Source organism: Oncorhynchus tshawytscha, linkage group LG04 (genome assembly GCF_018296145.1).
Source record: "Oncorhynchus tshawytscha isolate Ot180627B linkage group LG04, Otsh_v2.0, whole genome shotgun sequence".
NCBI classification, from domain to species: domain Eukaryota; kingdom Metazoa; phylum Chordata; class Actinopteri; order Salmoniformes; family Salmonidae; genus Oncorhynchus; species Oncorhynchus tshawytscha.
Window position 1 is genome coordinate 458,303 of NC_056432.1, and position 72,089 is coordinate 530,391.

Consider the following 72,089-nt stretch of genomic DNA (forward strand, 5'->3'; position numbering starts at 1 on the left):
CAGTATATGATGGGTGGGGGTGTATATGATGGGGTGGGGTACAGTAAATGATGGGGTGGGGTACAGTATATGATGGGGTGGGGGATTGTATATGGTGGGGTGGGCACAGTATATGAACGGGTGGGGTACAGTATATGATGGGGTGGGGCACGTTATATGACGGGGTGGAGGATGGAATATGATGGGGTGGAGGATGGTATATGATGGGGTGGGGGTTGGTATATGATGGGGTGGAGATGGTATGTGATGGGGTGGAGGATGGTATATGATGGGGTGGGGATAGTATATGATGGGGTGGAGGATGGTATATGATGGGGTGGAGGATGGTGTATGATGGGGTGGAGGATGGTATATGATGGGCTGGGGGTGGTATATGATGGGGTGGGGGATGGTATATGATGGGGTAATGGGGTGGGGGATGGTATATGATGGGGTGGAGGATGGTATATCATGGGGTGGAGGATGGTATATGATGGGCTGGGGGTGGTATATGATGGGGGTGGGGGTTGGTATATGATGGGGTGGAGGATGGGATATGATAAGTTGGGGGATAGTATATGATGGGGTGGAGGATGGTATATGATGGGGTGGAGGATGGTATATGATGGGGTGGGGGCTGGTATATGATGGGGCAATGGGGTGGGGAATGGTATATGATGGGGTAGGGATGGAAAATGATGGGGTGGAGGATGGTATATGATGGGTGGGGGCTGGTATATGATGGGGTCGGGGCTGGTATATGATGGGGTGGAGGATGGTATATGATGGGGTGGAGGATGGTACATGATGGGGCAGGGGATGGAATTTGATGGGGTGGGAGATGATATATGATGGGTGGGGATAGTATATGATGGGGTGGGAGATGGTATATGATGGGGTGGGGGATGGTATATGATGGGGTGGAGGATGGTATATGATTGGGATGGGGATAGTATATGATGGGGTGGACGATGGTATATGAGGGGGTGGAGGATGGTATGTGACGGGGTGGAGGATGGTAGTATATGATGACGGTGGGGGATAGTATATGATGGGGTGGAGGATGGTATATGATGGGGTGGGGGATGGTATATGATGTGGTGGGGGATAGTATATGATGGGGTGGGGGATGGTATATGATGGGGTGGGGGATAGTATATGATGACGTGGGGGATAGTATATGATGGGGTGGAGGATGGTATATGATGGGGTGGGGGATGGTATATGATGTGGTGGGGGATAGTATATGATGGGGTGGGGGATGGTATATGATGGGGTGGGGGATAGTATATGATGATGTGGGGGATAGTATATGATGGGGTGGAGGATGGTATATGATGGGGTGGGGGATGGTATATGATGTGGTGGGGGATAGTATATGATGGGGTGGGGGATGGTATATGATGGGGTGGGGGATAGTATATGATGTGGTGGGGGATGGTATATGATGGGGTGGGGGTTGGTATTTGATGATGTGGGGATAGTATATGATGGGGTGGAGGATGGTATATGATGTGGTGGGGGATGGTATATGATGGGGTGGGGGATGGTATATGATGTGGTGGGGGATGGTATATGATGGGGTGGGGGATAGTATATGATGGGGTTGTTGGTAGTATATGACGGGTGGAGGATGGTATGTGATGGGTGTATGATCATTGATGCCCCACGAGGTGATATCTTGCAAGGATTCCCAGACCGAGGGTGATTGACCGTCATCTTGAACTTCTTCCATTTTTTTATAATTGCGCCAACAGTTGTTGCCTTCTCACCAAGCTGCTTGCCTATTGTCCTGTAGCCCATCCCAGCCTTGTGCAGCTCTACATTTGAACCCTTATGTCCTTACACAGCTCTCTGGTCTTGGCCATTGTGGAGAGGTTGGAGTCTGTTTGATTGAATGTGTGGACAGGTCTTTTATACAGGTAACGAGTTCAAACAGGTGCAGTTAATACAGGTAATGAGTGGAGCACAGGAGGGATTCTTAAAGAAAACTAACAGTTGGAGTGTACCTATGATAAAAATGACAGACCTCTATATGCTTTGTAAGTAGGAAAACCTGCAAAATCGGCAGTGTATCAAATACTTGTTCTCCCCACTCTATACTGTGTAGTAGATGTGCATAAGTGTTGCTCTCCACTTTCTGGAGGACCAAGTTTTGAAATCAGTGGAATTAGAGTATGATAGCTAAAGCCAGTTATGCATTAGGGGGCGCTATTAAAATTTTGGGATGAAAAAAGTTCCCGTTTTAAACAAGATATTTTGTCACGAAAAGATGCTCGACTATGCATGTAATTGACAGCTTTGGAAAGAAAACACCCTGACGTTTCCAAAATTGCAAAGATATTGTCTGTGAGTGCCACAGAACTGATGTTACAGGCGAAACCCAGATAAAAATCCAACCAGGAAGTGCCGCATTTTTTGAAACCGCCTCATGCCAATGACTCCTTATATGGCTGTGAATGAGCTACTAATTCCCCAAGGTGTCTACAACATTGTGACGTCTTTTTACGCATTTCCATTGAAGAATAGCCGTAAGGGACCATATATAGTAAGTGGTCACATGGTGTCTCCCGCAGAAAATCTTGCGTAAAATACTGAGGTAGCCATTTTTCCAATCGCTTCTTATGAGAAACCAATTGCCTCGACGGATATATTATCGAATAGATATGTTAAAAACACCTTGAGGATGGATCCTAAACAACGTTTGCCGTGTTTCTGTCAATATTATGGAGTTAATTTTGAAAAAAGTTTGGCGTTGTAGTGGTAGCATTTTCCGGTCGATTTCTCAGCCAAGCATGATGAACAAACGGGAGCTATTTCACCTACAAAAATAATATTTTTAGAAAAAAGGAACATTTGCTATCTAACTGGGAGTCTCCTGAGTGAAAGCATCCGAAGTTCTTCAAAGGTAAATCATTTAATTTGGTTGCTTTTCTTATTTTCGTGAAAATGTTGCCTGCTGCCAGCAGAGCTAGCATACCTTAAGCCTACCCCCTACTTTTTCGAACATTCTGTTAAAAATCGCGCAACATTTTGGCGTCCTGCTACTCATGCCAGGAATATAGTATATGCATATGATTAGTATGTGTGTATAGAAAACACTCTAATGTTTCTAAAACTGGTTAAATCACGGCTGTGACTATAACAGAACGTCTGTTTCATCGAAAAGCGCAGGAAAATCTGATCACTGAAAATGGAAAAAAATATCCATGCGCCACTTCAACCCATTGTTAAAGGTGAACCGTATTAAATGAGGCCGAGGTTGCAGTACCTACAGCTTCCACAGGATGTATAGAGTCTTCTCATTTGATTCGGATTTGATTCTTGGTAGAACCGACCAAAGGGAACCGATTCCCTCCGACCTCCAACTTGATGTATTGGCCCGGTGTTTTTCCGGACATTTTTTCCAGACGACCAGCTATCGAATTTACATCGCCTCCTGATGATTTTTATCGCTTATTAACGTGTACTAATACCTAAAGTTGCATTAGAAAAGTATTTCGAAGTGTTTTGTGAAAGTTTATCGTCGACTTTTTAACTTTTAAAAAATGACGTTACGTTATGAAACGCTATTTTTTTCCGTTTATCACACAGTCTTCATAGATCGATATCTAGGTTATATATGGACCGATTTAATCGAAAAAAAGACCCAGTATTGATTATGGGACATCAAGGAGTGCCAACAAAGAAGATGGTCAAAGGTAATGAATGTTTTATATTTTATTGTGCGGTTTGTGTAGCGCCGACTATGCTAATTATTTTGTTTACATCCCCTACGGGTCTTTTGGGGTGTTACATGCTATCAGATAATAGCTTCTCATGCTTTCGCCGAAAAGCATTTTAAAAATCTGACTTGGTGCCTGGATTCACAACGAGTGTAGCTTTAATTCAATACCAAGCATGTGTATTTTAATGAACGTTTGCGTTTTAACTAATACTATTAGCGTTTAGCGTAGCGCATTTGCATTTCCAGAGCTCTAGTTGGGACGTCTGCGTCTCAAGTAGGAGCAAGAGGCGACGAGCAATCCCGTATCCGGGATCGTAATCATAGCCTCAATGAATTAGCATAACGCAGCGGACATAAATACCCCTAGTAACTTTTCCTATTCATGAAAATCGCAAATTAAATGAAATAAATATATTCAAACACAAGCTTAGCCTTTTTTTTTAACAACACTGTCATCTCAGATTTTCAAAATATGCGTTACAGCCAACGCTAGACAAGCATTTGTGTAAGTTTATCATGGCATAATGCTATGTAAGGGAATACCCCCCTGAAATGGACAAAAATGAATGGCAAATCATTGGCATTGGACAAACCATATACATGATTGACAATACCACCCAAATCGGCGTTGATTCATGCAAAATTTATTCCAAATGCCATATGGCAAGTGCCAGTTGTAACACCTCAAAAATCCAACAGGTGGCGATTGCGCTCCACCGGGGTTTTTCATATTGGAAATGCAACCCAAGTCAACATCCAAAAGCAAAATTTTGAAAAAAATGACTTTTTGGTCAAAAACTTATCACCCCTTAAAAAAGTGCTTTCTGGACCGTTTTTCGAAATTCTTTCGATTTTTTTGTCAATTACACATGTGTAAGAACTGTATGAATATACTTTTGTCCAATTTTATTATCATCATTTTTTTTTAAATTTTACATGCACATAAGAAATATGTTTTGTCCATTTGCAATATGATTTCATAGGAAGTCAAAAGTCAAAAATGTCAAAATTTTGTAAAAAACTTCACACACCCTTAAAAAAGTGCTTTCTGGACCGTTTTTCAAAATTCTTTCGATTTTTGTGTCAATTACACATGTATAAGAACTGTATCAACATACTTTAGTCGTATTTTATTATCATTATTATTGTTATTATTTTTTACTTGTGCATAAGGGATATGTTTTGTCCATTTGCAATATGATTTAATAGGAAGTCAAAAGTCGAAAATGTGAACTTAAAAAAAAAAACTTATCACCCCTTTCTGGACCGTTTTTCGAAATTGTTTCGACATACAGGGAGCAGAAACTAACATGGCTATATAAAGGGAGTAGAAAATAACATGGCTATATACAGGGAGTACCAGGTAATAACATGGCTATATACAGGGAGTACCAGATAATAACATGGCTATATACAGGGAGTACCAGATAATAACATGGCTATATACAGGGAGTATCAGGTAATAACATGGCTATATACAGGGAGTATAAACTAACATGGCTATATGCAGGGAGTACCAAGTAATAACATGGCTATATATTCAGGGAGTACCAGGTAATAACATGGCTATGTACAGGGAGTAGCAGGTAATAACATGGCTAAATACAGGGAGTACCAGGTAATAACATGGCTATATACAGGGAGTACCAGGTAATAACACGGCTATATACAGGGAGCATCAGGTAATAACACGGCTATATACAGGGAGTATCAGGTAATAACATGGCTATATACAGGAAGTACAAGGTAATAACATGGCTATATACAGGTAGTATCAGGTAATAACATGGCTAACACTCGTTGTGTTGATTTCATCATGTCCATTTGGTGATGTTTTTTTCACTATTGAATCATATTGCAAATGCACATGCATTGTTGTGCAACTGGTAACCCAAAAATAAAAATATGGTGATTTCATTATGTCCATTTGTTTATGTTTTCTTACTTTTGCAAAGTCACTGTGCATTTGCAATATGGTTCAATGGGCAGGTACCATCACAAATTTGTCATACTATAAAAATCCTGCAGGAATGTGAAATTGACTGGCCCAATGAACTCGGGATGGCTGGGCAGTGATTCTGGTTCATCTCAATGGCTCGTTAGGGTTGATTTCAGAATGTCACTTTGGTGATGGTACCTCACTGTTTAAACATATTGCAAATGGACAAGAGTCCATCAGTCAATTAGATATCATTCTGACACCAAACTGATACAAACTGACACCAAACCCACTTTTTCCAACTCGTTTAGTAGCCAACTATTACACACTTCAGAGCTGGCCCAAAATTCACAACGCCTTCGGTTCAAACCATTAAAAAAAAACATAAAACACGGAGTTACGTTCTAGCTGCGGGTCCATTTCTTATGTTATGTGTTGACATAGCTGAGGCGACCCCGAATCCCAAGTTTCGGCTCGATAGGTAATTTGGTGTCCGAGCAAAACCCTAATTGGTGCTGAAAATCCACTTTTTTTCCATGACTTGCTACGGGGTCCTTGAATGAGCTATCGGACAGAAACATTGGGATCTGTCTCTATGGGCCAAGCCGGTTTCAATGCACCTAGTCTTGCGTCTCTGAGAATTTTCTAAATGTCGTCATTTTTGTAATGGTCAAAATGGATTGAAGTCATTGCAAATGTACGAGGCTGTTTCTTGGTCCGAGAACCTTCTAGAGCCACCTAACTCACCACACACTATCGACCTGAGGTCTAGAACAGGTTTCTAAAGTTTCGGAACTCTAGGTCTGACGGTTCTTTAAAAGTTCCAACAAGGTAAACTAATGCAGGCAGTGTATGTCTCTACGCACCCCAATGGGTCCCTCCTTCCAAGCTGTGTGTGTGAGTGATTTAGTTTTCCTTTGAAATTTTATGGGAAAAATGACTGATTTACAGTTCATGGGGGTTGCCTAATCACACATGATCAAAAAAGATCAGACTTTTTTAACCCCTCGAAACAGCCCCTGAGACACCAATTATGGCACCCCCGGTTGGCACAGGAAGCTATAAATCAACACATATCCTCACTGGGGTATGCTTTTACAGAATCCTGAGTTTTAAGTCTTTACGTTAAGAATTGACTGATTTACACAGGGTTGAATGCACTATGTCTGTCAAACTGCAGGCAGGGTATGGATATACACTTTTAGGGTGATTTTAACCACTTCCGGTTGGTCCAGGAAGCTTAGAATCAACACAGGTAGACCTCATAGTGGCCTGATGGACTGTTACCGAAGACAGGTTCATACTGCATTCATAACCCATATAGGCTTCAGGTTGAATTTAGGGGTGCAGGCAATGTATTCCTATGGGGAGAGAAGTCAATGCAAACTGTTTGATGTAAACACCTTCTTTTAACTGTTAAGGGTTAATGCCACACGGTCACGGTTAGGCTTGCATGGATCGGGAGGACCTTAGGAACGTACCTGAGGTCGAATTGTGTTTCTCACCCTAACGGTTCTCTCACTGTCACCCAAAAGCAAATGACATTGTGGGGCAGGCTTCATTTTGGGCCCACTTTTCTAATGGTCGCTGCGCTTAGACCGAGCGAGCTACGGTCAAGCGGGATATCTCGCTGAACTCGGCACGGCCTAGGGATTATGGTAATGCCATTGCCTGCTCACTGTGTCTTTAAGCACCGCACTTTTTCACTCCATCCTTGCTGTGTGTGTGTGTGAGAGAGCTTTTCTTTGACATCTGTTGGGAGAAATGACTGACTTACAGTTTATGGGGGTTGCCTAATCACACATATGAAGTTTTGAAAAGATCTGACCTTTTTAACCCTTGGAAACTGCCACTGTGACACCATTTAAGGCACTTCCGGTTGGCACAGGAAGCTATAAATAAACTCATATCCTGATTGGGGTATGCCTTTACAGAATCCTGAGTTTTAAGTCTTTACGTTAAGAACTGAGTTATTTACGGAGGGTTTAGTGAGTGTGTGTTATTTCAGAAAATCATAGAAAATCACAGAAATCTCGCAGAGCTCCGCAGCACACCTTAAAAAGATTTGTATGAACACCCTGCAACTGGATCTGTAACTGTTGAAAAAAAACACCTATCTTTGAACATCACCAATCTGTCATTGTATGATTTCTCTTAAATGTCGATAGATAAATGGTTGGTTCTTTTTTATTGGCACCGGAGGCTCCTTGAATTTGACGTGAAGTGGAAAAATAATTTCTCTATTTTCATTTTGGACCTTCAATCCCAGAATAATGGCCATAACTCAAAAACCGTTGAGGCCTAGACGCCATCTTGTTCGGGGCCAACTGCCCATTATGCCAAACCTACGCTCACCGAGTTTCGGCTTCGAGATATTTTCCATTTTCGAGATAAGGCCCCGTCGTGATTTGTGATGTTTTGTCCAATTGCAATATGATTGCTTATGCCCTCTTGTGGGATTTTCCGGAACAGCAGAAAAATTATTATTAAAAGATTATTTTATCAAACGGAAACCGAATGTCCGACAAAGTTCATATGATGACTTCACAGTAGGTCCGGCCCTGCCGCTCGGCCCGACGCCGTCCACGAATTTTACAAACGTTTTCGGACGTCTAGTAAGGGACCGTGCATTTCCAATGTGGACTTTCTCACTAACCGTACACGAAATGTCAAAATGTTCCCTTAAGAGGTTGGAGATGGAGTAAAACACCTGTCTCTGGATTACACCTTCAAACTAAGGGCAACCATGGCATCCATAACAGAAAGGGAAAAGGGTCCATCCATGTATAGGGGTAATATAGTCTAGCTAGCTACATTTTCAGATTTGTCAGAGAGTTATTTTAGTTTCAAGTTAAAGTGTACTGTTAGCTAGCTAGCTAATGTTAGCTGGCTGGCTCGCTAGCTAACATTACATGTATGACCTGTGTAGTAATATTATTCATATCTCAGAGCCATTTGCTTTGCTAGTTATAGTCTCATGTTAGCTAGCTAACATTAATCCTAGTTGGTTAGCTACCTGCAGATTCATGCAGGGTAGTAACATCATGATTTGGGATTATGGTTAATTGTTTTGCTAGCAAGCTACATGTCTTAACAAAATACTCTACTATGCAAGTAACCATATCAACAGAATGTTAATGATGTCACTGCGACAACTGTCGATAGACGTAGCTTGTAAATTCGCTCTGGCTATCTACTTCCATTTTAGAGCACTCTCATCTGAGTGTGCCAGAGAGCAGAATAACTGACGAGTTTACGAACGGTCAACACCCGTTGAATACGGCCGGTGTCATTAAACATTGACAGAAAATCATACATTTTTGCCAGCAGCTCGGTGCGTATGTTGCCTTTGGCTTCTGGTTGGGATATGTACGTACTGTACGGTCACTGTGGGGACAACTTCGTCGATGCACTTATTGATGTAGCCTGTGACTGAGGTGGTATACTCCTCAATGCTGCCACAGCACTCAAGTGAGTGATTTTAAAAGCTTCTTCTACTTTCTCCAATGCACAAGTGGTTATCTCCAATCTGCTACCATGAGAATGCACTTTCTAATGAACTCACTCAGTGAATCAGCATATTTGTCAATGTTGAACACCCCCCTATCCACATCGATGGAATTGAGAGCATCCTGTTTAGCTGTATCACCACCTGGTATGGCAACCGCACCTACCTCAACCGCAAGACTCTCCAGAGGGTGGGTTTTTGGGAATCAATGGGGTTTTATTGGGAATCCAGATTCCCAATAACTTGCTTGCAGTTCCTACCGCTTCCACTGGATGTCACCAGTCTTTAGAAATTGGGTGAGGTTATTCCTTTGTGTAATGAAGAAGTACGGCCATCTTGAACGAGGGTCACGTCATGATAGAGGCGCATGACCAGAAAGCTAGCGTCAGTTTGTTTTCTTCCTGTATTGAACACAGATCATCCCGTCTTCAATTTTATCGATGTATAATTATTTACTTTAAAAAATACCAAAAGTTGTATTACACAAGTAGTTTGAAATGTTTTTGCAAAGTTTACAGGTAACTTTTGAGATATTTTGTAGTTGCGTAAGTTGGAACCAGTGTTTTTCTGGATCAAACGCGCCAAATAAATTGACATTGTGGATATATATGGATGGAATTAATCGAACAAAAGGACCATTTGTGATGTTTATGGGACATATTGGAGTGCCAACAAAAGAAGCTCGTCAAAGGTAAGGCATGATTTATATTTTCATTTCTGCGTTTTGTGTCGCACCTGCAGGGTTGAAATATGTTTTCTCTCTTTTGTTTATGGAGGTGCTAACCTCAGATAATAGCACCGTTTGCTTTCGCCAAAAAGCCTTTTTGAAATCTGACACATTGGCTGGATTCACAACACGTGCAGCTTTAATTTGGTATCTTACATGTGTGATTTCATGAAAGTTTGATTTTTATAGGAATTTATTTGAATTTGGTGCTCTGCATTTTCTCTGGCTTTTGGCTTCTGGCTTACCGTCTCACATACAGTATCCCAGTTAAACAATGTCACTTTAATAATGTTTACATATCTTACATTACTCATCTCACATGTATATACTGTATCTTATACCATCTATTGCATCTTGCCTATGCCGCTCGGCCATCGCTCATCCATGTATTTATATGTACATAATCTTAGTTGATCCCTTTAGATTTGTGTGTATTAGGTTTTTGTTGTGGAATTGTCATATTACTTGTTAGATATTACTGCACTGTCGGAACTAGAAGCACAAGCATTTTGCTACCCTCACATTAACATCTGCTAACCATGTGTATGTGACCAACAAAATGTGATTTACACCCAGGCCATGACAGGCAAACAAGGCCAACCCCCACTCTTACACAAGCCCAAGTCAAGTGCATGTATCAGATGCTCTGCTCATACTTACTGATCTGAGGCCAAACCATACAACTAGCAACATTGTACACTTCATGGAACAGAAAGCCTTCATAATCTCATCCTGTAATATCCAAGGCCTGAGGTCATCTGCCTTTGGCCTAAAGAGCAGAAACCTGGACTTCACAAAATAAATCAGAAATACAGACATTTTAATCCTACAAGAAATATGATACAGAGGAGATGAACCCACTGGTTGTCCTCTAGGTTACCGAGAGCTGGTAATCCCATCCACCAAACTACCAGGAGTTAAACAGGGATGGGACTCAGGGAGTATGCTCATTTGATATAGAGCAGACCTAACCCACTCTATTAAATTAATAAAAACAAGAACATTTTACATTTGGCTAGAAATTCAATATTCAATGATCTCAACAGAGAAAAATGTTCTCAAGGGTGCTACCTATATCCGCCCACTAGAATCACCATACTTTAACCATGACAGCTTCTCCATCTTAGAGGGGGAGTTCAATTTTTTTCCTCGGAATCCAGGATGGCGTAGCAGTCCAAAGTCTTTGTCGTTGTCCTGTCGTGTCAAAATAATTTTACATCTTTTTATTTGTATATCTTTCAAAAATATTTTCCTAAACCTCAACTTCTAAATACTCTCCTGCAACCCGCCTCACCCAATGTGGCGTGGATCTGTTTTTTTTCTGAAGTATTTCTATTTACTTCAGATCTGGAATCCCTCAACTGAAGCTAGCCACCTAACCACCTACCAGCTATCAGTCAGGAATCCATTGCTAGCAGTCATCAGCTAACCTTTAGCTCAGGAAAGCTCTCGCCAGTTCGAACAACTTGACTCAAAACAGAGCATAACGGACCTATTATTATTTTTTATTTTTTTCCCCATATCCCCGGATCATCTTGATCTTCACAACTAGCTTACCGCAGTCCCGGGTGACTAATCCTGGCTAGCGTTTCCATCCCGGAGCAAGCACCAATTTAGCCTGAAGCTAGCCCAGCCAGGGCTCCTGTGCTACCACCGAAGCCCACTCATGGGCTACAATATCCGGGCCCCTTTTACTGCCGGTACGGGGCACAGAACCCCGCCGATCCTCTACGACTGGAATACCGACATAATCTGCCCGAGGATTTCAACAGGCCCCTCGGACACGACGTCCGCTGAAGGCCCATTCTGCTAACAGCCGTCTACTAGCTACCTAGAGCTACTTGGAACCCTACTAATTCCAAGACTGGTCTATCGACGTCACCACACGAAGAGGCAAAAACAGACTTACCCCCATCACGACGTCCCCCAAAGGCTAACTTGCTAGCCCCAGTCTGTTAACTGCTAGCTTGCTTTCCCCGGTCTGCTAATTGCTAGCTTGCCTGCCCCGGTCTGCTAACTGCTAGCCCCGGACTGCCAACCGCTTGCTTGCTAACCCGGTCTGCTAACTGCTAGCTTGCCAGCCCCGGTCTGCTAACTGCTAGCTTACTTAGCCCCGGCCTACTAACTGTTAGCTTGTTAGCATTGGCCTGCTAACTGTCTGAATCACTGTGTCCCGAGTCAGCCCAACCACTCACTGGACCCAAATGTTGGCTACGCATGCCTCTCTCTAATATAAATATGCCTCGTCCATTACTGTCCTGGTTAGTGACTACTGTCTTATTTCACTGCAGAGCTTCTAGCCCTGCTCAATATGCCTTAACCAACCATGTTGTTCCACCTTTTACATAGGTGATGACATCACCTGGTTTAAGTTTGTTTTACTCACTGCTTTAGCATACTCTGCCAACCTGGATGTCTTAGCCGTGTCTGAATCCTGGCTTAGGAAAACTACCAAAAACCCTGAAATCTCCATCGCTAACTATAACATTTTCCGCCAAGATAGAACTGCCAAAGGGGACGGTGTTGCAATCTACTGCAAAGATAGCCTGCAGAGTTCTGTATTGCTATCCAAGTCTGTACCCAAACAATTAGAGCTTCTACTTCTACCTTTCCAGAAACAAGTCTCTCACTGTTGCAGCTTGCTATAGACCTCCCTCTGCCCCCAGATGTACCCTCGATACCATATGTAAATTGATTGCCCCCGATCTATCTTCAGAGCTCGTGCTACTAGGTGACCTAAACTGGGACATGCTTAACACCCCGGCCATCCTACAATCTAAGATTGATGTCCTCAATCTCACACAAACGATCAATGAACCCTCATAGATATCATCCTAACTAACTCTCCCTCCAAATACACCTCTGCTGTTTTGAATCAAGTTCTCAGCGATCACTGCCTCATTGCCTGCATCCAACGACCACCCCTCATCACTGTCAAACGCTCCCTAAAACACTTCTGCGAGCAGGCCTTTCTAATCGACCTGGCCCGGGGTATCCTGGAATAACATTGACCTCATCCCGTCAAAAGATGATGCCTGGCTATTCTTTAAAAGTGCCTTCCTCACCATCTTAAATAAGCATGCCCCACTCAAAAAATGTAAAACTAGGAAAATATATAGTCCTTGGTTCACTCCAGACCTGTCTGCCCTTGACCACCAAAAACATCCTCTGGTGTTCTGCGTTAGCATCGAATAGCCCCCGTGATATGCAACTTTTCAGGGAAGTTAGGAACAAATAAACACAGGCAGTTAGAAAAGCTAAGGCTAGAAATTTGCATTCTGTAGTACTAACTCAAAAAAGTTGTGGGACACTGTAAAGTCCATGGAGAATACGAGCACCTCCTCCCAGCTGCCCACTGCTCTGAGGCTAGGAAACACTGTCACCACCAATAAATCCACTATAATTGAACATTTCAATAAGCATTTCTCTACAGCTGGCCATGCTTTCCATCCTGGCAACCCCTACCCCGGTCAACTGCCCGGCACCCTCCACAGCAACCCGCCAAAGCCCCCACCACTTCTCCTTCACCCAAATCCAGATAGCTGGTGTTCTGAAAGAGCTTGCAAATCTGGACCCTTACAAATCAGCCGGGCTAGACAATCTGGACCCTCTCTTTCTAAAATTTTCTCCCGAAATTGTTGCAACCCCTATTACTAGCCTGTTCAACCTGTATTTCGTATCATCTGAGATCCCCAAGGATTGGAAAGCTGCCGCAGTCATCCCCCTCTTCAAAGGGGGAGACACCCTGGACCCAAACTGTTACAGACCTATATCTATCCTACCCTGTTTTACTAAGTTAACAAACAGATCACCGACCATTTCGAATCGCACCGTACCTTCTCCGCTATGCAATCTGGTTTCAGAGCTGGTCATGGGTGCACCTCAGCCACACTCAAGGTCCTAAACGACATCATAACTGGCATCGATAAGAGACATTACTGTGCAGCCGTATTCATCGACCTGGCCAAGGCTTTCGACTCTGTCAATCACCACATTCTTATTGGCAGACTCGACAGCCTTGGTTTCTGAAATGATTGCCTCGCCTGGTTCACCAACTACTTCTCTGATAGAGTTCAGTGTGTCAAATCGGATGGCCTGTTGTCCGAACCTCTGGCAGTCTCTATGGGTGTGCCACAGGGTTCAATTCATCGGCCGACTCACTTCTCTGTATTCATCAATGATGTTTCTCTTGCTGCTGGTGATTCTCTGATCCACCTCTACGCAGACGACACCATTCTGTATACTTCTGGCCCCTCTTTGGACACTGTGTTAACTAACCTCCAGACGAGATTCAATGCCATACAACTCTCCTTCCGTGGCCTCCAACTGCTCTTAAACGCAAGTAAAACTAAATGCATGCTTTTCAATCGATCACTGCCCGCACCTGCTCGCCCATTAAGCATCACTACTCTGGACGGCTCTGACTTAGAATACGAGGGTTACCCGAGGGGAACTCCCCCCCCGCCCCCCCATTCAGCTGAAAAGGTGGCGCAGGGAATTCAAAAATATGCTTTAGAAATATTTAACTTTCACACATTAACAAGTTCAATACCTCAGATGAAAGATAAACATCTTGTTCATCTACCCATCATGTACGATTTTTTAAAATGTTTTACAGCGAAAACACAACATATATTTATGTTAGACCACCACCAAATCAAAGGGAAAATGCAGCCATTTTTTCCAGCCAAAGATAGAGTCACAAAAGCAGGATTAGAGATAAAATGAATCACTAACCTTTTGAAAATCTTCATCAGATGACACTCATATGACATGTTACACAATACATTTATGTTTTGTTCGATAATATGCATATTTATATCCACAAATCTCGGTTTACATTGACGCCATGTTCAGAACTGCCTCCAAAATATCCGGAGGAATTATAGAAAGCTACGCCAGATAACAGAAATACTGATCATAAGCGTTGACTAAAGATACATGTTCTACATATAATTAAAGATACACTGGTTCTTAATGCAACTGCTGTGTCTGATTTTTTTTAAACGTTACGGAAAAAGCCTACCATGCAATAATCTGAGACAGCGCTCAGACGTAAAAGTATTTCTCCTCCATGTTGGAGTCAACAGAAATACGAAATAACATCATAAATATTCCCTTACCTTTGATGATCTTTCATCAGAATGTAGTGCAAGGAGTCCTAGTTCCACAATAAATCGTTGTTTTGTTCCATAATGTCCAATACTAGTGTCCAATTAGCTGCATTTGCTACCACTTTCAGCTCACGTGCAAAAAAACTGACTGCTGGTCCAGGACAACTCGCACAAAAACTTCAAAAATATATATTCCAGGTCGAATAAACTGGTCAAACTAAGTAGAGAATCAATCTTCAGGATGTTATTATCATATATATCCAATAATGTTCCAACCGGATCATACGTTTTCAGCTGCTGCCAAATGGAACGGCGGTGGCACCCACTGAGAAATGCGCCACAGGAAAATGGCATTCTGTTGGGACACTGACTATTTCCCCTCCCATTAGGTCAAAGTTCACAGCAAATGCTCCATTCCACTTTCTACTGAATGAGGACATCTAGTGGAAGGCGTAGGAAGTGCTACCAGATCCATATATTGTTGGGAAAGGAGGGGGCGATGATGTCAAAGTTGACCCACATTCAGAATTTCACTTCTTGTTTGGAAGATTGCCTGCCCTATGAGTTCTGTTATACTCACAGACATAATTCAAACAGTTTTAGAAACTTCAGAGTGTTTTCTATCCAATAGTAATAATAATATGCATATATTAGCAATCTAAGACAGAGTAGGATGCAGTTCACTATGGGCACGCAATTCATCCAAAGTGAAAATACTGCCCCCTACCCTCAACAAGTTTTAAACACCAGCTGTCAGAGCAGCTCACAGATCACTGCACCTGTACATAGCCCATCTGTAAATAGCCCATCCAACTACCTTATCCCCATACTGTATTTATTTATTTATCTTGCCCCTTTGAACCCCAGTATCTCTACTTGCACATTAATCTTCTGCACATCAAACACTCCAGTGTTTAATTGCTATGTTGTAATTACTTCGCCACCATGGCCTATTTATTGCCTTACCTCCCTTATCCTACCTCATTTGCACACACTGTATATAGACTTTTTGTCTACTGTATTATTGACTGTATGTTTTTTTATTTCATGTTTAACTCTGTGTTGTTGTACTGTATATCACAAAAGTGAGTACACCCCTCACATTTTTTGTAAATATTTGAGTATATCTTTTTATGTGACAACACTGAAGAAATGACACTTTGCTACAATGTAAAGTAGTGAGTGTACAGCTTGTATAACAGTGTAAATTTGCTGTCCCCTCAAAATAACTCAACATAAAGCCATTCATGTCTAAACCGCTGGCAACAAAAGTGAGTACACCCCTAAGTGAAAATGTCCAAATTGGGCCCAATTAGCCATTTTCCCTCCCCGGTGTCATGTGACTCGTTAGTGTTACAAGGTCTCAGGTGGGAATGGGGAGCAGGTTGTGACGGCCCTGAATTTTTCTGAACCGTCTCAGTGCTTCTCCTTCCAATAGGGCCCTTTCCCTTTAATTCCCAATTAAATAGCCAGCATCAGCTGGGCAAAAGTGGGGTTGTGATGGAGACGTGAATGAGGATGTGTTCAACCCTCAGTTCCGAAGCTTCTCTATTCCGTGTGTTTTGTGGCCTAATAGAGTTTACCCAGGATCGGATCCACTCTTTGCGTCCGTGGACTACACCTCTCTGTTCTTCGTGGCCTTTCTCCACTGGAAATCTGTTGGCGGCTTGGATTTTCTGACTGACCACAACATTTTGTATATGGTATTTCATTTGTTTTGATGTGAGGTATACTGTGATGATTTGTGTAGTTATGTGTAGGGGAAGACTTAGCTAGAGTTGATAGGCTTTATATTGTTTGTATGATTAATACTGGGTTTACGCTACACGGAATGAACGGACAAACATTGCGTGACAAAAGTCACTTGAGTTCCCTGAACTCCTTTACCGGACTGGACTCTTTTTAGGCCCGAGGTACAGGACATTTCTGGAGGAACCAGAACTCATTGTGATATTATTATACGTGTTTGTAATCATTGATGTTGCTAATACAACCCACACAAAAGAATATAGTTGTTTTTTGAAGTTCTTTCCAATGTTTTAAGGGTTTCTGAAACATTTATTTCCATCTTTTACATAAGTCCTTTTGTATTGGTGTAGACTTGACAGACCAGATGGGACTCATTCCCTCCCAAACCAAAAGGAGAAACCAATGTTTTATCTGGTAGGCACAGCCTACCTGGCACCCCTATAAATAATAACCTCAAGTCAAAACCGTTACAAGGTGTGTTAAATTTGGTGTCATCACTCTCACACTCCCTCATACTGACTGGTCACTGGAAGTTCAACATGGCACCTCATTGCAAAGAACTATCTGAGGATCTGAAAAAAAGAATTGTTGCTCTACATATAGATGGCCTGGGCTAGAAGAAGATTGCCAAGACCCTGAAACTGAACAGGTGACATTCATGCCAGACACACTAGACCCATTCCAACCGCTCCACAGAAGATGCTATGTCCATTTGCTATCCGCATTGCGCTTTCCCATCTGGACAAGAGGAGCACCTATATGAGAATGGTGTTCATTGACTACAGCTCAGAGTTCAACACTATTGTTCCCTCCAAGCTTGAAACCAGGTGCAGAGCCATTGGTCTGGACACCACCCTCTGCAACTGGATATTGGACTTCCTGACGGGCAGACCACAGGCTGTGAGAATTGGCAACAACACCTCCTCCACACCGACATTAACACAGGGGCCCCCAGGGGTGTGTCCTCAGTCCTCTTTTGTGCTCCCTGTCCACCCACAACTCCATGGCTTTGTACGACATCAACTCTATCATCAAGTTTGCTGATAACACCATGGTTGTTGGCCTGATAACCAAAAATGATGAGACAGCCTATAGGGAGGAGATAAGTGAACTGGCTTCGTGGGCAAAATAAAGGAGTTGATTGTTGACTTCAGGAAGTGGAGGAAGGAACATACCCTAATCCACATCAACAGGACTGCAGTAGAGTCAGCAGTTTAAGTTCCTCTGCTCCACATCACCGAGGACTTGACATGGACCAACAACACCACCACTCTGGTCAAGAGGGCGCAACAGCGGTCTCTACTTCTTAAAGCGGCTGAAGAAACTCAGCATGCTACTCCGTGTCCTCTCCAAATACTATCGCTGCACCATTGAGTGTCCTGACCGGTTGCATCACGGCCTGGTACGGATGGTGAAGACAGCCCAGTACATCACTGGGACCGTGCTCCCAACCATCCAGGACATCTACTCAAAACAGTGCCTGAGGAAGGCATGCAGCTTCATCCAGGACCCCACACACCCCTGCCACAAGCTGTTCTGTCCCTTACTGTCGGACAGACGGTATCTGATCTTGAGGTCTGATAGCAATAGGGTCAGAGACAGTTTCTATCTACAAGCCATCAGACTGCTGAACACTTGAGCTGAACTGACCACCTGCTCTGATTCTCCACACCTTAGCACTCACGCATGCACACACTCTCACTCACACACTCTCTCTCTCTCACACACACACACAGTTGACACCACTAACACTCTATAAACAATTAACAAATCCCCCCTTCCTTAAAACACATGTAAAAATTGGACTATAAATGGTACCTCCCTGTATTATACTGACGCTAAAATATTTATTCTAATGAGACATTTACTTTATGTTCCTATTCTTATCTTTTATTATCTCTTCTTGTTGTGTTATTGTTGAAAAGGACTTGCAAGTAATAATTTCATTGGGCGATGTAAACCATGTGTATCCCGTACATAGGACTAATAAAACTAGAAACTTGACCATATCTAGGGTTGATACTGTAGACCGATCTATATCGTCTTGTTCTGCTCTAGCTATACATAGAATATCACCTGTTACATTGAGCTGAGTATTTTAGAATGGTCAACTTTAGTTTCTTTGACAAGGGGCGTGTCGGTTTCTGAAAACGAATGTCTTTAGAACCCAAGTTGTGTTGATACAACAGCCGTCCTAAAAGAGGAATCGCTATTTGACATCAAGCAGAAGGCACTGGTCCATGTTGTGTAAAGACTATGTTGTTTGTCTATATGTCAATACTGTCCAAGCTGGTTTTTCAGGGTTACAAGTTAATGCTCTGCATGTTTTGCTAGCAGCTCTGTAGCTGATGCTTGTTGGTAAAGGAAGCATTAGGTAAAGCTTTCAATATATTTTCCTGTATTGGGATGTTATAGGGTCAAATGTTTGATTTGAAGTCAAAGGTATAATATAAATGAGTTATTTAGTGTTTGAACCTGTAACCTCAGGAGTCTGAGGTCAGAGAATTCACCTTATTACTGTTTGACATCACTGGGCTCCATTTATTCCACAAAGGGTTTATTAACATCCCATCTCGGCCAAATCATCTGCCATTGACAAGATATTCCATCTATTCACAATGTCCTGCGTACATAAATACAGCTCTCACCATTTAATCAGATTGATATGTCATTTGTACAGAAAGTAGAATACACAAAGAGTTTGTCACTCAGTGGTTCCAGGCTTCGTCAGCCCCAGGCTAAATTCCATTGATGCTGCTGGCACTGACTCAAACATAAGATACAAACTAACAGTTCATTGCTACCAGAGACCCCTCTTAACCACACCTCAAAGACAACAACACATTAAACAGATCAAGTGTTGTCTACTCGTTCAATATCACTGCTGGCACCAGGGCTGATGTCTGGCAGTAGGAGTGAAAAATCTGGTTACATGCTTCTGTGACAGCTTTCATTATTACCACCACAAAACCACTAGTGAAAGACGGATGTGGAGAATGAGGAGGGGCAAGGGGAGGAGAAGGAGTGGCCGGAAGAGGAGAGGAGGCTGAGAAGGAGGAGAAATCTGGAGTGGGGAGGTGCAGGAGGTGAACAAGAAAAAAGAGAAGGAAGGAGGATAAACATCTCTCTCCCTGTTTCATTCATCATAGGTTAAGCCTTAGCAAAGGTATCTGAATCATGCTTTATAGCAATAAAGCCTCTGAAACCAGAGCTGAGTTCTTGCTAAATTCCCCCATTAGTCAAGGGCCCATATTTCAGGATTAGCTGAGCAGCCCAGGGGGATTGATTGTAGCAGAGACTGTAGGGACTGTAAGCCTGCTGGATCACTGCAGCTCTTAACATTAACAGTGTTTGTTTAGGCATCATTTAGAAGGCGGTGTCATGTCTCTGGATCAGCCTTTACATTCCAGGCTTTGTATTTTTGTTTTTGAGGCTGGGCTGAGTGAGTGATCTCAGGGTTAGGGTTAGACACTATATCTTAGGATAAAAAAACTGCTATCCATAACCAAAATTGTTATTTGGCTGTCCCCATAGGAGAACCCCTATTGTTTCCAGGTAGAACCCTTTTGGGTTTCATGTAGAATCCTTTCCAAGGAGGGTTTGACATGGGACCCAAAAGAGAGAGGATTATCCTATGGGTCAGCCACAGGACTCTTTTGGAAGCCCTTTTTCTAAGAGTGCGAGACAGGTTTCGAAACGCACAGTGCAGTGGAACGGTTACTGTATATTTTTAAAGGTATTATGTTTAACCCCAGAAGTCTAAATTGTTACGTTGATGCTTGTCTCTTTTCTCTGGCAGAACTCTTAGGTTTCCTTATAGCTGAGGAGGTGAGACGCTACATGTCGCTAGACGACCACTTAATGTGTCGTGATATTTGATAGAAGCTTAATCGTTATGGGGATATTTGATCGAAGTTTAATCATTATTTGGGCCAATGGGGAAAAAAATGGTGCCTGCTTAAGAACCAGGTTAGATTGAGTTCCATGTTGTAGCGATGACACTTTGTAGCAGAGTGGACTAACATGGTATTCTATGAGCCTGTTGAACGCTAAATCATTTGATATTCATAACTCATAACTCGCATTAACCACCATGAGACCAACCCCTCTGGATGCCACAGTATAAGCCATCACTTGACATTCAATACTACCGTTGTACTTCCTCCATGTACAAAGGGAACCCATCCCATTGCACTCCATCTGTAGACTGCTGTAAAACAAGCTGACCGTCATTTCTTTATTGTTTTATTTCAATTGAACCTTTATTTGACTAGGCAAGTCAGTTAATAACAAATTCTAATTTACAATGACGGCCTACCAAAAGGCAGGAGACGGGGGCCCTGGGATAAAAAAAAAACTAAGAAAATAAATATAGGACAAAACACACATCACAACAAGAGACACAACACTACATAAAGAGAGACCTAAGACGACAACATAGCAAGGCAGCAACACATGACTGCACAGCATGGTAGCAACACAACATGGTAGCAGCACAAACATGGTACAAACATTATTGGGCACAGTCAACAACACAAAGGTCAAGAAGGTAGAGACAACAATACATCACACAAAGCAGCCACAACTGTCAGTAAGAGTGTCCATGATTGAGTCTTTGAATGAGGAGATTGAAATAAAACTGTCCAGTTTGAGTGTTTGTTGCAGCTCGTTCCAGTCACTAGCTGCAGCAAACTGAAAAGAGGAGCGACCCAGGGATGTGTGTGCTTTGGGGACCTTTAACAGAATGTGACCTGCAGAACGGTTGTTGTATGTGAAGGATGAGGGCTGCAGTAGATATCTCAGGTAGGGGGCAGTGAGGCCTAAGAGGGTTTTATAAATAGGCGACAGGTATACAGAGATTACCCGTTTTACAGAGGAGTATAGAGTGCAGTGAATTGTCCTATAAGGAGCATTGGTGGCAAATCTGATGGCAGACCCCCTGCACCGAGAGAACCTACGAGAGAACCTCAACCCCAACCATCTGAGACAACCCCAAACAAACCATGATCTCCCCAACCCCCCAACCCTGCAACAAGGATCTCAAAATGACAGTCACACACACCCCCCCACTCTCAGCACACAGGGGGACAAACACCTACCTGGAGGGGACAGTATTTCCTCCCAAATATGCCTCTCTAGACACAACTACGACAAAACAACCAACAAAAATGGGTCAAAACTCCTGCAGCTCTGTCGCACGCAGGGTATGTACATGGTCAATGGTTCGAAGAGACTCCTATGGTAGGTACACCTACAGCTCATCCCTTGGCAGTAGTACTGTAGTACTGTATATTACTTTATCACTGACTTCAACCCAGAGTCTCTCAGAGCGTTCACAGTCAGTATACTAACTTCTGTACAATATGATCTTGTTGCCATTCAGATGTCATAAATCAACACTGCAGATCTCTCCCGGTCCTCTGCCATGCCCTGATTGTATTACTGGTGATTATATCTGGAAATGTTCATGTACAACCTGGCCCAGCTACTGTTGCTAGCCCCAATTCTGATTTATACTCTATCTGCTTCACTGATTTCTACTCTTGTAAAAGCCTGGGATTTCTGCATGTTAACAATAGAAGCTGATTACCAAAAATGTATCAATTGAAAGTGTCGTTTCACAGCTTTAATCCAGGTCTGTTGGTCATTACTGAGACATGGTTAAGAAAGAGTGTTTTGAACACTGATGTTAACCTTTTTGGTTGTAATCTTTTTCAGACAGATCGTCTAAAGGTGGGGGAGTGGTAATCTTTACCAAGGAACACCTTCAGTGCTCAGTTGTCTCCACCAAATCTGTCCCCAAACAATTTGATTTGCTGGTTTTATGCATTAAACTTTCAAATAGCTCTTTGTTGACTGTTGCTGGTTGTTATCGTCCTCCATCAGCACCGGCCTGTACCCTACATGCCCTAATCTCTCACCGGGCTCCTTATACTAAGTCTGAATTTGTCCTGCTAGTTGACCTAAACCGGGACTGGCTTAAACCAAATCAAATCAAATCTAATTTTATTTGTCACATACACATGGTTAGCAGATGTTAATGCGAGTGTAGTGAAATGCTTGTGCTTCTAGTTCCGACAATGCAGTAATAACCAACAAGTAATCTAGCTAACAATTCCAAAACGACTACCTCATAGACACAAGTGTAAGGGGATAAAGAATATGTACATAAAGATATATGAGTGAGTGATGGTACAGAGCGGCATAGGCAAGATACAGTAGATGATATTGAGTGCAATATATACATATGAGATGAGTATGTAAACAAAGTGGCATAGTTAAAGTGGCTAGTGATACATGTATTACATAAAGATGCAGTAGATGATATAGAGTACAGTATATGCATATACATATGAGATAAATAATGTAGGGTATGTAAACATTATATTAGGTAGCATTGTTTAAAGTGGCTAGAGATATATTTTACATCATTTCCCATCAATTCCCATTATTAAAGTGGCTGGAGTTGAGTCAGTGTGTTGGCAGCAGCCACTCAATGTTAGTGGTGGCTGTTTAACAGTCTGATGGCCTTGAGATAGAAGCTGTTTTTCAGTCTCTCGGTCCCAGCTTTGATGCACCTGTACTGACCTCGCCTTCTGGATCTACTTCCGGCGCCGACAGAGATGGCCGCCTCGCTTCGCGTTCCTAGGAAACTATGCAGTTTTTTGTTTTTTTACATGTTATTTCTTACACTAGTACCCCAGGTCATCTTAGGTTTATTTACATACAGCCGAGAAGAACTACTGAATATAAGATCAGCGTCAACTCACCATCAGTTCGACCAAGAATATGTTTTTCGCGATGCGGATCCTGTGTTCTGCCTTACAACCAGTGTAACCGAGTGGATCACATGCAGCGACCAAAAAAAAAAACGACTCAGAAAAAGAGGGAAACGAAGCGGTCTTCTGGTCAGACTCCGGAGACGGGCACATCGTGCACCACTCCCTAGCATTCTTCTTGCCAATGTCCAGTCTCTTGACAACAAGGTTGATGAAATCCGAGCAAGGGTAGCATTCCAGAGGGACATCAGAGACTGTAACGTTCTTTGCTTCACGGAAACATGGCTAACTGGAGAGACGCAATCCGAAGCGGTGCAGCCAACGGGTTTCTCCACGCATCGCGCCGACAGAAACAAACATCTTTCTGGTAAGAAGACGGGCGGGGGCGTATGCCTTATGGCCAACGTGACATGGTGTGATGAAAGAAACATACAGGAACTCAAATCCTTCTGTTCACCTGATTTAGAATTCCTCACAATCAAATGTAGACCGCATTATCTACCAAGAGAATTCTCTTCGATTATAATCACAGCCGTATATATCCCCCCCCAAGCAGACACATCGATGGCTCTGAACGAACTTTATTTAACTCTCTGCAAACTGGAAACGATTTATCCGGAGGCTGCATTCATTGTAGCTGGGGATTTTAACAAGGCTAATCTGAAAACAAGACTCCCTAAATTGTATCAGCATATCGATTGCGCAACCAGGGGTGGAAAGACCCTGGATCATTGTTACTCTAACTTCCGCGACGCATATAAGGCCCTGCCCCGCCCTCCTTTCGGAAAAGCTGACCGCGACTCCATTTTGTTGATCCCTGCCTACAGACAGAAGCTAAAACAAGAAGCTCCCACGCTGAGGTCTGTCCAACGCTGGTCTGACCAAGCTGACTCCACACTCCAAGACTGCTTCCATCACGTGGACTGGGAGATGTTTCGTATTGCGTCAGACAACAACATTGACGAATACGCTGATACGGTGTGCGAGTTCATTAGAACGTGCGTTGAAGATGTCGTTCCCATAGCAACGATTAAAACATTCCCTAACCAGAAACCGTGGATTGATGGCAGCATTCGTGTGAAACTAAAGGCACGAACCACTGCTTTTAATCAGGGCAAGGTGTCTGGTAACATGACTGAATACAAACAGTGCAGCTATTCCCTCCGCAAGGCTATCAAACAAGCTAAGCGCCAGTACAGAGACAAAGTAGAATCTCAATTCAACGGCTCAGACACAAGAGGTATGTGGCAGGGTCTACAGTCAATCACGGACTACAGGAAGAAACCCAGCCCAGTCACGGACCAGGATGTCTTGCTCCCAGGCAGACTAAATAACTTTTTGCCCGCTTTGAGGACAATACAGTGCCACTGACACGGCCTGCAACGGAAACATGCGGTCTCTCCTTCACTGCAGCCGAAGTGAGTAAGACATTTAAACGTGTTAACCCTCGCAAGGCTGCAGGCCCAGACGGCATCCCCAGCCGCGCCCTCAGAGCATGCGCAGACCAGCTGGCCGGTGTGTTTACGGACATATTCAATCAATCCCTATACCAGTCTGCTGTTCCCACATGCTTCAAGAGGGCCACCATTGTTCCTGTTCCCAAGAAAGCTAAGGTAACTGAGCTAAACGACTACCGCCCCGTAGCACTCACATCCGTCATCATGAAGTGCTTTGAGAGACTAGTCAAGGACCATATCACCTCCACCCTACCTGACACCCTTGACCCACTCCAATTTGCTTACCGCCCAAATAGGTCCACAGACGATGCAATCTCAACCACACTGCACACTGCCCTAACCCATCTGGACAAGAGGAATACCTATGTGAGAATGCTGTTCATCGACTACAGCTCGGCATTCAACACCATAGTACCCTCCAAGCTCGTCATCAAGCTCGAGACCCTGGGTCTCGACCCCGCCCTGTGCAACTGGGTACTGGACTTCCTGACGGGCCGCCCCCAGGTGGTGAGGGTAGGCAACAACATCTCCTCCCCGCTGATCCTCAACACTGGGGCCCCACAAGGGTGCGTTCTGAGCCCTCTCCTGTACTCCCTGTTCACCCACGACTGCGTGGCCATGCACGCCTCCAACTCAATCATCAAGTTTGCGGACGACACAACAGTGGTAGGCTTGATTACCAACAACGACGAGACGGCCTACAGGGAGGAGGTGAGGGCCCTCGGAGTGTGGTGTCAGGAAAATAACCTCACACTCAACGTCAACAAAACTAAGGAGATGATTGTGGACTTCAGGAAACAGCAGAGGGAACACCCCCATCCACATCGATGGGACAGTAGTGGAGAGGGTAGCAAGTTTTAAGTTCCTCGGCATACACATCACAGACAAACTGAATTGGTCCACTCACACAGACAGCATCGTGAGGAAGGCGCAGCAGCGCCTCTTCAACCTCAGGAGGCTGAAGAAATTCGGCTTGTCACCAAAAGCACTCACAAACTTCTACAGATGCACAATCGAGAGCATCCTGGCGGGCTGTATCACCGCCTGGTATGGCAACTGCACCGCCCTCAACCGTAAGGCTCTCCAGAGGGTAGTGAGGTCTGCAACCGGGGCAAACTTGCCCTCCAGGACACCTACACCACCCGATGCTACAGGAAGGCCATAAAGATCATCAAGGACATCAACCACCTGAGCCACTGCCTGTTCACCCCGCTGCCATCCAGAAGGCGAGGTCAGTACAGGTGCATCAAAGCTGGGACCGAGAGACTGAAAAACAGCTTCTATCTCAAGGCCATCAGACTGTTAAACAGCCACCACTAACATTGAGTGGCTACTGCCAATACACTGTCAATGACACTGACTCTACTCCAGCCACTTTAATCATGGGAATTGATGGGAAATGATGTAAATATATCACTAGCCACTTTAAACAATGCTACCTTATATAATGTTACACCCTAATTGTTCATCTCATATGCATACGTTGATACTGTACTCTATATCATCGACTGCATCCTTATGTAATATTCACTAGCCACTTTAACTATGCCACTTGGTTTACATACTTATCTCATATGTATATACTGTACTCGATATCATCTACTGGCCTATGCTGCTCTGTACCATCACTCATTCATATATCCTTATGTACATATTCTTTATCCCCTTACACTGTGTATGACAGTAGTTTTTTTTGGGAATTGTTAACTTGCTCGTTAGCATTGTCGGAACTAGAAGCACAAGCATTTCGCTACACTCGCATTAACATCTGCTAACCATGTGTATGTGACAAATAAAATTTGATTTGATTTGATTTGATTTGGATGATAGCGGGGTGAACAGGCAGTGGCTCGGGTGGTTGTTGTCCTTGATGATCTTTATGGCCTTCCTGTGACATCGGGTGGTGTAGGTGTCCTGGAGGGCAGGTAGTTTGCCACCGGTGATGCGTTCTGCAGACCTCACTACCCTCTGGAGAGCCTTACGGTTGTGGGCGGAGCAGTTGCCGTACCAGGCGGTGATACAGCCCGACAGGATGCTCTCGATTGTGCATCTGTAGAAGTTTGTGAGTGCTTTTGGTGACAAGCCGATTTCTTCAGCCTCCTGAGGTTGAAGAGGCGCTGCTGCGCCTTCTTCACGATGCTGTCTGTGTGGGTGGACCAATTCAGTTTGTCTGTGATGTGTACGCCGAGGAACTTAAAACTTACTACCCTCTCCACTACTGTTCCATCAATGTGGATAGGGGGGTGTTCCCTCTGCTGTTTCCTGAAGTCCACAATCATCTCCTTAGTTTTGTTGACGTTGAGTGTGAGGTTATTTTCCTGACACCACACTCCGAGGGCCCTCACCTCCTCCCTGTAGGCCGTCTCGTCGTTGTTGGTAATCAAGCCTACCACTGTTGTGGTGTCCGCAAACTTGATGATTGAGTTGGAGGCGTGCGTGGCCACGCAGTCGTGGGTGAACAGGGAGTACAGGAGAGGGCTCAGATCGCACCCTTGTGGGGCCCCAGTGTTGAGGATCAGCGGGGAGGAGATGTTGTTGCCTACCCTCACCACCTGGGGGCGGCCCGTCAGGAAGTCCAGTACCCAGTTGCACAGGGCGGGGTCGAGACCCAGGGTCTCGAGCTTGATGACGAGCTTGGCGGGCACTATGGTGTTAAATGCCGAGCTGTAGTCGATGAACAGTATTCTCACATAGGTATTCCTCTTGTCCAGATGGGTTAGGGCAGTGTGCAGTGTGGTTGAGATTGCATTGTCTGTGGACCTATTTGGGCGGTAAGCAAATTGGAGTGGGTCTAGGGTGTCAGGTAGGGTGGAGGTGATATGGTCCTTGACTAGTCTCTCAAAGCACTTCATGATGACGGAAGTGAGTGCTACGGGGCGGTAGTCGTTTAGCTCAGTTACCTTAGCTTTCTTGGGAACAGGAACAATGGTGGCCCTCTTGAAGCATGTGGGAACAACAGACTGGGATAGGGATTGATTGAATATGTCCGTAAACAAACCAGCCAGCTGGTCTGCGCATGCTCTGAGGGTGCGGCTGGGGATGCCGTCTGGGCCTGCAGCCTTGCGAGGGTTGACACTTTTAAATGTTTTCCTCACGTCGGCTGCAGTGAAGGAGAGTCCGCATGTTTTAGTTGCGGGCCGTGTCAGTGGCACTGTATTGTCCTCAAAGCGGGCAAAAAAGTTATTTAGTCTGCCTGGGAGCAAGACATCCTGGTCCGTGACTGGGCTGGTTTTCTTTTTGTAATCCGTGATTGACTGTAGACCCTGCCACATACCTCTTGTGTCTGAGCCGTTGAATTGAGATTCTACTTTGTCTCTGTACTGACGCTTAGCTTGTTTGATAGCCTTGTGGAGGGAATAGTTACACTGTTTGTATTCGGTCATGTTTCCGGTCACCTTGCCCTGGTTAAAAGCAGTGGTTCAGGCTTTCAGTTTCACGCGAATGCTGCCATCAATCCACGGTTTCTGGTTTGGGAATGTTTTAATCGTTGCTATGGGAACGACATCTTCAACGCACGTTCTAATGAACTCGCTCACCGAATCAGCGTATTTGTCAATGTTGTTGTCTGACGCAATACGAAACATATCCCAGTCCGTATTGCGTCAGACAACAACATTGACGAATACGCTGATTCGGTGAGCCAGGTCCTAAATCAATGGGACCCCCTAAATATTTCTCCGATTATTACCAATCCCACAAGGTATGACTCCAAACACCCATAAAAGGCTACTCTCCTTGACGTTATCCTTACAAATAATCCTGATGGGTATCAGTCTGTTTTTTTCTGTAATGACCTTAGTGATCACTGTTTTACAGCCTGTGTTCGTAATGGATGTTCAGTGAAACGACCTGTCCTGACTTGTCATAGACAATTGCTAAAAAGAGTTTCATGAGCAAGCTCTCCTTCATGACCTGGCCTCTGTAAATTGGTATAGAATATTGGAACTTACTTTTCTTGATATTTTCTTGATATTTTCAGCGTTAACAAATACGCACCCTTAAAGAACATGATAATTACAAACAGGTTCAGCCTCTGGTTCGATCGTGATCTTGCAGAGTTACTCCACCTCAAGAATTCCATTTGGCAAATCGCTCGGCACATGCATACTCAGGCTGACTGGCTCTTGTTCAGGCAAATTAGAAATAAGTGCACTCAAGCTATCCGGAAGGCCAAAGTTAGTTACTTTAGGGAGCAGTTCTCTCGCCATGGGACTGACCCCAAGAAGTTGATGTCTATATTATTCTCTTGGGTAAGCAATCTGGTTTCCGCCCAGGTTATGTATGTGTCACTGCAACCTTAAAGGTCCTAAATGATGTCACCATTGCCATTGATTCTAAGCAACCATGTGATGCTATTTTTATTGACTTGGCCAAAGCTATTGATACAGTAGACCATTCCATTCTTGTGGGCCGGCTAAGGAGTATCGGTGTCTCTGAGGGGTCTTTGGTTTGCTAACTACCTCTCTAAAAGAGTGAAGTGTATAAAGTCAGAACATCTGCTGTCTCAGCCACTGCCTGTCACGAAGGGAGTACCCTGAGGCTCTATCCTAGGCCTCCTGACATTTAATCCTAGTAAAAATGCCATGTCTTAAGTCAGTTAGGATAACCACTTTATTTTAAGAATTTGAAATGTCAGAATAATAGTAGAGAGATTTATTTCAGCTTTTTTTTTTTTCATCACATTTCCAGTGGGTCAGAAGTTTACATACACTCAATTAGTGTTTGGTAGCATTGCCTTGAAATAGTGTAACTTGGGTCAAATATTTCAGGTAGCCTTCCACAAGCTTCCCACAATAAGTTGGGTGAATTTTGGCCCATTCCTCCTTGCAGAGCTGGTGTAACTGAGTCAGACTTGAAGGCCTCCTTGCTCGCACATGCTTTTTCAGTTCTGCCCACAAATTTTCTTTAGGATTGAGGTCAGGGCTTTGTGATGGCCACTCCAATACCTTGACTTTGTTGTCCTTAAGCCATTTTGCCACAACTTTGAAAGTATGCTTGGGGTCATTGTCCATTTAGAAGACCTATTTGCGACCAAGCTTTAACATCCTCACTGATGTCTTGAGATGTTCTTTCAATATATCCACGTAATTTTCCTCCTCATGAAGCCATCTATTTTGTGAAGTGCACCAGTCCCTCCTGCAGCAAAGCACCCTCACAACATGATGCTGCCACCCCGGTGCTTCAGAGATGGGATGAATAAGGTGCCCAGAGAGAACTGCCTGCTAATCTGTCCCAGATGCTAATATATGCATATTAATAGTAGTATTGGATGGAAAACACTCTGAAGTTTCTAAATCTGTTTGAATGATGTCTTTGAGAATAACAGAACTCATATGGCAGGTGAAAACCTGAGAAAAATCCAACCAGGAAGTGGGAAATCTGAGGCTTGTAGTTTTTTAGCTCAGCCCCTATTGTAGATACAGTGGGATATTGGTTATGTTCCACTTCCTAAGGATTCCACTAGATGTCAACAGTCTTTAGAACTTTGAGAATTCTACTGTGAAATGGGACCGAATGAGAGGGGAATGAGTCAGGTGTCTGGCAGATTGCCACAGGCTCTGAGGCGCGGTCACGAGAGAGTTAGCTTTCGTTACATTGCTTTTCTACAGACAGGAATTCTCCGGTTGAAACATTATTGAAGATTTATGATAAAACCATCCTAAAGATTGATTCTATACTTAGTTTGACAAGTTTCTACGGGCTGTAAATAGAACCTTTTGATCTTTTGGTCTGAGGTTCGGCGGGACCTGAACGCGCTTTTGGATTTGTTTACCAAACGCCCTAACAAAATAAGCTATTGCGACATAAATGATGGACATTATCGAACAAAACAAACATTTATTGTGGAACTGCGATTCCTGGGAGTGCATTCTGATGAAGATCATGAAAGGTAAGTGAATATTTCTAATGCTATTTATGACTAATGTTGACTACCCAATATGGCGGAAATCTTTTTGGCTGCTTTGTGTTTGAAAGCTGTACTCAGATTATTGCATGGTTTACTTTTTCCGTAAAGTTTTTTTGAAATCTGACAGCGGTTACATTAAGGAGAAGTATATCTTTAATTCCATGGATAACACTTGTATTTTCATCAACATTTATAATGAGTATTTCTGTAAATAGATTTGGCTCTCGGCACTATCACCGGCATGTTTTAGAACTTCTGAATGTAACGCGCCAATGTAAAATGAGATTTTTTTATATAAAAATGCACTTCATCGAACAAAACATACATGTATTGTGTAACATGAAGTCCTATGAGTGTCATCTGATGAAGATCATCAAAGGTTAGTGATTCATTTTACCTCTATTTGTGCTTTTTGTGACTCCTCTCTTTGGCTGAAAAAAATGGCTGTTTTTCTGTAAGTTGGTGGTGACCTAACATAATCGTTTGTGGAGCTTTTGCTGTAAAGCATTTTTGAAATCAGACACTGTGGCTGGTTAAACAAGAATTTTACCTTTTAAAATGGTGTAAAATACTTGCATGCTTGAGGAATTTTAATTGAATTTGGAGCCCTGCACTTTCACTGGCTGTTGGCGAGGTGAGACGCTACAGTCCCACATATCCCAGAGAGGTTTTAATGGCGGTTTTGGAGCAGTGGCTTCTTCCTTGCTGAGCGGCCTATCAGGTCGATATGTCGATATAGGACCGGTTGTACTGTGGATATAGAGACTTTTGTACCTGTTTCCTCCAGCATCTTCACAAGGTCCTTTGCTGTTGTTCTGGGATTGATTTAAAATTTTCGCACCAAAGTACGTTCATCTCTAGGAGACAGAAAGCGTCTCCTTACTGAGCGGTATGACGGCTGCGTGGTCCCATGGTGCTTATACTTGCGTATTATTGCTGGTACAGATGAACGTGGTACCTTCAGGCATTTGGAAAATGCTCCTAAGGATGAAACAGACTTGTGGAGGTCTACAATTGTTCTTCTGAGGTCTTGGCTGATTTCCTTTGATTTTTCCCATGATGTCAAGCAAAGAGGAACTGCATTTGAAGGTAGGCCTTGAAATACATCCACAGGTACACCTCCAATTGACTCAAATGATGTCATTTAGTCTATCAGAAACTGCTAAAACATTGACATAATTTTCTGGAATTTTCCAAGCTGTTTAAAGGCACAGTCAACTTAGTGTATGTAAACTTCTGACCCTCTGGAATTGTGATACAGTGAATTGTAAGTGAAATAATCTGTCTGTAAACAAAACAAAACAAAGAGTACTTGTGTCATGCACAAACTAGATGTACTAATCTAATTGCCTATAGTTTGTTAACAAGAAATCTGTGGAGTGGTTGAAAAAAGAGTTTTAATAACTATTATAGGAGGATAGTAGAACTATTATAGGAGGATAGTAGAACTATTATAGGAGGATCCTGCTTTGGCCATGTTAGTTTGTTGGCGATGTGGACACCAAGGAACTTGAAGCTCCCGTCGGCCCTCATTTTCCTGTAGTCCACAATCATCTCCTTTGTCTTGATTATATTGAGGGAGAGGTTGTTATCCTGGCATCCACAAGGCCAGATCTTTGTTCTCCTCCATATAGGCTGTCTCATTGTATGCTGTCCTACTATGCGATACTACATTATAATAGTTATACAATTGTCATGTCCTGACCTTAGTTCCTTTTGTATGTTTTTATTTTAGGTTGGTCAGGTGCGTGAGTTGGGTTGGGCATTCTATGTTTTGTTCTTGTGTTTATATATCTATGTGTTTGGCCTGGTATGGTAACCAATCAGAGGCAGCTGTCAATCGTTGTCTCTGATTGAGAACCATACTTAGGTAGCCTGTTTTCCCACTCTTGTTTGTGGGTGGTTATTTTCCGTTTCAGTGTTGTTCACCATTTGGGACTGTTTCGTTTTTTCTTTATTCGCTTGTTAGTTTGTTTCCGTTGTTCAGTGTAATAAATATGACCAACACTTACCACGCTGCATACTGGTCCGATATTTCCTTCTCCTCCTCAGAGGAAGACGACAACCATTACAACAATCCTACTAGGTCCTACTTTAATAGTTATACTATTCTACTATAATAGATATACTATTCTACTATAATATATATATTATTCTACTATAATAGTTATACTATGCTACTATGCTACTATAATAGTTCTACTATCCTACTATAATAGTTATACTATCCTACTATGCTACTATACTATTCTACTATGCTACTATAATAGTTATTCTATCCTACTATAATAGTTATACTATCCTACTATGCTACTATACTATTCTACTATGCTACTATAATAGTTATTCTTTCCTACTATAATAGTTCTACTATCCTGCTATAATAGTTCTACTATCCTGCTATAATAGTTCTACTATCCTGCTATAATAGTTCTACTATCCTACTATAATAGTTCTACTATCCTACTATAATAGTTATACTATCCTACTATAATAGTTATACTATCCTACTATAATAGTTATACTATCCTACTATAATAGTTATTCTATCCTGCTATGCTACTATAATAGTTCTACTATCCTACCATAATAGTTCTACTATCCTACCATAATAGTTCTACTATCCTACCATAATAGTTCTACTATCCTACCATAATAGTTATACTATCCTACCATAATAGTTATACTATCCTACTATAATAGTTCTACTATCCTACCATAATAGTTCTACTATCCTACCATAATAGTTATACTATCCTACCATAATAGTTATACTATCCTACTATAATAGTTCTACTATCCTGCTATAATAGTTCTACTATCCTACCATAATAGTTCTACTATCCTGCTATAATAGTTCTACTATCCTGCTATAATAGTTATACTATCCTGCTATAATAGTTCTACTATCCTGCTATAATAGTTATACTATCCTGCTATAATAGTTCCTACCATAATAGTTCTACTATCCTGCTATACTAGTTCTACTATACTACTATAATAGTTATACTATCCTACTATGCTACTATAATAGTTCTGCTATGCTACTATAATAGTTATTCTATCCTACTATGCTACTATAATAGTTCTACTATCCTACCATAATAGTTCTACTATCCTGCTATAATAGTTCTACTATCCTACCATAATAGTTCTACTATCCTGCTATAATAGTTCTACTATCCTGCTATAATAGTTATACTATCCTGCTATAATAGTTCTACTATCCTGCTATAATAGTTCTACTATCCTACTATAATAGTTCTACTATCCTACCATAATAGTTCTACTATCCTGCTATAATAGTTCTACTATCCTACTATAATAGTTATACTATCCTACTATAATAGTTATACTATGCTACTATGCTACTAAAATAGTTCTGCTATGCTACTATAATAGTTATTCTATCCTACTATCCTACCATAATAGTTCTACTATCCTACCATAATAGTTCTACTATCCTGCTATAATAGTTCTACTATCCTACCATAATAGTTCTACTATCCTACCATAATAGTTATACTATCCTCCACACCCCTCCTCTCCCTCTCTCCTCCACACCCCTCCTCTCCCTCTCTCCTCCACACCCCTCCTCTCCCTCTCTCTTCCACACCCCTCCTCTCTCTTCCACACCACTCCTCTCTCTTCCACACCACTCCTCTCTCTTCCACACCACTCCTCTCTCTTCCACACCCCTCCTTTCTCTTTCCTCCCCAACCCCTCCTTTCTCTTTCTTCCGCAACCCCTCCTTTCTCTTTCCTCCGCAACCCCTCCTTTCTCTTTCTTCCGCAACCCCTCCTTTCTCTTTCCTCCGCAACCCCTCCTCTCTCTCTCGTCCACACCCTCCTGTCTCCTCCACACACCACTCTGCTCCACACCCCTCCTTGCTCTCTCTCTTCTCCACACCCTCTCTCTCTCTTTCTTCTCCACACCCTCTCTCTCTCTTCTCCACACCCTCTCTCTCTCTCTTCTCCACACCCTCCTGTCTCCTCCACACCCCTCCTTGCTCTCTCTCTTCTCCACACCCTCCTCTCTCCCCTCCTCTCTCTTTTCTCCACACCCTCCTCTCTTTCTCCCTCTTCTCCACACCCCTCCTCTCTCTCTCCTCCACACCCCTCTCCCTGGTTCTCTCTCTCCTCCACACACCTCCTCTCGTTCTCACCTCTACATGCCTCCTCTCTTTTCTCCACACCCCCTCCCCCCTCTCTCTTCCACACCCCTCCTCTCTCTTCCGCAACCCCTCCTTTCTCTTTCCTCCACAACCCCTCCTTTCTCTTTCCTCCACAACCCCTCCTTTCTCTTTCCTCCGCAACCCCTCCTCTCTCTCTCCTCCACACCCTCCTGTCTCCTCCACACACCTCTCTGCTCCACACCCCTCCTCGCTCTTCCACATCCCTCCTTGCTCTCTCTCTTCTCCACACCCTCTCTCTCTCTCTTCTCCACACCCTCCTGTCTCCTCCACACCCCTCCTTACTCTCTCTCTTCTCCACACCCTCCTCTCTCCCTCCTCTCTTCCACACCCCTCTCCCTGTTTCTCTCTCTCCTCCACACACCTCCTCTCGTTCTCACCTCTACATGCCTCCTGTCTTTTCTCCACACCCCTCCTCTCCCTCTCTCCTCCACACCCCTCCTCTCCCTCTCTCCTCCACACCCCTCCTCTCCCTCTCTCCTCCACACGCCTCCTCCTCCCTCTCTCCTCCACACCCCCCTCTCCTCCTCTCCCTCTCTCCTCCACACCCCTCCTCTCATTCTTTCTAAGTCGAAAGATCACTCTTCTTGGTGCCTGTAACAAGCGTGTCTTAACTCGAAACTATTTGCTTCTTCAGTATTTTACAGGACCTGTCATTCCTGAACGATAGCCACGACATCTGACCTCGATGTTCAGAACTATAGCAAAGACAATCTACAAGGTATATGTGCTTTATATTTGCCTGTTTATGACACTGTATATAATCCCATATGACCTGCCTAAGAGCTGCCACACTGTCAAATCAATCCAAAATAAAGACAATTTTTCAATACACTATATATAATTATCAAAATGTTATCTCTGGAACATTTATAAACCTTGTTGGAAGTGGACAAAGAACAGCAGAACATTGATACTTCTCTACATAGTTCTGAATGATCCAACTCTTCTACACAATAGCTTAAGAAAACACCAGGCTGACATTGTGACAGCTCTGCTTGTTTATGATCTGCAAGTCAACACAGGAGGAGAGAGAGGGGGAACAAGTTACATACACATCATTCTGACCTGAGAGAGAGAGGGAGGGAGAAAGAAAGAAAGTGAAAGGAGGCCTGCCCTTCTGAGGAGAATGGAGGGATTTAGTGAGAGAATGGTAGAATTACAGGAGGTGAAAGGAGGAGAGTAGAGAGGTGGGGCAGGTTGACATGTTTGTTGAGTGCAGAGGAACAGTAGATTATTATAAGTACCAGGTAGCAGCCATACTGTCAGTGGCCTCTCGTCCACAAAGTCCTGTAGAATACCTGAACCTTGTGGTCAAGAGGTCAACACTTAGCCACTCTTTGTCCTCTCTCTGTCACTAGCCTCTCAAACAGCACCTTTGTCAGGAGACAAACGCTGACATGTCTAGAGAGCGATCAGAGAGCGATCAGAGAGCGAGCAATCAGAGAGGGATCAGGGGCCATAGATCAGCAGCTAGATCAACAAGTCTGTCGTTACCTCAGAAAACACGTAAGCGCTAATAACAAGTCACATCACACAGGAATGGCTAAGTATTTACCTCCTGAGAGTCCTGACTGGACATCCTCTTCAAATCACCTTAACTATAGCCTTTTTTAGCAGGGCACAGGTCAAATCCATTACAGTTAAGTTAATTCAGGGGATGTAATGAAATAAAATGAATTAATTGAAAATATCATATTCTATAGATAATAATTGAAAATGTCCTGTTCATGAGTCAAATTCAACTTCATCCCTGAATTGAAATGGAATTGAAATGACTGTTCTGCTCCAGGCGTCAGATGAAAACTGTTTCAGTGAGCTGGATTGATAAAGGAAACCACTACCACATTCACAACCCCTTGAGTAAATACATGTCAGAATCACCTTTGGCATCGATTACAGTTGTGAGTCCCTCTGGGTAAGTCTCTAAGAGCTTTCTATACCTGGATTGTGCAACATCTTCCCATTACTCTGTTCAAAATTCTTCAAGCTCTGTCAAATTGGTAACAGAACTTTTCAGTCAGAAACGAGGAAGAAACTAAATGGCTGAAATGATGTTGCGTCTCTGTTCAAAATTCTTGTTGATCATTGCTAGACAAGAATATTCAGGTCTTGCCATAGATTTTCAAGCATATTTATGTCAAAATTGTAACTCGGCCACTCAGGAACACTCACTGTTTTTAAAGCAACTCCAGTGTAGTTTTGGCCTTGGGTTTTAATCCCCTCCTCTCTTATCCCTCACTCCCCCCACGCCTCCCCAACCTCTCCTGTAGATTTGGCCTTGTGTTTTACGTTATTGTCTTGCTGAAAGGTGAAGTCATCTCCCAGTGTCTGGTGGAAAGCAGACTGAACCAGGATTCCCTCTAGGATTTTGCCTGTGCTTAGCTCCTTTCCGTTTCTTATTTAACCTGAAAAACTCTCCAGTCCTTAATGACTGCAAGAATACCCATAACATGATGCAGCCACCACTATGGTTGAAATTATGGAGAGTGGTACTCAGTAATGTTTGTGGCAAATCCAATACAAACCATAAGACTTTGTATTCTGGACAAAAAGTGAATTGCTTGGACACGTTTTTTTTGCAGTATTAAGTGCCTTGTTGCAACCAGGATGCATGTTTTGGAATATTTGTATTATGTACAGGCTTTCTTCTTTTCACTCTGTAATTTAGGTTAATATTGGGGAGTAACTACAATGTTGACACAGCAAATTTTTATACTATCACAGCCATTAAACTCTTGTCAATATTTTAAAGTCACCATTGGCCTCATGGTGAAATCCCTGACTGGTTTCCATCTTCTCCGGCAACTGAGTTATGAAGGACTCCTGTATCTTTGCAGTAACTGGATGTATTGATACACCCTCCAAAGTGTAAATTATTAACTTCACTATGCTCATAGGGATATTCAACATCTGCTTTTTTAACATAATATATCTGAATATACAGTATGTAATTATCTACCTACACTATGTAATGTATCTGTATCTACACTATGTAATGTGTCTATCTATGTAATGTATCTATGTTTGACCCAAGTTAAACAATTTAAAGGCAATGCTACCAAATACTAATTGACTGTATGTGAACTTCTGACCCACTGGGAATGTGATGAAAGAAATAAAAGCTGAAATAAATCATTCTCTCTACTATTATTCTGGCATTTCACATTCCTAAAATAAAGTGGTGATCCTAACTGACCTAAGAAAGGGAATTTTTACTAGGATTAAATGTCAGGAATTGTGAAAAAAAACTGAGTTTAAATGTATTTGGCTAAGGTGTATGTAAACTTCTGACTTCAACTGTAGGTAGGGGTAAAGTGACTATGCATAGATAATAAACAGCGAGTAGCAGCAGTTTTAAAACAAAGTGGAGATGTCAATGTAAATAGTCAAGGTGGCCATTTGATTAATTGTTCAGTGGTCTTATGGCTTGGGGGCATAACCCTTTAAGGAGCCTTTTGGACCTAGACTTGGAGCCCGGTACTTCTAGCCGTGCAGTTGCAGAGAGAACAGTCCATGACTCACGATACATGGCCCCATTCATTCTTTCCTTTACATGGATCAGTCGTCCTGGTCCCTTTGCAGAAAAACAGCCCCAAAGCATGATGTTTCCACCTCCATGCTTCACAGTAGGTATGGTGTTCTTTGGATGCAACTCAGCATTCTTTGTCCTCCAAACACGACTAGTTGAGTTTTTACCAAAAAGTTATATTTTGGTTTCATCTGACCATATGACATTCTCCCAATCTTCTTCTGGATCATCCAAATGCTCTCTAGCAAACTTCAGACGGGCCTGGACATGTACTGGCTTAAGCAGGGGGACACGTCTGGTACTGCAGGATTTGAGTCCCTGGCGGCGTAGTGTGTTACTGATGGTAGGCTTTGTTACTTTGGTCCCAGCTCTCTGCAGGTCATTCACTAGGTCCCCCCGTGTGGTTCTGGGATTTTTGCTCAACGTTCTTGTGATCATTTTGACCCCACGGGGTGAGATCTTGTGTGGAGCCCCAGATCGAGGGAGATTATCAGTGGTCTTGTATGTCTTCCATTTCCTAATAATTGCTCCCACAGATGATTAATGGATCAAATCAAATCCCATTTTATTAGCCACATGCGCCAAATACAACAGGTGTAGACCTTACAGTGAATTACTTACTTACAAGTCCCTAAACAACATTGAACAGGTTCCCAAATGGCAGATTGCATGTACAGGTATGTCACCGTTACATTACAATATATATATATTAATGGGGTAAACCTACTCTAAGAGTATGTATTAGGCTATTTGAGAGAAGGTTTGAACCCTAATCAACCCATCCAATGTGAGAACATCTGTTGTTGAAGTACAGTAGATCAATACAGCTACAGGCTACAGTAGTCTACAGTAGTCAAGCTGCTGACACTGAATAGCCTTGTTAGTGCATCATGGGGGGTCGAAGTCTTTTCGGGATGGGGTTGTTGTTAGTAGGGCTCCTTTTTTTTCCTTAGTAGTACAGGACTAGGTAGGAGGGTTTTGTTTTTCTTCATGTTTGCTTCTTTATTTATTCACAAAAAATAATTACAAAATTGAGTCTGTAAACTGTGATTAACTACACACCCCAGTACAGTAGATGGTTTATTAATTTAGTCTGTAAACTGTGATTAACTACACACTCCAGTACAGTAGATGGTTTATTAATTTAGTCTGTAAACTGTGATTAACTACACACCCCAGTACAGTAGATGGTTTATTAATTTAGTCTGTAAACTGTGATTGACTACACACCCCAGTACAGTAGATGGTTTATTAATTTAGTCTGTAAACTGTGATTGACTACACACCCCAGTACAGTAGATGGTTTATTAATTTAGTCTGTAAACTGTGATTGACTACACACCCCAGTACAGTAGATGGTTCATTAATTTAGTCTGTAAACTGTGATTGACTACACACCCCAGTACAGTAGATGGTTTATTAATTTAGTCTGTAAACTGTGATTAACTACACACCCCAGTACAGTAGATGGTTTATTAATTTAGTCTGTAAACTGTGATTAACTACACACCCCAGTACAGTAGATGGTTCATTAATTTAGTCTGTAAACTGTGATTGACTACACACCCCAGTACAGTAGATGGTTTATTAATTTAGTCTGTAAACTGTGATTGACTACACACCCCAGTACAGTAGATGGTTTATTAATTTAGTCTGTAAACTGTGATTAACTACACACCCCAGTACAGTAGATGGTTTATTAATTTAGTCTGTAAACTGTGATTAACTACACACCCTGGTACAGTAGATGGTTTATTAATTTAGTCTGTAAACTGTGTTTGTTTGCAGACCGCCATAATACCATAGAAGAAGACGACGACATTTCTGAACATGGCGCCAATGTAAAGCGAGATTTGTGGATGTAAATATGCATATTATCGAACAAAACAAATGTATTGTGTAACATGTCATATGAGTATCATCTGATGAAGATTATCAAAGGTTAGTCACAAAAGCAGAATTAGATATCAAATTAATTACTATCTTTGGCTGGGAAAAATGGCTGTGTTTTTTGGGGGATTTGGTGATCTAACATAAATATTTTTGTTTTCGCTGTAAAACCTTTTAAAAATCGGACACAATGGGTAGATTAACAAGATGTTTATCTTTCATTTGCTGTTTTGGACTTGTTAATGTGTGAAAGTTAAATATTTCTAAAAAATATTTTTAAATTTCCTGCACTGCCTTTTCAGTGGAATGTTGGGGGGGTTCCATTAGTGGAACCGGTGTCCTAGACAGGATTTATTAACCGTAAAAACCTTGGTTTCATGCATGTTAAATCAGAAGCCTCCTCCCTAAGCTTGTTTTATTCACTGCTTTAGCACACTCTGCAAACCCGGATGTCCTAGCCGTGTCTGAATCCTGTCTTAGGAAGACCACCAAAACCCCTAAAATTTCTATCCCTAACTATAACATTTTCCAACAAGATAGAACTGCCAAAGGGGGCAGAGTTGCATTCTACTGCAAAGATAGCCTGCAGAGTTCTGTCATACTATTCAGGTCTGTGCCTAAACAGTTTGAGCTTCTACTTTTAAAAATCCATCTTTCCAGAAATAAGCCTCTCACTGTTGCCGCTTGTTATAGAGCCCCCTCAATCAATCAATCAATCAAATGTATTTATAAAGCCCTTCTTACATCAGCTGATGTCACAAAGTGCTCATCATCACTCCCTCAGCACCCAGCTGTGTGTAACGGCTTTCTTCCATCTCCTCCTCGGACGAGGAGGTGTAGCAAGGATCGGACCAAAATGCAGCGTGGCTATTGCAATCCATGTTTATTTAATAATAAAGAAACACGAACTTTACAAAAACAATAAACGTAATGTGAAAACCGAAACAGCCTAAACTGGTGCAAACTAACACAGAGGACACTAAGGACAATCACCCACGACAAACTCAAAGAATATGGCTGCCTAAATATGGTTCCCAATCAGAGACAACGATAAACACCTGCCTCTGATTGAGAACCACTCCAGACAGCCATAGACCTTGCTAGATACCCCACTAAGCTACAATCCCAATACCAACACCAAAACCCCAAGACAAAACACACCCCAATACAAAAACCCCATGCCACACCCTGGCCTGACCCAATACATGAAGATAAACACAAAATACTTCGACCAGGGCGTGACAGAAACCCCCCTCCCCTAAGGTGCGGACTCCCGAACACACCTCAAAACAATAGGGAGGGTCCGGGTGGGCGTCTGTCCATGGTGGCAGCTCCGGCGCGGGACGTGGACCCCACTCAGTCAATGTCTTAGTCCCCTCTCCTCGCGTCCCTGGATAGTCCACCCTCGCCGCCGACCATGGCCTAGTAGTCCTCACCCAGAACCCCACTTGACTGAGGAGCAGATCGGGACTGAAGGACAGCTCGGGACTGAGGCAGCTCGGGACTGAGGGGAAGCTCGGGAGTGAGAGAAAGCTCGGGAGTGAGAGAAAGCTCGGGAGTGAGAGAAAGCTCGGGAGTGAGAGAAAGCTCGGGAGTGAGAGAAAGCTCAGGAGTGAGAGGAAGCTCAGGAGTGAGAGGAGGCTCAGGAGTGAGAGGAAGCTCAGGCAGGTAGATAGATCTACCAGATCCTGGCTGACTGGTGGTTTCAGCAGATCCTGGCTGACTGGCAGATCCTGGCTGACTGGCGGATCAGACGGTTCTTGACTGACTGGCGGATCCTGGCCGACTGGCAGATCCTGGCCGACTGGCAGTTCTGGCAGATCCCGGCTGACTGGCGGATCTAGAAGAGTCTGGTTGACTGGCAGATCTGGAAGAGTCTGGTTGACTGGCAGATCTGGAAGAGTCTGGTTGACTGGCAGATCTGGAAGAGTCTGGCTGACTGGCAGATCCTGGCAGACTGAAAGATCTGGCTGCTCCATGCTGACTGGCGGCTCTGGCTGCTCCACGCTGACTGGCGGCTCTGGCTGCTCCATGTAGGCTGACAGCTCTGGCGGCTTCTTACAGACTGGCAGCTCTGGCGGCTCCATGCAGACTGGCAGCTCCTTGCAGACTGGCAGCTCCTTACAGACTGACAGCTCCTTACAGACTGACAGCTCCTTGCAGACTGACAGCTCCGTGCAGACTGGCAGCTCCTTACAGACTGACAGCTCCTTACAGACTGACAGCTCCTTGCAGACTGACAGCTCCGTGCAGACTGGCAGCTCCTTGCAGACTGGCAGCTCCTTGCAGACTGGCAGCTCGGGCTGCTTCATGCAGACTGACATCTCTGGCTGCTCCATGCAGACTGACAGCTCTGGCTGCTCCATGCAGACTGACATCTCTGGCTGCTCCATGCAGACTGACAGCTCTGGCTGCTCCATGCAGACTGACAGCTCTGGCTGCTCCATGCAGACTGACAGCTCTGGCTGCTCCATGCAGACTGACATTTCTGGCTGCTCCATGCAGACTGACAGCTCTGGCTGCTCCATGCAGACTGACAGCTCTGGCTGCTCCATGCAGACTGACATCTCTGGCTGCTCCATGCAGACTGACAGCTCTGGCTGCTCCATGCAGACTGACAGCTCTGGCTGCTCCATGCAGACTGACAGCTCTGGCTGCTTCATGCAGACTGACAACTCTGGCTGCTCCATGCAGGCTGGCAGCTCTGGCTGCTCCATGCAGGCTGGCAGCTCTGGCTGCGCTGAACAGGCGGGAGACTCCGGCAGCGCAGGAGAGGAGAAAGGCTCCGGCAGCGCTGGAGAGGCGAGGCGCACTGTAGGCCTGATGCGTGGTGCTGGCACTGGTGGTACTGAACCGAGGACACGCACAGGAAGCCTGGTGCGGGGAGCTACCACCGGAGGGCTGGTGTGTGGAGGTGGTACTGGATAGACCGGACCGTGCAGGCGCACTGGAGCTCTTGAGCACCGAGCCTGCCCAACCTTACCTGGCTCGATGCCCACTCTAGCCCGGCCGATACGCGGAGCTGGAATATACCGCACTGGGCTATGCACCCGCACTGGGGACACCGTGCGCACCACTGCATAACACGGTGCCTGCCCGGTCTCTCTAGCCCCCCGGTAAGCACAGGGAGTTTGCGCAGGTCTCCTACCTGGCGTAGCCATACTCCCTGTGAGCCACCCCCCCCCAAGACATTTTTGGGGCTGACTCTCGGGCTTCCGTCCACGCCGCCGTGCTTGCTTCGCCAACTCCATTCTCCGATAACCTTCTGCGCACTGCTCCATGGAATCCCAGGCGGGCTCCGGCACTCTCCCTGGGTCGACCGCCCACCTGTCTATCTCCTCCCAAGAAGTATAGTCCATACTGTCCTCCTCTTTGGGCTGCTCCTGTTGCCTCTTCTCCTGCTGCACCTTTGGGCGGCTACACTCCCCTGGTTTAGCCCAGGGTCCTCTACCGTCGAGGATTTCCTCCCATGTCCAGAAATCCTTATTGCGCATCTCCTCTTTGGACTGCTCCTGCCTGTTGACACGCTGCTTGGTCCGTTTGTGGTGGGTGATTCTGTAACGATTCTCTTGTGGTGAAGGAGAGTCGGACCAAAATGCAGCGTGGCTATTGCAATCCATGTTTATTTAATAATAAAGAAACACGAACTTTACAAAAACAATAAACGTAATGTGAAAACCGAAACAGCCTAAACTGGTGCAAACTAACACAGAGGACACTAAGGACAATCACCCACGACAAACTCAAAGAATATGGCTGCCTAAATATGGTTCCCAATCAGAGACAACGATAAACACCTGCCTCTGATTGAGAACCACTCCAGACAGCCATAGACCTTGCTAGATACCCACTAAGCTACAATCCCAATACCAACCCCAAAATCCCAAGACAAAACACACCCCAATACAAAAACCCCATGCCACACCCTGGCCTGACCCAATACATGAAGATAAACACAAAATACTTCGACCAGGGCGTGACACTGTGCCCTGGACACCCTATTTGAATTGATTGCCCCCCATTTAACTTCAAAGTTTGTACTGTTAAACTGGGATATGCTTAAAACCTCTTAAAAGTATGTTTACATTGTAATCCTTCTGACAGCCAACTTTCTTGCTCAGCCCAAAGCCTTTGGACTTCATAGAATTTGCAGAAAGCATGGATTATTGAATCGTTGTTCGTTTTACACTTAAGACATGTCTCTGCTGTTGTGCTGTAGAATTGGTGAATGTTGTCTCAAGTGTAATACATTCTATACATTTTGTTAATACTGGTTTAAGTTTACATTTTCATTAACTGTAATTTCAATAGTTATGCTCCAATGTTCCCTCTATCTTGTACCAACATTGGTTCATTTGAAGTTTTGGTTCCAATAGTTCCAAGAGATTGTCAGTTGGATATGCTCTCTGCAAGGTTTCTATATCTTCCCTGTTATGTGAACACCCTTTTCTGACTCAAGTAAGACCTGAAGGTTGCTCTGATGTCATGAAATTTCGATTTGAAACATTTTGGACATGTGCCTTTTTTTAAATTGCATGTATTTGAAACTACATTGGTCAGTCAAAAATTACTTTTAAATTCTGTCATGAAAATACATTAACTTCCTGTTTCCTGGGCCAGCTAAACAGCTTCTGTCACGTTCTGACCTTAGTTCTTTTGTTATGTCTTTGTTTCAGGATGGTCAGGGCGTGAGTTGGGTGGGTTGTCTATGTTCCTTTTTCTATGATTTGGGATTTCTGTGTTTGGCCTGGTATGGTTCTCAATCAGTGGCAGCTGTCATTCGTTGTCCCTGATTGAGAACCATACTTAGGTAGCCTGGTTTCACTTGTTGTGGGTGATTGTTTCCTGTTGTAATGTTTGTTTTGGTTTTGGTTTGTAGCATTCACTTTGTTATTTTGTATTCTTTAGTATTCAGTTTAATAAACTATAATGGACACTTACCACGCTGCACATTGGTCCGATCTCTCCTACTCCTCCTCAGAGGAGGAGGAAGAAGACCACCATTACAGCTTATCTTACACCTGTACACAGAACTAGGTTCTATTTCTATGGTAAAGCATGTCTTTTACACCCCTCCCTTAGGGGTTGGGCTCTAAACATGAGCTTCTCTTTCACACAGAAAGGAAAAGGAAAAAGACAAGCTGCTTGTTATTCTTTCTCTTTTCAGTTATTTCAACTTGTCCTCGGGAGTAGTTTGGACAGACAATGTAATATCAAAACAGATTTGGTTGCTATGCCAACACCATCAATCACCTCAGCAACAGTCTTTCCTGTATTTGTTTTCATTAAATGCTCACATACTATGAATAACCACAATACAGTTCTATCTAACCATATTTCAATAGCAGATTAATTGTGGGCCCCACTTTACAATGTGGAACTAATAGCTGTGTATTTAAATGTTAATGCTTAACAAACGTCACACAATCCTGTATGCTGTTTTTGTTTGTTTTTCATTTTTGCTGAACAGCTCTAAAAAATAAAAAAAAGCAAATATATGTTGTACACACTTGGATTTTGAGCCAGTAATGTTAAAGTGAGTATTTCCCGTTGTCATTTCTCTGTCAATACTCCATATTACAGAACGAAAGTTGACACACCGGTTGAGAACTCAATTACCTAAATGGTCAGCAGATGGCACCGCGATCCGCTCCCTAGTTTTCTTGCTGGAAGAATGGATAGAAATGTTGCTTTCTCCCAAAGAGATTTTCCAAGAAGACATTTATGAAATTCCACTAAATTGTCAACAGTGACACTTCATTGTTTAATAGCCAAGAAAGGTGTTTATATCAAAGAAACCATATTTATTTTGCTATTTTTAGCTGCAAACAATGAAGATAGACTAACTAATTACATAGGGATTCTACCGATGGCATTGAGAAGTACACCACATCAGTGACGGGCTTTATCAATAAGTGCATCGAGGACGTCGTCCCCATAGTGACTGTGCGTACATACCCCAACCAGAAGCCATGGATTACAGGCAACATTCGCACTGAGCTAAAGGGTAGAGCTGCCGCTTTCAAGGTGCGGGACTCTAACCCGGAAGCTTACAAGAAATCCCGCTATGCTCTGCGAGAAACCATCAAACAGGCAAAGCGTCAATACAGAGCTAAGATTGAATCATACTACACCAGCTCCGACACTCGTCTAATGTGGCAGGGCCTGCAAACTATAACAGACTACAAAGGGAGGCACAGCCGCGAGCTACCCAGTAACACGAAGCCTACCAGACAAGCTAAACCACTTCTATGCTCGCTTCGAGGCAAGCAACACTGAGGCATGCATGAGAGCATCAGCTGTTCCGGACGACTGTGTGATCACACTCTCCGTAGCCGAAGTGAGTAAGACCTTTCAACAGGTCAACATAAACAAGGCTGCGGGGCCAGATGGATTACCAGGATGTGTGTTCCGGGCATGTGCTGACCAACTGGCAGGTGTCTTCACTGACATTTTCAACATGTTTAAACAGACCACCATAGTCCCTGTGCCCAAGAACACTAAGGCAACCTGCCTAAATGACTACCGAACCGTAGCACTCATGTCTGTAGCTATGAAATGCTTTCAAAGCATCAACACCGTTATCCCAGAAACCCCAGACCCACTCCAATTTGCATACCACACCAACAGATCCACAGATGATGCAGTCTCTATTGCACTCCACACTGCCCTTTCCCACCTGGACAAAAGAAACACCTATATGAGAATGCTATCAATTGACTACAGCTCAGTGTTCAACACCATAGTGCCCTCAAAACTCCTCACTAAGCTAAGGACCACCTCCCTCTGGAACTATATCCTAGACTTTCTGACGGGCCGCCCCCAGGTGGTGAGGGTAGGTAACAACACATCCGCCACGCTGATCCTCAACACAGGTGCCCCTCGGGTGCGTGCTCAGTCCCCTCCTGTACTCCCTGTTCACTCATGACTGCACGGCCAGGCAGAACTCCAACACCATCATTAAGTTTGCTGATGACACAACAGTGGTATGCCTGATCCCCAACAATGATGAGACAGCCTATAGGGAGCAGGTCAGAGACCTGACCGTGTGGTGCAAGAATAACAACTTCTCCCTCAACGTGATCAAGACAAAGAAAATGATTGTGGACTACAGTAAAAGGACTACAGCCCCATTCTCATCGACGGGGCTGTAGTGGAGCAGGTTGAGAGCCTCAAGTTCCTTGCAGTGTCCACATCACCAACAATCTAACATGGTCCAAGCATATCAAGACAGTCGTGAAGAGGGCACGACAAAACCTATTCCCCCTCAGGAGACTGAAAAGATTTGGCATGGGTTCTCAGATCCTCAAAAGGTTTTACATCTGTACCATCGAGTGCATTCTGACAGGTTGCATCACTGCTTGGTATGGCAACTGCTCGGCCTCTGACCTTAATTCACTACAGAGGGTAGTGCGTACGGCCCAGTACATCACTCGGGCCAAGCTTCCTGCCATCCCGGACCACTATACAGGTGGTGTCAGAGGAAGGCCCTAAAATTTGTGAAAGACTCCAGCCAACCTAGTCATACTGTTCGACTGTTCTCTCTGCTACCACACGGCAAGCGGTACCGAAGCGCCAAGTCTAGGTCCAAGAGGCTCCTAAAAAGCTTCTACCCCCAAACCATAAGACTCATGAACAGCTAATCAAATGGCTACCCAGACTATTTGAACCCCCCACGCTGCTGCTACTCTCTGTTATTATCTATTCGTAGCCACTTTAATAACCCTACCTGCATGTACATAACTACCTAAATTATCTCGACACCGGTGCCCTCGCACATTGACTCTGTACCAGTACCCCTGTATACAGACCCGCTATTGTTATTTACTGCTGCTCCTTAATTATTTGTTTTTCTTACCTCTTACTTTTTGGGTGTCTTTTCTTAACTGTATTGTTGGTTACGGGCTTGTAAGTAAACATTTCACTGTAAGGTCTATAGACCTGTTGTATTCGGCACATGTGACAAGTAAAATTTGATTTGATCTGAGGCAGGCCACCTTGGTCTCATTCATCTGAGGCAGGCCTCTCCAGAGGAACACAGGGTCTAGAGAGGGATGATCTTATCAGTAAGGTATACCAGTATTAATACAGGTATTCTGGTTGGAAATGGGATGCTTGTCGAGGCAAATAATGCATTTCTAAACCTTCTTAAAAGGCATTGAGGAGCTGAGGGGAGGATACTCACGTGTACATGGAGAGGAAGCCATAGCTGGAGGTGACTTCGTATGTCTCCTAGTTGAACATCTCACTTGCATCCCAGCCAATAGACTAACAGAGATGCAAGGGGATGGTGGTTAGTGTCTCACTGTGTCACCAGACTGGTGTACTACTCAGGCTTTTATAAAGCTAGCCAGCTCGAGTTATCTTCACATCCCAACCAATAGACTAACAGAGATACAAGGGGATGGTGGTTAGTGTGTGTGTCACACTGTGTCACCAAACTGGTATACTACTCAGGCTTTTATAAAGCTAGCCAGCTCCAGCTAGCATCACATTCCAGCTCAGGCTTCGTCCACACTACGATGGTGGATATTGCTAACTCCAGCAGGCTTGTAACTGATTGTCACACATGGCTAGTCAAACACGGACGCTTCATTGAGACAATGCTAAAACATCAATCCATGGGCCAGTCAAATCAAATTGTATTGGTCACATACATGTGATTAGCAGATGTTATTGTGGGTGTAGCGAAATACTTGTGCTTCTAGCTCCGACAGTGCAGTAATATCTAACAAATACACACAAATCTAAGTAGGAATGAATTAAGACTATATACAAATGGACGAGCAATGTCAGAGGATACAGTAGAATAGTATAGAATACAGCACATACATGAGATTTATTTTTTCCTTTATTTAACTAGGCAAGTCAGTTAAGAACAAATTCTTATTTTCAATGACAGCTTAGGAACAGTGGGTTAACTGCCTGTTCAGGGGCAGAATGACAGATTTGTACCTTGTCAGCTCAGGGGTTTGAACTTGCAACTTTCCGGTTACTAGTCCAACGCTCTAACCACTAGGCTACGCTGCCGCCCCTGAGTAATGCAAGATATGTAAACATTAAGTGAATGAGATACTGTAGAAGAGTATAGAATACAGTATATACATATGAGATGAGTAATGCCAGATATGTAAACATTATTAAAGTGATTAGTGCTCCATTTCTTAAAGTGGCCAGTGATTTCTAGTCTATGCCTATAGGCAGAAGCATCTAATGTGCAAGTGATGAGTATTTAAGTCTGATGGCCTTGAAATAGAAGCTGTTTTTCAGTCTCTCGGTCCCAGCTTTGATGCACCTGTACTGAACTCGCCTTCTGGATGATAGCGGGGTGAACAGGCAGTGGCTCGGGTCTTTGATGATCTTTTTGACCTTAGTTTACCCCCGGTAATGTGCTTGGAAGACTGCACCACCCTCTGGAGAGCCTTGCAGTTGAGGGCGGTGCGGTTGCCCGACAGGATGCTTTCAATTGTGCATCTGTAAAGATTTGTGACAAGGTGACAAGCCACATTTCTTTAGCCTCCTGAGGTTGAAGAGGCTCTGTTGTGCCTTCTCCACAACACTATCTGTGTGGGTGGTCCATTTCAATTTGTCAGTGATGTGTACGCCGATGAACTTGAAGCTTTCCACCTTCTCCACTGTGATTCTGTCGATGTAGATAGGGGGTGCACCCTCTGCTGTTTCCTGAAGTCCACGATCATCTCCTTTGTTTTGTTGACGTTGTGTGAGAGGTTGTTTTCCAGGCACCTAACTCCCAGAGCCCTCACCACCTCCCTGTAGGCTATCTCATCATCATTGGTAATCAAGTCTACTACTGTTGTATCTTCTGCAAACTTGATGAGTTAAGTTGGAGGCGTGCATGGCCAAGCAGTCCTGGGTGAACAGGGAGTACAGGAGGGGGCTGAGCATGCAACCTTGTGGGGCCCCAGTGTTGAGGATTAGCGGATTGAAAGTGATGTTTCCTACCTTCACCACTCGGGGGCGGCCCGTCAAGAAGTCCCGGACCCAGTTGCATAGGGCGGGGTTGAGACCCAGGGCCTCAGGCATAATGATGAGCTTGGAGGGTACTATGGGGTTGAATGCTGAGCTGTAGTCAATGAACAGCATTCTTGCATAGGTATTCCTCTTGTCTAGATGGGATAGGGCAGTGTGCAGAGTGATGGCGATTGCGTCATCTGTTGATCTATTGGGGCGGTAAGCAAATTGAAGTGGGTCGAGGGTGGCAGGTAAGGTAGAGGTGATATGATCCTTGATTAGTCTCTGAAAGCACTTCATGATGACAGAGATGAGTGCTTCGGGGCGATAGTCAATAAGTTCAGTTACCTTTGACTTTTTGTGTACAGGAACAATGGTGGCCATCTTAAGCATGTGGGGACAGCAGACTGGGATAGGGCGAGATAGGGCTGGTTTTCCTTTTGTACTCCGTGATTGTCTGTAGTCCCTGCCCCGTCCGTCTTGTGTCTGAGCCAATGAATTGTGACTCCACTTTATCTCTTTGCTGACGTTTAGCTTGTTTGATTGCCTTACGGAGTGAATAACTACACTATTTATATTCTGCCATATTACCAGTCGCCGTCCATTGTTAAATGCAGTGAGTTGCGCTTTCAGTTTCGCACAAATGCTAGCGTCTAACCATGGTTTCTGGTTAGGGTAGGTTTTATTAGTCACAGTGGGTACTACATCTCCTATACACTTCCTTATGAACTCAGTCACCATATATAAATGTGTGCGTCTATATTATTTTTGCATGCTACCCGGAACATATCCCGGTCCACGTGACCAAAACAATCCTGATATGTGGAATTGATTGGTCAGAGCAACGTTGAATAGTACGAAGCACAGGTTCTTCGTGTTTGAGTTTCTGCCTATAGGACGGGAGGAGCAAGATGTAGTAGTGGTCAGATTTGCCAAAAGGAGGGCGGGGGAGGGCCTTGTATGCATCCCGGAAGTTTGAATAGCAATGGTCGAGAGTCTTAGTAGCGCGAGAAAGGACAGTCAATATGCTGATAGAATTTAGGCAGCCTCATATTTGCTTTGTTAAAATCCCCAGCTACAATAAATGCAGCCTCAGAATATATGGTTTCCAGTTTGAATAAAGTCCAGTTCTTTGAGGGACATCGAGGTTTCGGCTTGAGATGGGATGCAAAACAGCCATGGCGATGATGGAGAAGAATTCTCTTTGGAGATAATATGGTCAGCATTTAATTGTGAGGTATTCAATGTCAGGTGAACAGGGAGAATAAATTAACATGTACAGTCATGTTAATTTCTACTCCCAGCATATACACATCTATGTTATTTTCTACTCCCTGTATATAACCATGTTATTACCTGATACTCCCTGTATATAGCCATGTTATTTTCTACTCCCTGTATATAGCCATGTTATTTTCTACTGCCTGCATACAGCCATGTTATTTTCTACTCCCTTTATATAGCCATGTTATTTTCTACTCCCTGTATATAACCATGTTATTTTCTACTCCCTGTATATAACCATGTTATTACCTGATACTCCCTGTATATAGCTATGTTATTTTCTACTCCCTTTATATAGCCATGTTATTACCTGATACTCCCTGTGTATAGCCATATTATTACCTGATACACCCTGTATATAGCACGATTATTACCTGATACACCCTGTATATAGCCATGTTATTACCTGATAGTCCCTCTATATAGCCAAGTTATTACCTGATACTCCCTGTATATAGCCATGTTATTACCTGCTACTCCCTGTATATAACCATGTTATTACCTGATACTCCCTGTATATAGCTATGTTATTTTCTACTCCCTTTATATAGCCATGTTATTACCTGATACTCCCTGTATATAGCCATGTTATTCCCCGATACTCCCTGTATATAGCCATGTTATTACCTGATACACCCTGTATATAGCCATGTTATTACCTGATAGTCCCTCTATATAGCCATGTTATTACCTGATACTCCCTGTATATAGCCATGTTATTACCTGCTACTCCCTGTATATAACCATGTTATTACCTGATACTCCCTGTATATAGCTATGTTATTTTCTACTCCCTTTATATAGCCATGTTATTACCTGATACTCCCTGTATATGGCCATGTTATTACCTGATACTCCCTGTATATAGCCATGTTATTACCTGATACTCCCTGTATATGGCTATGTTATTACCTGATATGCTCTGTATATAACCATGTTATTACCTGATACTCCCTGTATATAGCCATGTTATTCCCCGATACTCCCTGTATATAGCCATGTTATTACCTGATACTCCCTGTATATAGCTATGTTATTTTCTACTCCCTTTATATAGCCATGTTATTACCTGATACTCCCTGTATATGGCCATGTTATTACCTGATACTCCCTGTATATAGCCATGTTATTACCTGATACTCCCTGTATATGGCTATGTTATTACCTGATAACCTCTGTATATAACCATGTTATTACCTGATACTCCCTGTATATAGCCATGTTATTCCCCGATACTCCCTGTATATAGCCATGTTATTACCTGATACTCCCTGTATATAGCCATGTTATTTTCTACTTCCTGTAAATAGCCATGTTATTTTCTACTTCCTGTAAATAGCCATGTTATTTTCTACTTCCTGTATATAACCATGTTATTACCTGAAACTCTCTGTATATAGCCATGTTATTACCTGGTACTCCCTGTATATAGCCATGTTATTACCTGGTATATAGCCATGTAATTACCTAACTTCCGGCGCCGACAGAGATGGCCGCCTCGCTTCGCGTTCCTAGGAAACTATGCAGTTTTTTGTTTTTTTACGTGTTATTTCTTACACTAGTACCCCAGGTCATCTTAGGTTTCATTACATACAGCCGAGAAGAACTACTGAATATAAGATCAGCGTCAACTCACCATCAGTACGACCAAGAATATGTTTTTCGCGATGCGGATCCTGTGTTCTGCCTTACAAACAGGACAACGGAGTGGATCCCATGCAGCGACCCGAAAAAACGACTCAGAAAAAGAGGGAAACGAAGCGGTCTTCTGGTCAGACTCCGGAGACGGGCACATCGTGCACCTCTCCCTAGCATTCTTCTCGCCAATGTCAGGTCTCTTGACAACAAGGTTGATGAAATCCGAGCAAGGGTAGCATTCCAGAGGGACATCAGAGACTGCAACGTTCTCTGCTTCACGGAAACATGGCTCACTGGAGATACGCTATCCGAAGCGGTGCAGCCAGCGGGTTTCTCCACGCATCGCGCCGACAGAAACAAACATCTTTCTGGTAAGAAGAGGGGCGGGGGCGTATGCCTTATGACTAACGTGACATGGTGTGATGAAAGAAACATACAGGAACTCAAATCCTTCTGTTCACCTGATTTAGAATTCCTCACAATCAAATGTAGACCGCATTATCTACCAAGAGAATTCTCTTCGATTATAATCACAGCCGTATATATCCCCCAAGAAGACACATCGATGGCTCTGAACGAACTTTATTTAACTCTCTGCAAACTGGAAACGATTTATCCGGAGGCTGCATTCATTGTAGCTGGGGATTTTAACAAGGCTAATCTGAAAACAAGACTCCCTAAATTTTATCAGCATATTGATTGCGCAACCAGGGGTGGAAAGACCTTGGATCATTGTTACTCTAACTTCCGCGACGCATATAAGGCCCTGCCCCGCCCCCCTTTCGGAAAAGCTGACAACGACTCCATTTTGTTGATCCCTGCCTACAGACAGAAACTACAACAAGAAGCTCCCACGCTGAGGTCTGTCCAACGCTGGTCCGACCAAGCTGACTCCACACTCCAAGACTGCTTCCATCACGTGGACTGGGAGATGTTTCGTATTGCGTCAGACAACAACATTGACGAATACGCTGATTCGGTGTGCGAGTTCATTAGAACGTGCGTTGAAGATGACGTTCCCATAGCAACGATTAAAACATTCCCTAACCAGAAACCTTGGATTGATGGCAGCATTCGTGTGAAACTGAAGGCACGAACCACTGCTTTTAATCAGGGCAAGGTGTCTGGTAACATGGCTGAATACAAACAGTGCAGCTATTCCCTCCGCAAGGCTATCAAACAAGCTAAGCGCCAGTACAGAGACAAAGTAGAATCTCAATTCAACGGCTCAGACACAAGAGGCATGTGGCAGGGTCTACAGTCAATCACGGACTACAGGAAGAAACCCAGCCCAGTCACGGACCAGGATGTCTTGCTCCCAGGCAGACTAAATAACTTTTTGCCCGCTTTGAGGACAATACAGTGCCACTGACACGGCCTGCAACGAAAACATGCGGTCTCTCCTTCACTGCAGCCGAAGTGAGTAAGACATTTAAACGTGTTAACCCTCGCAAGGCTGCAGGCCCAGACGGCATCCCCAGCCGCGCCCTCAGAGCATGCGCAGACCAGCTGGCCGGTGTGTTTACGGACATATTCAATCAATCCCTATACCAGTCTGCTGTTCCCACATGCTTCAAGAGGGCCACCATTGTTCCTGTTCCCAAGAAAGCTAAGGTAACTGAGCTAAACGACTACCGCCCGTAGCACTCACATCCGTCATCATGAAGTGCTTTGAGAGACTAGTCAAGGACCATATCACCTCCACCCTACCTGACACCCTAGACCCACTCCAATTTGCTTACCGCCCAAATAGGTCCACAGACGATGCAATCTCAACCACACTGCACACTGCCCTAACCCATCTGGACAAGAGGAATATCTATGTGAGAATGCTGTTCATTGACTACAGCTCGGCATTCAACACCATAGTACCCTCCAAGCTCGTCATCAAGCTCGAGACCCTGGGTCTCGACCCCGCCCTGTGCAACTGGGTTCTGGACTTCCTGACGGGCCGCCCCCAGGTGGTGAGGGTAGGCAACAACATCTCCTCCCCGCTGATCCTCAACACTGGGGCCCCACAAGGGTGCGTTCTGAGCCCTCTCCTGTACTCCCTGTTCACCCACGACTGCGTGGCCATGCACGCCTCCAACTCAATCATCAAGTTTGCGGACGACACAACAGTGGTAGGCTTGATTACCAACAACGACGAGACGGCCTACAGGGAGGAGGTGAGGGCCCTCGGAGTGTGGTGTCAGGAAAATAACCTCACACTCAACGTCAACAAAACTAAGGAGATGATTGTGGACTTCAGGAAACAGCAGAGGGAACACCCCCATCCACATCGATGGAACAGTAGTGGAGAGGGTAGCAAGTTTTAAGTTCCTCGGCATACACATCACAGACAAACTGAATTGGTCCACTCACACAGACAGCATCGTGAGGAAGGCGCAGCAGCGCCTCTTCAACCTCAGGAGGCTGAAGAAATTCGGCTTGTCACCAAAAGCACTCACAAACTTCTACAGATGCACAATCGAGAGCATCCTGGCGGGCTGTATCACCGCCTGGTATGGCAACTGCACCGCCCTCAACCGTAAGGCTCTCCAGAGGGTAGTGAGGTCTGCACAACGCATCACCGGGGGCAAACTACCTGCCCTCCAGGACACCTACACCACCCGATGCTACAGGAAGGCCATAAAGATCATCAAGGACATCAACCACCCGAGCCACTGCCTGTTCACCCCGCTGTCATCCAGAAGGCGAGGTCAGTACAGGTGCATCAAAGCTGGGACCGAGAGACTGAAAAACAGCTTCTATCTCAAGGCCATCAGACTGTTAAACAGCCACCACTAACATTGAGTGGCTACTGCCAACACACTGTCAATGACACTGACTCTACTCCAGCCACTTTAATAATGGGAATTGATGGGAAATGATGTAAATATATCACTAGCCACTTTAAACAATGCTACCTTATATAATGTTACTTACCCTACATTATTCATCTCATAGGCATACGTAGATACTGTACTCTATATCATCGACTGCATCCTTATGTAATACATGTATCACTAGCCACTTTAACTATGCCACTTGGTTTACATACTCATCTCATATGTATATACTGTACTCGATATCATCTACCGTATCTTGCCTATGCTGCTCTGTACCATCACTCATTCATATATCCTTATGTACATATTCTTTATCCCCTTACACTGTGTATAAGACAGTAGTTTTTTTTTTTGGAATTGTTAGTTAGATTACTTGTTCGTTATTACTGCATTGTCGGAACTAGAAGCACAAGCATTTCGCTACACTCGCATTAACATCTGCTAACCATGGGTATGTGACAAATACAATTTGATTTGATTTGATTTGATTTTTTTGGTACTCCCTGTATATAGCCATGTTATTACCTGATATGCCCTGTATATGGCCATGTTATTTTCTACTCCCTGTATATAGCCATGTTATTTTCTACTCCCTGTATATAGCCATGTTATTTTCTACTCCCTGTATATGACCATGTTATTACCTGGTACTCCCTGTATATGGCCATGTTATTTTCTACTCCCTGTATATGACCATGTTATTACCTGGTACTCCCTGTATATGGCCATGTTATTTTCTACTCCCTGTATATAGCCATGTTATTTTCTACTCCCTGTATATGACCATGTTATTACCTGGTACTCCCTGTATATAGCCATGTTATTACCTGGTACTCCCTGTATATAGCCATGTTATTTTCTACTCCCTGTATATGACCATGTTATTACCTGGTACTCCCTGTATATAGCCATGTTATTACCTGGTACTCACTGTATATAGCCATGTTATTTTCTACTTCCTGTACATAGTCATGTTAATTTCTATTCCCAGCATATACATGTCTATGTTATTTTCTACTCCGTGTATATAGCCATGTTATTTTCCACTCCCTGTATATAGCAATGTTATTTTCTACTCCCTGTATATGGCCATGTTATTACCTGATACTCCCTGTATATAGCCATGTTATTACCTGATACTCCCTGTATATAGCCAAGTTATTACCTGATACTCCCTGTATATAGCCATGTTATTACCTGATACTCCCTGTATATAGCCATGTTATTACCTGATACTCCCTGTATATAGTCATGCTATTACCTTATACTCTCTGTATATAGCCATGTTATTACCTGATACTCCCTGTATATAGCCATGTTATTACCTGATACTCCCTGTATATAGCCATGTTATTTTCTACTCCCTGTATATAGCCATGTTAGTAACTGCTCCCTGTATATAGCCATGTTATTACCTGGTACAGTATTGGTTGCATTGCGTTTAAATTGTTTAACTTGGGTTAAACATTTTTGGTAGCCTTCCACAAGCTTCTCACAATAGGTTGGGTGAATTTTGGCCCATTCCTTCTGACAGAGCTGGTGTAACTGAATCTGGTTTGTAAGCCTCCTTGCTCGCACACGCTTTTTCAGTTCTGCCTACAAATTGTCTATAGGATTGAGGTCAGGGCTTTGTGATGGCCACTCCAATACTTTGACTATGTTGTCTTTAAGTGATTTTGCCACAACTTTGGAAGTATGCTTGGAGGCATTGTCCATTTGGAAGACCCATTTGGGACCAAGCTTTAACTTCCTGACTGATGTCTTGAGATGTTGCTTCAATATATCCACGTAATTTTCCTCCTCATGATGTCATCTATTTTGTGAAGTGCACCAGCCCCTCCTGCAGCAAAGCACCCACACAACATGATGCTGCCACCCCCGTGCTTCACGGTTGGTATGATGTTCTTTGGCTTGCAAGCCTCCCCCTTTTCCTCCAAACATAACAATGGTCATTATTGCCAAACAGTTATATTTTTCTTTCATCAGACCATAGGACATTCTCCAAAAAGTACGATCTTTGTCCACATATGCAGTTGCAAACCATTGTCTGGCTTTTTTATGGCGGTTTTGGAGCAGTGGCTTCTTCCTTGCTGAGCGGCCTTTCAGATTATGCCGATATAGGACTCGTTTTACTGTGGATATAGATACTTTGTACCTGTTTCCTCCAGCATCCTCACAGGGTCCTTTGCTGTTGTTTTGGGATTGATTTGCACTTTTCACACCAAAGTACATTAATCTCTAGGAGACAGAACGCGTCTCCTTCCTGAGCGGTATGACGGCTGCCTGGTTCCATGGTGTTTATACTTGCGTACTATTGTTTGTACAGATGAGCGTGGTACCTTCTGGCATTTGGAAATTGCTCCCAGGGATGAACTAGACTTATGGAGGTCTACAATTTATTTTCTGAGGTCTTGGCTGATTTCTTTTGATTTTCCCATGATGTCAAGCAAAGAGGCACTGGGTGTGAAGTTAGGCCTTGAAATACATCCACAGGTACACTTCCAATTGACTCAAATGATGTCAATTAGCCTATCAGAAGCTTGTTCTGGAATTGTCCATGCTGTTTAACGGCACAGTCAACTTAGTGTATGTTAACTTCTGACCGACTGGAATTGTGGTACAGTGAATGATAAGTGAAATAATCTGTCTGTAAACAATTGTTGGAAAATGTACTTGTGTCATGCACAAAACTATAGTTTGTTAACAAGGAATTTGTGGAGTGGTTGAAAAACGAGTTTTAATGACTCCAACCTATGTGTATGTAAACTTCCGATACTTTTGCTAAGCTTACCAGTAAAGCAATGAAAACAAGTAAGCATCCCAGAAGAAAAATGCTCAAAATAGCCCACATTATCATATGTGGCGTAGGAAACAAAGTTTATGAAATCAATCATTTGCGAGTAACAGATGACATTAATATTCGGACTATCTCTGAAACTCATTTAGATAATACCTTTGATGCTACAGTGGTAGCAATACAAGGTTCAAACATTTTCAGAAATGTCAAAGGTGTTGTTGTTTATATTCAGAACCACATTCCTGTAAAATTTGAGAAGATCTCATGTTAAATACTGTTGAAGTAATATAGCTGCAAGTTCATCTGCCTCACCTAATGCCCATTCTGGTGGGAAGCTGCCATAGACCACCAAGTGCTAACAGTCTGGATAACATGTGTGAAATGCTTGATAATGTATGTGATATCAAAAGAGGTATATTTTCTGGGTGACTTAAATATTGACTGGCTTTCACCAAGCTGCACACTCAAGAAAAAGCTTCAAACTGTAACCAGTGCAACCTGGTTCAGGTTATCATTCAACCTTCCAGGGTAGTTACAAACAGTACAGGAATTAAATTATCAACATGTATTCTTCAGAAATTAGCTTGAAAGCAGTATCCAGATCCATCAGATGTAGTGATCACAATTTTGTAGCCATATCTAGGAAAACCAAAGTTCCAAAGGCTGGGCCTATATAGTGTATAAGAGGTCATACCAGAAGTTTTGTAGTGATTCCTATTGTCACGTTCTGTCCATCGTTCGTATGTGTTTTCCTTGTTTTAGTGTTGGTCAGGACGTGAGCTGGGTGAGCATTCTATGTTGTGTGTCTGGTTTGTCTATTTCTATGTTTGGCCTGATATGGTTCTCAATCAGAGGCAGGTGTTAGTCATTGTCTCTGATTGGGAACCATATTTAGGTAGCCTGTTTTGTGTTGGGTTTTGTGGGTGATTGTTCCTGTCTCTGTGTTTGCACCAGATAGGACTGTTTAGGTTTTCACTTTTCTTGTTTTGTATAGTCTGTTCATGTATAGTCGTCTTTATTAAAAACATGAATAACCACCATGCTGCATTTTGGTCCTCCTCTCTTTCACCAGAAGAAAACCCTTACAGAATCACCCACCAACCAAGGACCAAGCGGCGTGGTAAACAGAGGCAGCAGCAACAGCAGCAGCAGGAGAAGCGACAGGTGCAGCAGGAGCAACAGCAGCAGCAGCAAAGGCAGCAGCAGGAGAAGCAACAGAGGCAGCAGCAGCAGTGGGAGAGGCTGCACTCTTTGGATAAATGGACTTGGGAGGAGATCCTTGACGGACAAGGACCCTGGGCAGAGCCATGGATGGAATTGGAGCTGTCGGCGAAGCAGAGTGCTGAGTCTGAGAGTGTGGAGGATGTATTGGACAGAGTAGAAAGAAAGTTGTTGGCTTGGCATAGTATGCACGGCATACCAGTGCCAGCACCACGCATCAGGCCTACAGTGCGTCCCACCTGTCCAGCGCTGCCGGAGCCTTCCTCCACTCCAGCGCAGCCAGAGTCTCCCGCCTGTCCGGCGCTGTCAGAGCTACCGCCCCTCGCGCCAGAGCCCCTCATTCCAGAGGCACCAGTGCTCCTCAGTCCAGCGCTGCCAGAGCCTTTTTCTCCAGCCTGCCCAGCGCCGTCTGAGCTACCCGTCTGCCCAGCGCCGTCTGAGCTACCCGTCTGCCCAGCGCTGCCAGTGCCACCAGTCTGCCCAGCGCTGCCAGTGCCGCCAGTCTGCCCAGCGCAGTCTGAGCTACCAGTCTGCCCAGCACCGCCAGTGCCGCCAGTCTGCCCAGCGCCGCCAGCGCCGCCAGTGCCGCCAGTCTGCCCAGCGCCGCCAGTGCCGCCAGCCTGCCCAGCGCCGTCTGAGCTACCCGTCTGCCCAGCACCACCAGTGCCGCCAGTCTGCCCAGCGCCGTCTGAGCCACCAGTCTGCCCAGCGCCGTCTGAGCCACCAGTCTGCCCAGCGCCGCCAGTGCCGCCAGTCTGCCCAGCGCCGCCAGCGCCGCCAGTGCCGCCAGTCTGCCCAGCGCCGCCAGTGCCGCCAATCTGCCCAGCGCCGCCAGTCGGCCAGGATCTGCCAGTCGGCCAGGATCTGCCAGTCGACCAGAATCTGCCAGTCGGCCAGGATCTGCCAGTCGACCAGAATCTGCCAGTCAGCCATGATCAGTTAGATCCGCCATTCAGCCAGGATCCGCCAGTCTGCCAGGATCCACCAGTCAGCCAGGATCCGCCAGAAGTGCCAGTCAGCCAGAATCCGCCAGAAGTGCCAGTCAGCCAGGATCCGCCAGTGTGCCAGGATCCGCCAGTGTGCCAGGATCCGCCAGTGTGCCAGGATCCGCCAGTGTGCCAGGATCCGCCAGTGTCGCCAGGATCCGCCAGTGTGCCAGGATCCGCCAGTGTGCCAGGATCCGCCAGTGTGCCAGGATCCGCCAGGTGCCAGGATCCGCCAGTGTGCCAGGATCCGCCAGTGTGCCAGGATCCGCCAGTGTGCCAGGATCCGCCAGTGTGCCAGGATCCGCCAGTGTGCCAGGATCCGCCAGTGTGCCAGGATCCGCCAGTGTGCCAGGATCCGCCAGTGTGCCAGGATCCGCCAGTGTGCCAGGATCCGCCAGTCTGCCAGGATCCACCAGTCAGCCAGGATCCGCCAGAAGTGCCAGTCAGCCAGGATCTGCCAGATCTGCCAGTCAGCCAGGATCTGCCAGTCAGCCAGGATCTGCCGGAACCACCAGCCAGCCAGGATCTGGTAGATCCATCAACCTTCCCCTCGGTCCCGAGCTTCCCCTCGGTCCCGAGCTTCCCCTCGGTCCTGAGCTACCTCAGTCCAGTGGGGCCCGTTGTTAGGTTTCCTAGGCCAAGGTTAGCGGCGAGGGTCGCCACTCAAGGGACACCAAGGAGGTGGACTAAGACAATTATGGAGTGGGGTCCACGTCCAGCGCCAGAGCCGCCACCGCGGACAGATGCCCACCCAGACCCTCCCCCATAGGTTTAGGTTGTGCGTTCGGAGTCCGCACCTTGGGGGGTTCTGTCACGTTCTGTCCATCGTTCGTATGTGTTTTCCTTGTTTTAGTGTTGGTCAGGACGTGAGCTGGGTGGGCATTCTATGTTGTGTGTCTGGTTTGTCTATTTCTATGTTTGGCCTGATATGGTTCTCAATCAGAGGCAGGTGTTAGTCATTGTCTCTGATTGGAAACCATATTTAGGTAGCCTGTTTTGTGTTGGGTTTTGTGGGTGATTGTTCCTGTCTCTGTGTTTGCACCAGATAGGACTGTTTAGGTTTTCACTTTTCTGGTTTTGTATAGTCTGTTCATGTATAGTCGTCTTTATTAAAAACATGAATAACCACCACGCTGCGTTTTGGTCCGCCTCTCTTTCAACAGAAAACCCTTACACCTATGTTATTGATGTGAAAAATATCTGTTGGTCTGTGGTGTGTAATGAGGAGCAAACATACACTTGACTTGACACATTTATGAAATTGCTTATTCCAGTTGCTAATAAGCATGCATACGTTAAGAAAATTACTGTAAAAACTGTCAAATCTCTATGGATTGATGAGGAATTTTAAAAATAGTATGGTTGAGAGAGATGAGGCAAAAGGAATGGCAAATAGGTCTGGCTGCACAACCGATTGGCAAACTTTTGCAAATTGAGAAATCATGAGACTAAATTGAATAAAAAGAAGAAACTACGCTATGAAAACAAGAAATTAAATAAAGAATGATAGTAAAAAGCTTTGGAGCGCCTTAAATGAAATTCTGGGAAAAAAGGCAAGCTCCATCATTCATTGAACAAAATAGAAAACTACCCACAAAACACAGGTGGGAAAAGGCTACCAAAGTATGGTTCTCAATCAGAGACAACAATAGACAGCTGCCCGGCCAAACTCACAGAAATAGAAAACAGAACAAAACAGGATGTCCACCCCAACTCAGGCCCAGACCAAACCAAAATAGAGACATAAAAGGGATCTCTAAGGTTGGGGCATAACACGTTCATCACAAAGCCAACTGCTATTGCCAACTACCATAATTATTTTTGTCATTGGCAAGATTAGTAAACTTAGGCTCCTCAGGACGCTACTCATCCAAGTCTGAACAAATTATGAAAGACAAGCATTGTAATTATAAATTCCGTAAAATTATTGGGGAAGAGGTACATTTTTTGTTGTCTATCAACAATGACAACCACTGTGGTCTGACAATTTAGATGGAAAATTACTGAGGATAATAGTGGACGATATTGCCACTCCTATTTGCCACATCTTCAATTTAAGCCTCAGGGCTTGGAGGGAAGCAAAAGTCATTCTGCTACCTAAGAATAGTAAAGCCCCCTTTACTGGCTCAAATAACTGACCAATCAGCCTGTTACTACCCTTAGTAAACTTTTGGGGGGGAAAAAATTGTATCACGCCTGCTCCCGCTCCCCCTCCCTGGCGCTCAAAGGCGCCAGGTTCCCCAGCATTAGGCACTCCTGCCACCATCATTACGCATACCTGCCTTCCTCCGTCACGGGCATCAGCAATTATTGGACTCACATGGACTCAATCACCTCTGTCATTACCTCATCCTATATCTGTCTGGTTCCCTGCCCTGTTCCCTGCTTCAGCATTAATTTTTGTTTGTCGTTTTGTACCCCTGTGCTGATGCTGTTCTTGTCTTGGTCTTTGTCTGTTTCCTGATGAAATGTTTACTCCCCGTACCTGCTTCTCATCTCCGGCGTCGGTCCTTACAGGTTGACCAGATACAATACTATTTTACAGTAAACAAATTGACAACAGACTTTCAGCATGCTTATAGAGAAGGACATTCAACAAGCACACCACTTACACAAATGACTGATGATTGGCTGAGAGAAATTGACGATAAAAAGATTGTGGGCCTGTATTGTTAGACTTCAGTGTGGCCTTAGACATTATCGATCACAGTCTGCTGCTGGCAAAAGGTATGTGTTATGGCTTTACACCCCCTGCTATATGGTGGATAAAGAGTTCCCTGTCTAACAGAGACGGTCCTGGAGACATTAACGACACTCCGGTTGTCCTATTTACTCGTTACATTTTCCTGTTATTAAAAGAGGTGTGTTCTGTTGTCCTTGTCCTGAAGTTTGAATTGTTTACCATTTGCAGTTGTTTCCTGAGTGAGTTTGAGACTTAGTGTTTGTTGTTTTTTCAAGTGTACTGTGATCCTGTGGCTACCGTTTCTTAGTAAAGTTTTACGTTTATCTTTAACCACTGATTCCTTGTCTGGTCTCTTCTCTGCACCTGGGTCCAACCTCACCACTTCACAGCCCGCTTCAGCCAAAGACAACAGAAAACACACCTTTATTAATTAACAAGGAAATCAGAATGAGTAAATAAGACAACCTGAGTGTGGTTAATGTCTCTAGGACGGTCTCTGCTGCAATCTGGTGACAGGTGAAACCATGACAACCTGAGTATCGTGAATGTCTCTAGGACGGTCTCTGCTGTCATCTGGTGACAGATAAAACCATGACAACCTGAGTGTGGTTAATGTCTCTAGGACGGTCTCTGCTGTCCTCTGGTGACAGGTGTAACCATGACAACCTGAGTGTCGTTGATGTCTCTAGGACGGTCTCTGCTGTCCTCTGGTGACAGATAAAACCATGACAACCTGAGTGTGGTTAATGTCTCTAGGACGGTCTCTGCTGTCCTCTGGTGACAGATAAAACCATGACAACCTGAGTGTGGTTAATGTCTCTAGGACGGTCTCTGCTGTCCTCTGGTGACAAATAAAACCATGACAACCTGAGTGTGGTTAATGTCTCTAGGACGGTCTCTGCTGTCCTCTGGTGACAGATAAAACCATGACAACCTGAGTGTGGTTAATGTCTCTAGGACGGTCTCCGCTGTCCTCTGGTGACAGGTAGAACCATGACAACCTGAGTGTGGTTAATGTCTCTAGGACAGTCTCTGCTGTCCTCTGGTGACAGATAAAACCATGACAACCTGAGTGTCGTTAATGTCTCTAGGACGGTCTCTGCTGTCCTCTGGTGACAGGTGTAACCATGACAACCTGAGTGTCGTTGATGTCTCTAGGACGGTCTCTGCTGTCCTCTGGTGACAGATAAAACCATGACAACCTGAGTGTGGTTAATGTCTCTAGGACGGTCTCTGCTGTCCTCTGGTGACAGATAAAACCATGACAACCTGAGTGTGGTTAATGTCTCTAGGACGGTCTCTGCTGTCCTCTGGTGACAAATAAAACCATGACAACCTGAGTGTGGTTAATGTCTCTAGGACGGTCTCTGCTGTCCTCTGGTGACAGATAAAACCATGACAACCTGAGTGTCGTTAATGTCTCTAGGACGGTCTCCGCTGTCCTCTGGTGACAGGTAGAACCATGACAACCTGAGTGTGGTTAATGTCTCTAGGACAGTCTCTGCTGTCCTCTGGTGACAGATAAAACCATGACAACCTGAGTGTGGTTAATGTCTCTAGGACAGTCTCTGCCGCCCTCTGGTGACAGGTGGAACCATGACAACCTGAGTGTCGTTAATGTCTCTAGGACAGTCTCTGCCGCCCTCTGGTGACAGGTGGAACCATGACAACCTGAGTGTCGTTAATGTCTCTAGGACGGTCTCTGCTGCCCTCTGGTGACAGGTGGAACCATGACAACCTGAGTGTGGTTAATGTCTCTAGGACGGTCTCTGCCGCCCTCTGGTGACAGGTGGAACCATGACAGAGATAAGAAATTATTTTTTTGTTACACTTTAAACAAAGTTTATCTTAGAAATCTTAATGAGGCATTCATAAAGCCTTTGTAAGGAAAACGTACATAAATGTTTCACAAATCAATTATGAGCGAATGTGACTTTCCATGTTTCCGTGATATTGTAGTAAAGCTACATTGCATTTCTACTAACCCCTTGGCAGATGGTTTGTGTAGTCAACAGAGGGATCTCTATGGTTCCCTGACCAGATACTCAGAACAGCAACCTGATGTTAGTACCCACAATAAAAATACAGTCTTCTTCTGGTTCACAGTCAGATACTAAGAACAGATTGTGTCAACCAACAAACTAAATCCCCCCCCCCCTCTCTCTCTTTACTTCTTTTCTAATAACACATATAGCAGTGCATCCAAGTCATCGTTTCTGGAAATGAGCATGCCTAGACCGTCTCAGGAGACAGACCGTCTCAGGAGACAAAAGACATCTAGACATACAACACACAGAGAGACAGACAGAGACAGACAGACAGACAGAGACAGACAGAGAGACAGACAGACAGAGACAGACAAACAGAGACAGACAGACAGACAGAGACAGACAGACAGACAGACAGACGAGAAGTAGAAACCAGTTTGTTCTGTACAGTAGATGAGATGATGAAACCAGTTTGTTCTGTACAGTAGATGAGATGATGAAACCAGTTGGTTCTGTACAGTAGATGAGTAGAAACCAGTTTGTTCTGTACAGTAAAACACAGTGTGTTGATGTGTCAACAGGGAGAATGGCACACGGCCTGCTGACTAAACGGTTTGTGTGACAGTAGCAACAGGCAACTTTGTGTTATCGAAGAGTTCCGTTCTGTTCAGCCTCCTCCAAGGTTAAAGCACCGTCTCTGCACCTGGACACCTCTGCCAAACAAGCCCCTACTTCCTATCTCCTACAGTAAAACTGCTAGTGTTAAATCAACTCTTATAGTGTTCGATTTAATACTGAAAATATGTCTATATTGTCTCAATCTATACAGAGGTAATGGAACACTTTCAAAGGTGTTACCCTTTTCACACTAACCAAGTGTTCATTACCCTGGCATGGGAGGCAAATCTGGGATGCTGGCCTTCTAGGCAGAGTTCTTCTGTCCAGTGTCTGTGTTATTTTGCCCATCTTAATATTTTATTTTTATTAGCCAGTCTGAGATAGGGCTTTTTCTTTGCAACTCTGCCTAGAAGGCCAGCATCCCGAAGTCGCATCTTCACTGTTCAAGTTGAAACTCGTGTTTTGCGGGTAATATTTAATAAAGTTGCCAGTTGAGGACTTGTGAGGCATCTGTTTCTCAAACTAGATACTCTAATGTACTTGTCCTCTTGCTCATTTGTGCACCGAGGCCTCCCACTCTTTCTATTCTGGTTTGATCCTGTTTGCACTGTTCTGTGAAGGGAGTAGTACACAGCTTTGTACGCAATCCTCAGTTTCTTGTCAATTTCTCACAGGGAATAGCCTTAATTTCTCAGAACAAGAATAGACTGACGAGTTTCAGAAGTAAGTACTTTGTTTCTGGCCATTTTGAGCCTGTAATCAAACCCACAAATGCTGATTCTCCAGATACCCAACTAGTCTAAAGAAGGCCAGTTATATTGCTTCTTTAAATCAGGACAACAGTTTTCAGCTGTGCTAACATAATTGCAAAAGGGCTTTCTAATGATCAATTAGCCATTTAAAATTATAAACTTGTATTAGCTAACAAATTGTGCCATTGGAACACAGGAGTGATGGTTGCTGATAATGGGCCTCTATATGCCTATGTAGATATTCCATAAAAAAAATCTGCCATTTACAGCTACAATAATCATTTACAGCATTAACAATGTCTACATTGTATTTCTGATCAATTTGCTGTTATTTTAATGGCCAAAAAGTGTTATTTTCCTTCAAAATCAAGGACATTTCTAAGTGACTCCAAACTTTTGAACGGTAGTGTACATTATCAAGCATTTCACATGTTATCCAGATACTGACTGTTGGCACTTGGTGGTCTATAGCAGCTTCCACCAGAAAGGTCTTTAGGTGAGGCAGATTAACCTGTAGCCATATTAATTCAACAGTATTTAACATGATATCCTTTCTAATCTTTACAGCAATGAAGTTCTGAATATAAACAGCAACACCTCCACCTTTGGCATTTCTGTCTTTTCTGTAAATGTTATAACCGTGTATTACTGCGACTCATCAAAGGTATTGTCTCAGAGATAAATGTAATCTGTTACCAACAAGCGACGAGCAAACCCGTATCTATGAGCGTAATCATACCCTCAAACGAATTAGCATAACGCAGCGGACATAAATACCCCTCTAGTAACTTTTCCTATTCATGAAAATCACAAATGAAATGAAATAAATATATTCAAACACAAGCTTAGCCTTTTGTTAACAACACTGTCATCTCAGATTTTCAAAATATGCATTACAGCCAACGCTAGACAAGCATTTGTGTAAGTTTATCATGCCATAATGCTATACTAGCTCTGCTGGCAACAGGCAACATTTTCACGAAAATAAGAAAAGCAACCAAATTAATTCATTAACCTTTGAAGAACTTCAGATGCTTTCACTCAGGAGACTCCCAGTTAGATAGCAAATGTTCCTTTTTTCCAAAAATATTATTTTTGTAGGCGAAATAGCTCTCCTTTCTTCATCATGCTTGGCTGAGAAATCGACCGGAAAATGCTGCAACTATAACGGCAAACTTTTTTCAAAATTTGCTCCATAATATCGACAGAAACACGGCAAACGTTGTTTAGGATCCATCCTCAAGGTGTTTTTAACATATAGATTCGATAATATATCCGTCGAGGCAATTGGTTTCTCACAAGAAGCGATTGGAAAAATGGCTACCTCAGTATTTTACGCAAGATTTTCTGCGGGAGACACCATGTGACCACATGCTATATATGGTCCCTTACAGCTATTCTTCAATGGAAATGCCTAAAAAGACGTCACAATGCTATAGACACCTTGGGGAATACGTGGAAAACGTAAGCTCATTCGTAGCTCATTCACAGCCATATAAGGAGTCATTGGCATTAGGCGGTTTCAAAAAATGCGTCACTTCCTGGTTGGATTTTTATCTGGGTTTCCCCTGTAACATCAGTTCTGTGGCACTCACAGACAATATCTTTGCAGTTTTGGAAACGTCAGAGTGTTTTCTTTCCAATGCTGTCAATTATATGCGCAGTCGAGCATCTTTTCGTGACAAAATATCTTGTTTAAAACGGGAACGTTTTTCATCCCAAAATTTTAATAGTGCCCCCTAATGCATAACTGGTTTTAATTTCATGTACCTTGTTTCTTAAGATACATATGTTAACATGGGCTATTATGAAGCACTTTTCTGGGATGCTTGCTTGTTTTCACTGCTTTACTTGGAAGCTTAGCAGAAGTAGATATTCTTATGTTATTTATGTTGGTGCAGGGTGAGCTGCACACAGTGGACTTCCTACTAGGGCACACAACCTCAGTGCTAAATAAGGTTCATAGGCATCGCTGCAGCTAGCGACTGAAATGAACTGCAACAAACACTCAAACTGGACAGTTTTTTCTTTATCTCTTCACTCAAAGACTCAATCATGGACCGTCTTATTGACAGTTGTGGCTGCTTTGTGTGATGTCTCTATCTTCTTTCCCTTTGTGCTGTTGTCTGTCCCAATAATGCTTGTACCATGTTTTGTGTTGCTACCATGCTGTGTTGTCATGTGTTGCTGCCTTGCTATGTTGTAGTCTCAGGTCTCTCTTTATGTAGTGTTGTGCTGTTTCTCTTGTTGTGATGTGTGTTTTGTCCTATATTTATAATGTTTTTATTTTTTTATTTTAATCCCAGCCCCCGTCCCGGCAGGAGGCCTTTTTCCTTTTGGTAGGCCGTCATTGTAAATAAGAATTTGTTCTTAACTGACTTGCCTGGTTAAACAAAGGTTAAATAAATTAAATAAATATCTCAATAACTTCATTCAAAGACTCAATCATGGACCCTGTTACTGAGAGTTGTGCCTGCTTTGCGTGATGAATTGTTATCTCTACCTTCTTACCCTTTTCTTCTGTTTTCTGTAACCAATAATGTTTGAACAATGTTTTGTGCTGCTACAGTACTATGTTGTGTTGCTACCATGTTGTTGTCATGTTGTGTTGCTACCATGCTGTGTTGTCATGTGTTGCTGCCTTGCTATGTTGTTGTCTTAGGTCTCTCTTTATGTAGTGTTGTGCTGTCTCTCTTGTTGTGATGTGTGTTTTGTCCTATATATATATATATATTGTCACGTTCTAACCTATGTTCTTTTGTTATGTCTTTGTTTTAGTATGATCAGGGCGTGAGTTGGGTGGGTTGTCTATGATTTGCTATTTCTGTGTTTGGCCTGGTATGGTTCTCAATCAGAGGCAGCTGTCTATCGTTGTCCCTGATTGAGAACCATATTTAGGGAGTCTGTTTTCTATTGTGTTTCGTGGGTGTTTATTTTCTGTTTTCTGTTGTGTGTCTGCACCCGTGTTACCACGCGTGTTACCACGCTGCTTGGTCCTTTGGTGGTGGGTCACAGAATGACCCACCACCAAAGGACCAAGCAGCGTGGTAACAGGCAGCAGCAGCAGGAACAGCGCTATAAGGAGGAATGGACATGGGAGGACATTCTGGACGGCAAGGGTTGCTACACATGTGAGGAGATACTGGCTGGAAGGGATCGCCTCCCATGGGAACAGATGGAGGCAGCCAGGAGAGTGGAGGCAGCAGCTAAAGGGAGCCAGCGATTTGAGGGAACACGGCTGACAAGGATGCCCGAGAGGCAGCCCCAAAAAGGTATTGGGGAGAGGCACACGATGAGTGTGGCTAAGTCAGGTAGTAGACCTAAGCCAACTCCCCATGCTTACGGTGGAGAGAGAGGGACCGGGCAGGCACCGTGTTATGCCGTGAGGCGCACAGTGTCCCCGGTGCGCATGCATAGCTCGGAGCGGTACATAGCAGCGCCTCGTATCGGCCGGGCTAGATTGGGCATTGAGCCAGGTGCCATGAAGCCGGCTCAGTGCATCTGGTCTCCAGTGCGTCTCCTCGGGCCGGGGTACAGGGCACCAGCCCTACGCATGGTGTCCCCGGTTCGCCAGCACAGCCCAGTGCGGGCTATTCCACCTCGCCGCACTGGCCTGGCTACGGGGAGCATTCAGCCAGGTAGGGTTGGGCAGGCTCGTTGCTCGAGACCTCCAGTGCGCCTTCACGGTCTGGTCTATCCGGTGCCGCCTCTACGCACCAGCCCTCCGGTGGCAGTCCCCCGCACCAGGCTGTCTCTCCGTCTCCTTCCTACAGGTTCTCCCGCCTGTCCAGCGCTGCCAGAGTCTCCCTCGAGTCCGGATCTGCCGGAGTCTCCCTCGAGTCCGGATCTGCCGGAGTCTCCCTCGAGTCCGGATCTGCCGGAGTCTCCCTCGAGTCCGGATCTGCCGGAGTCTCCCTCGAGTCCGGATCTGCCGGAGTCTCCCTCGAGTCCGGATCTGCCGGAGTCTCCCTCGAGTCCGGATCTGCCGGTCTCCCTCCTGTCCTGAGCTGCCGGAGTCTCCCTCCTGTCCTGAGCTGCCGGAGTCTCCCTCCTGTCCTGAGCTGCCGGAGCCTCCCTCCTGTCCTGAGCTGCCGGAGCCGCCCGTCTGTCCTGAGCTGCCGGAGCCGCCCGTCTGTCCTGAGCTGCCGGAGCCGCCCGTCTGTCCTGAGCTGCCGGAGCCGCCCGTCTGTCCTGAGCTGCCGGAGCCGCCCGTCTGTCCTGAGCTGCCGGAGCAGACCGTCTGTCCTGAGCTGCCGGAGCCTCCCGTCTGTCCGGAGCCGCCCGTCACGCCGGCGCTGCCGGAATCGCCTTTCTCTCCGGAGCTGCCGGAGTCTCCCGCCTGTCCGGTGCTACCGTAGTCTCCCATCCGTTCAGGACCTGTGGCTAGGGTCCCCAGTCCGAGGTCGGCGGCGAGGGTCACCGCTCTTAAGAGGCCACGGAGGCGGGCTAAGAGGCGGACAAGGACTATGGTGGAGTGGGGTCCACGTCCCGCGCCAGAGCCGCCACCGCGGACAGACACCCATCCAGACCCTCCCCTATAGGTTCAGGTTTTGCGGCCAGAGTCCGCACCTTTGCGGGGGGTTTACTGTCACGTTCTGACCTATGTTCTTTTGTTATGATTTGCTATTTCTGTGTTTGGCCTGGTATGGTTCTCAATCAGAGGCAGCTGTCTATCGTTGTCCCTGATTGAGAACCATATTTAGGGAGCCTGTTTTCTATTGTGTTTCGTGGGTGATTATTTTCTGTTTTCTGTTGTGTGTCTGCATCAGCCAGAACTGTTTTCGGTCGTTTCCCTTTGTCATTTTTGTTATTTCCGTG